Source organism: Triticum aestivum, chromosome 1D, assembly GCF_018294505.1.
Source record: "Triticum aestivum cultivar Chinese Spring chromosome 1D, IWGSC CS RefSeq v2.1, whole genome shotgun sequence".
In the NCBI taxonomy this organism is placed as follows: Eukaryota; Viridiplantae; Streptophyta; class Magnoliopsida; order Poales; family Poaceae; genus Triticum; species Triticum aestivum.
In genome coordinates, this window is record NC_057796.1 from 486,809,033 (window position 1) to 486,879,722 (window position 70,690).

Genomic DNA, 70,690 nt, shown 5'->3' on the forward strand with positions numbered 1-70,690 from the left:
TCATCAACTTTAAGCAATTTTTCTTCAAGCAAAGCATTGAAATTCTTTTGCGAATTCATAAACTCCTTAACACTAGTCTCAAATTCAGAAGGCATCTTATTAAATTTTCCATAAGAATTGTTGTAGGAATTACCATAATTATTAGAGGAATTACTAGGATACGGCCTAGGATTAAAGTTTCCACTATACGCGTTGTTACCAAAATTATTCCTACCAACAAAATTCACATCCATAGATTCATTATTATTCTCAATCAAAGTAGACAAAGGCATATCATTAGGATCAGAAGAAACACTGTTATTAGCAAATAATTTCATAAGTTCATCCATCTTTGCACTCAAAACATTAATTTCTTCTATCGCATGCACTTTTTTATTAGTAGATCTTTCAGTGTGTCATTGAGAATAATTAACCATAATATTATCTAGGAGTTTAGTACCTTCTCCTAAAGTGATTTCCATAAAAGTGCCTCCCGCGGCCGAATCTAAAAGATTTCTAGAAGCAAAATTCAATCCGGCATAAAAATTTTGTATAATCATCCACAAATTCAAACCATGAGTAGGACAATTACGTATCATTAATTTCATTCTATCCCAAGCTTGTGCAACATGTTCATGATCAAGTTGCTTAAAATTCATAATATCGTTTCTAAGAGGGATGATCTTAGCGGGAGGAAAATACTTAGAGATAAAAGCATCTTTGCACTTATTCCAAGAATCAATACTATTTTTAGGCAAAGACGAAAACCAAGCTTTAGCACGATCTCTAAGTGAAAAAAGAAATAGCTTCAATTTAACAATATCATTGTCCAGATCTTTCTTCTTTTGCATATCACACAAATCAACGAAGCTACTTAGATGGGCGGCGGCATCTTCACTAGGAAGGCCGGCGAATTGATCTTTCATGACAAGATTGAACAAAGCAGCATTAATTTCACAAGATTCAGTATCGGTAAGAGGAGCAATCGGAGTGCTAAGAAAATCATTGTTGTTGGTATTGGTAAAGTCACACAATTTAGTATTATCTTGAGCCATCGTGAAAAGCAAGTAATCAAACACACAAGCAAACAAAAAGCGAGCGAGAAAGAGGCGAACGGAAAAGAGAGGGCGAATAAAACGGCAAGGGTGAAGTGGGGGAGAGGAAAACGAGAGGCAAATGGCAAATAATGTAATGCGAGGAATAAGGGTTTGTGATGGGTAATTGGTATGTTGACTTTTGCGTAGACTCCCCCGCAACAGCGCCAGAAATCCTTCTTGCTACCTCTTGAGCACTGCGTTGGTTTTTCCTTGAAGAGGAAAGGGTGATGCAGCAAATTAGCGTAAGTATTTCCCTCAGTTTTTGAGAACCAAGGTATCAATCTAGTAGGAGGCTACGCTCGAGTCCCACACACCTACACAAACAAATAAGAACCTCGCAACCAACGCGATAAAGGGGTTGTCAATCCCTTCACGGTCACTTACGAGAGTGAGATCTGATAGATATGATAAGATAATATTTTTGGTATTTATATGATAAAGAGAGATGCAAAGTAAAATAAAAGGCAATAGAAATAGCTAAGTGTTGGAAGATTAATATGATAGAAAATAGACCCGGGGGCCATAGGTTTCACTAGTGGCTTCTCTCAAGATCATAAGTATTACGGTGGGTGAACAAATTACTGCCGAGCAATTGATAGAATTGGGCATAGTTATGAGAATATCTAGGTATGATCATGTATATAGGCATCATGTCCGTGACAAGTAGACCGAAACGATTCTGCATCTACTACTATTACTCCACACATCGACCACTATCCAGCATGCATCTAGAGTATTAAGTTCATAAGAACAGAGTAATGCTTTAAGCAAGATGACATGATGTAGAGGGATAAACTCATGCAATATGATATAAACCCCATCTTGTTATCCTCGATGGCAACAATACAATACGTGCCTTGCTGCCCCTGCTGTCACTGGGAAAGGACACCGCAAGATTGAACCCAAAGCTAAGCACTTCACCCATTGCAAGAAAGCTCAATCTAGTACGCCAAACCAAACTGATAATTCAAAGAGACTTGCAAAGATAACCAATCATACATAAAAGAATTCAGAGGAGATTCAAATATTGTTCATAGATAATCTTGATCATAAACCCACAATTCATCGGTCCCGACAAACACACCGCAAAAGAAGATTACATCGAATAGATCTCCAAGAGAATCGAGGAGAACTTTGTGTTGAGATCCAAAGAGAGAGAAGAAGCCATCTAGCTAATAACTATGGGCCCGAAGGTCTGAGGTAAACTACTCACACATCATCGGAGAGGCTATGGTGTTGATGTAGAAGCCCTCCATGATCAATGCCCCCTCCGGCAGGACGCCGGAAAAGGCCCCAAGATGGGATCTCACGGGTACAGAAGGTTGCGGCGGTGGAATTAGGTTTTCGTGGATGCCTCTGATGGTTTGGGGGTACGTAGGTATATATAGGAGGAAGAAGTAGGTCGGTGGAGCCACGAGGGGCCCACGAGGGTGGAGGGCGCGCCTGGGGGGGGTAGGCGCGCCCCCTACCTTGTGGCCTCCTCGTCTGTTACTTGACGTCCACTCCAAGTCCTCTAGATCACGTTTGTTCCAAAAATCATGTTCCCGAAGGTTTCATTCCGTTTGGACTCCGTTTGATATTCTTTTTCTGCGAAACTCTGAAATAGGCAAAAAAACAGCAATTTGGGCTGGGCCTCTCGTTAATAGGTTAGTCCAAAAAATAATATAAAAGTGTATAAATAAGCCCATTAAACATCCAAAACAGAATATATAGTAGCATGGAACAATAAAAAATTATAGATACGTTGGAGACGTATCAGCCAGCGGGGCACGCTTAATTGGACTCTAAAAGGGGACTCTCCCACGGCTTATTTCTTTGCCATCGCTAATGGTAGGAGGAGACGGTGTGGTATTAACAGCCTGATCATTAATGGAGTGCGGTCTTCGGACCAATCTGTGATCCTCTCTCACGTGGTGGAGTTCTTCTCATCGTTATTAGGGGCCAAACCTCCCTCGGGGTTTTCCGTTTCTCCTGCCTTGTGGGACCATAGTATGAAAATCTCAGCCGAAGAAAATGCTGCGTTGATGGTGCCCCTCTTCGATAAGGAGATCTCGGATGCAGTTAACTCTGCTAACCCGAATGCTGCTTCCGGGCCGGATGGCTTTTCGATTCCCTTCTTTCGGAAGTTTTGGCCTCAGTTGAGGCAGTTGGTTTGTAATGTTATTCAGGGATTCTGTCTAGGAACTATTGATATATCTCGCCTCAACTACGCGGTGATCTCCTTGATTCCTAAAGTTAAAGGTGCTGAACTGATTTCCCAGTTCAGGCCTATTGCGCTGATTAATAACTTTGCTAAGTTTCCTGCTAAGGGCTTTGCTACCCGCCTGTCCCCCGTTGTTCATAGAGTTATCAGCCCTTACCAGTCAGCTTTCATCAAAGGGCGCTTCATTTTAGATGGCATACTCTGTCTTCATGAAATAATTCATGATTTGAGAGCTCGTAATTCTAAGGCTGTCATTTTAAAACTAGACTTTGAGAAAGTCTATGACTCGGTCAGTTGGCCTTTTCTCAGTAAGGTTCTTCTAGCGAAAGGCTTTGACGGGGCGTATGTTCATCGTATTATGCAGTTGGTCTCGGGTGGCCACACTGCGGTTTCTGTGAATGGCCACATTAGTAAATTTTTTGCTAATGGCAGGGGCCTGCGACAAGGGGATCCTGCGTCTCCTGTCCTGTTTAATTTTGTTGCCGATGCCTTCTCTTGCATTCTATCTAGGGCGGCTCAGCATGGCCATATCCTGCCTGTGGTCTCTCATTTAATTCCTGATGGTGTCACTCACTTGCAATATGCTGATGACACCATTATTATGGTTGAATTGAACGATGCCTGCATTGCCCATCTCAAGTTCATCCTTTTTTGAGGCCGTCTCTGGCCTGAAAATTAACTTCTCCAAGAGTGAGGTCCTGGTCACTGGTGTTGATGATGCGGAGGCCTTGAGAGTGGCTATGCTGCTTAACTGTTCTCTGGGCTCCTTCCCTTTCAAATATCTGGGACTCCCCATCTCTCCTATTTTGTTACATTCTAAGGATTTTGCTCCGGCTGTTTCTAAGGTGGGAAACAGGGTTCTTCCCTGGAGAGGCAGATATAATACTAATGCTGGCAAAGTTGCTCTGATTAACGCCTGCCTCTCCTCCCTTCCTATGTTTCTAATGGGCTTTTATCTCTTATCGGCTCGCATTCATGCCGGTTTTGACAAGCACAGGGGTGCTTTCTATTGGGATGCTGCTGACAACAAACGGAAATTTAGGCTGGTTAAATGGAAGCTCATGTGCAGGCCTAAAAACCTTGGGGGTTAGGCATTATTAACACGTTGGTTATGAACAAATGTCTTTTAATCAAATGGTGGTGGAAAATCATGACTAGTGGGGCCGGCTCTTTATGGTATTCAATCCTTAAAGCTAAATATTTTCCACACTCTAGCCCGATGTTTGCTGGGCCCTGGCATGGATCCCAATTCTGGAAGGACCTTATTAAAGTCAGACCTTTGTTCCTGGAACATGTTAAGTTTAATGTTGGTAACGGCACCTCGGTTCGTTTTTGGCGTGACTGGTGGTGTGGTGACACTCCTCTGGCTGTTAGCTTTCCGGTTCTTTTTTCGTATTGCCCTAACCCGAATATCTCCATCGCGGAGGTGGCGGCTAATAATTGGGACCTGGCTTTCGTCGTTCCCTGTCTCCTAAAGAGTTGGAAGACTGGCAAGACTCTCTGCCTTATTCCCCTTGCTCTCGGAGACGCCGGATACGGTGGTCTGGCCTCATTCTCCCTCTGGCCAGTTTTCAGTTAAATCTCTGTACTCTAGGATCATCGGAGGTGCCCCTTCGAATAGGTTCTCTTGCATTTGGCGGTCCAGAGTTCCTCCTAAGATTAAAATCTTCCTCTGGCAGGCCTTCAAAGGCCGTCTCCCCGCGGCTGACCAAATTCGTAAGCGTAACGGGCCGGGCTCGGAGTTTTGTGCTCTATGTGGTGCCTTGGAAGACACGAATCATATCTTTTTTCATTGCGTGCTGGCTAAGCTGGTCTGGAGCTATGTCCGATCCTGGCTCCAGGTTACTTGGAATCCCTCCTCCTTTCCTGAGCTGAGAAACCTTGCCAAGTCGTTGGTTGGGGTGACTAGGAGGGTTTTCTGGCTTGGCCTGGGTGCGATTTGTTGGTCGTTGTGGACGATTAGGAATAAATTTACGATCGAACACGTTTTCCCTACTAAGGCTGCTGACTCTCTTTTCAAATCTTGTATCTTCTTGCAGCAGTGGAGATCATTGACTAAGGAGGACGACTGGGGAGTGCTGGACCTGCTCATCTCTAAAATTCGGGCCTCGACGTCTTCTCTATCTGGGCAGGGTTCTGCAGTCTGATCTAGCCTGTCGATGGTTCTTCGTCTCTGATGGTGGCTCTATCTTTTCTTTTATCCGGCCTGCGTGCCATGTCTGGCAGGTTGCCATGTACCCCTCATACTTTCGTGCTCCTGATCCCTAGTTCTGTTAGCGTGAATTATTGATGGCTTCGCCCCATGTTGGTGTTTGGGCTTGTGACTCTGCCTTGTGGCTTTATTTATAAAGTCGGGCTATTGCCTTTTCTTAAAAAAAAATCTATTTTGGAACGGAGGGAGTAGTAGGCACGAAGGATGACCCTCTGGAGCAGTGTGCCCCTGAAACAAATGCAGAGCAGAAGGCTCCTGAAGAGAAGTTGGTCAACCGGAGCAGTGTGCTCCAAATGAGGAAACTGTCGCTAGTGATTCCCCAGAAGAAAAAGCCCTCGTTCTCCAGAAGAAATCCCTCTGGATGAAGTACTACTTGAGAATGCAGGAGGACTTGATTCTCCCTCTATACGTGCTTTCATTCCGTCTCTCAGTTCCTTTGTGGATGTCGAAAGAGAAACAAGATGATGTTGTTCCATCTCAGCCAAGTGCGCAGCCCAAGATAGTTGCATAAAAGGCCCCTAGTGCTTTCCCCCGAAGATCATGCTCAAACGAGTGCTTCCACAAAATCCTCTAAGTCCGTTGTGGCTGCCTCGTTTGTAGTCAATTCACGAGGAGGAAGAAGCAGAAATTGCTGCTAGCACTGAAGCCTTGCTTTCCCAAGCAGAAACTGCCGAAGTTTGATTCTGGGAGATCTCCTTGTACTTTAATTCAACATGCTGCAACACAATGCGAAACTTACTTGCTTCAGAGAATGTCCATATGATGGTTATCGCACATCTCAATCTGCTTGGTTCTGGACGATGAGCAGATGGTTTATTACGCAAAGCTTTTGTGCAACAAAGGCAGAGTTTTCCAACTTGAATGCTTGAATGTGCCCACAATGCAGACGGTCAGTTGTTTATCTCCTATCTTGATTACTCTCGATGCTCTACAGTTGACTAGTGTACTCAATTTTCACCATGACTGGAATACCGAACTTAACAATTAGTTATATGCCACACTCTTATGTCACTGTAGATCCCAAGTTCCCAACGATTCTTCCACATGGGTGCTAGAATGGATGAAAAAAAATTGGAAGGATAAAAACCTCAGCATCTCAGTTCATGTACAACTCGGATTTCCTATCTATGAAGAATCTGGTACTGCTGTGAAGCTCTGTGAAGCTGCATGCATGACCCCCCCCCCCCCCCCCCCCCCCCCCTCTGCAACTCCAGAACAATGACATCTCTTGATGGATCCTGCTATTGCTGGAGATATTGCCAAGCCGATGCGAAACTGAATGACTTGGTGTATATCAACAAAACTTTCGATCCGATAATGAGCAAAACTCTCTGTCCCAAGACGGGAATTCACTCTCAGGACTTAATCGAAGGGATAGTTGAAGCTCTCTTTTCTGGTCCTTTATTGAGTTTGACAACATATGTGCGTCTCTCCACTGCTTGAAAGCACATAGTGTTGGCGGCGCGGTGTTCAGAAAATCCCTCTCATAACATGGGATGATCTGGCGGCAAAAAAAAAATATAAAAAGGGATGAAAGAAAACATGGATGAGGACTAAAAAAACATGGAACTAAATGGGAAAAATGAGGATTCCCATAGATTGTCACTGATGATGTTTTGAATCCCTATACTAGAAAAACACCAAATGATGCGCTGGTTGCATCCTTGTTTGCGCATGAGATTTTGCACACTGCGCATGCCATCTATGCACATTTTTTTTGAAGTTATATAGTTCTTAAATGAATAATAATAACAGTTAAAAAATACACACACACGCACACACAAAATTGAGAATGTTTATGAAAATAAAGGAGTGAAGTTAAAGTCAAGAGGTAAACGACAGAAATATCGCAAAAATATCCAAAGCCAAAAATGACCATTTGTTGTAATATCAGGTCTAATACAATAGTTCAATTCATATTTAATCGGAAAATGTATGTATGATAAAAAATGCAAAGAGAAGGGCAGCACCGGAGGGTTTGAAGAAATCGAATGAAGATAACCTGATATTGTTTCGTCTAGAATGAAAAATGCTGCAATATTAAGAAAACCTAAGGAAAAGAAGATAGTTTAGCTATCTAGCAGTCACCAGACCTACATTTACATTTTTTACATGCATGAACAGTAAATGCATAGTAATAATTACTGAAAAAAGGTGATTGTCAAACAGAGAAACAAAGAACTGAACATTAAACTAACAAACATAGAAAATTGATCTTGTCTCGATGGTCAATGAATAATGAAGAAGAACGACTGAAAAACTGAGGATGATAAAAAAAATGGCTTAAAGGGGAGATTGAAGAATACGGATAAATAACCATGAACGATACCTGAGAAATGAACTGAGGAAGAAGGATTGATGAATGACATTAACTGACAAATGATAAATAAGAAGACTGAGAATTTCAAGACAGATAATTGAAGAATTATAAGAATATTGAGGAAATAAGCTGAGGAGTCAATATTGACTGAAAATAAATGACTGGTGAAAACAACTGACACTAACTACAAAATAAGAAACTATGAATGCAACTGACAATGAATATAACTGGAAAAATCTGAAATCGACAGCTCCCCCAAAACACTGAACCAACAACGTTGTCAGAAGGCCTAGATCCCTCAGGAACATAGTTTCTCCCGCGCAACTTTGGTGATGAGCAGGCGAACTAAAATTGACACTCTGAACCATAGTGAACTGAACCCAAATAATCGCACAGCGAGCAGGACGTTTGGGAATCAATTTTTGTAGACTTAAACCGATCACTTGTAGCAGCTCCGACACGACTGAGCTTAGAGGGGGGACACAGAGAGAAGTGGCTTGCTGTACCTATCTCGCGATCGGTGGTTCCGCTCCGCCAGAGCACTAATTGCTCGTGGCGGGCGCCATGCAAGATCCCCACTGGCCACCTCTCAATCTCCTCCATATGTCATTCCTCTCGCCATTCGCCGGCAGCTAGCTGACAACTTGCCTCCCTTCTTCTATCCTCTTGCTGCTGCCAGCCACTCTCCTTCCCCTGCCTCCCCCTCTCAAGCTGCGCTGGCACAATGACGAACAAGCACGCCGCCTGGAAACCGGTTCGGGTTCAAAAACGTGGTAAAAGAAAACCTCAACCCGAAAACCCACCTAATTGTCAAAGACCCGACTGAGATTCAAACAAAATCGGACAGCCATAAAATCTGACCTAAGCCAAATCAAAAACAGGTGACTGATTTTTAGTGGAACTGTATTATTTTTAGTTCCTTTATTATCAAGTCTTCAGCTGTTAATACGTTTGCCAAACTTGCAGCTTCCAGACTAGATTTTTTTTTAAACTTCGAGAAGCCCAAAAACATAGCAAAAGGGGAAGACCTTTACAAATCAGCATTTTTTTAAAAAGAGTTATCTTTCCTCATTTGTTTTTATCGCATCTGGCAGGACCATAGATAAAGAGCTAGCTAGTTCTAAACAACAATACAATGAAGTTCATACGTAAAAAAAAAATACAATGAAGTTCACTCCACATAAACAACACCTGGATAACACCATATAAGGAGAACAGATTCGGATTACAACATCCAGTTAACATGTCACTTCTTTATGGCAACGAGAACGACGAATCACTTGGCTCATAAGGCGAGCAGCAGTCCTCACTTCTACTAGTAGTTTTATACTCTACATTGGAGTGAATTTCTTTAAAGTGAACACTTTTAATTGGCCGGCTTCAAACACTGTGCTAGATAAGGTTAGCTACTAACTCCAAGGATATCAGCAAACATCTCTTTCCATCCATCCGAATCCAGATACATCCAAGTGGCAAGCATTGTAGGCAGTCCATATACCAGCCATTTATTCAATCTTTCTCTTGCACGACAGAAGCGCCTACAGAGGAGATTACCAAACAAGATACGCATCAGTATAATCAAATTAGGGAGATCGGATCAATCTGTATATGTAATTTTGTGGATCATACCATAGGGTGTCACTGGGATTGGGCTCAATGTGTCCGAAGAGATGGTGGATAAGCTCCCTGTTCTCTCGGAAGTACTTGTTACGCGAGGGGAATCTGCTATCAAGCTCAGCGAGCTGGTAGAAGAGATCGTGTTTCTTGGTCTCGATTTCTGCTATCTGACGACCGCCCCATGCTCTCTTGGCGTCGAGGTCTAGCGCGGGTTTTGCACAGGGTTGCTGGCACACAGATCGAAGATCAGTTTAGCAGGGATTACCAAGTAGCAGCAGTACTTAATCGCTGACATATACTGTATTTCGTTTCGTAACTAGTGGAAAAAGAAGTTGTAGATCTCGGAAAAAAAACGATTTATAGTACTAGAACCGAATATATGATATATTCTACAACCTCCATCCCGAATTACAGAATCTACATACATCTAATCCGAGTCAACTAATTCAGGACGGAGGGATGTGCAGCGGTGATGATGAACATATACATATACAGAAGTTGTGGATCTTGGGTGGTATACCTTCAAAGCGGTGTTGCAGCCGTCGCCGCCCGAGGACATAGATCTTTGAGGAAAATACGCAGGTCGGCCGCCGTTGATAAGCCTTGGCATCAGCCGGCGACGCTCACCCTCAACCAGCGGCGAGACGACGGCTTTGTAAACGGACTGGGCTCGCTGGACTCCGGCCGCAAATCGCATCGCCGCCGCCATAGCCTGAATCTGCGATTTGCCTTTTGTTTTTTATAGGGCGAGAAATCGAGCGATGTTTGCTGCTTCGATTTTCTTTGCCGGTCTAGGGTCGGGTCCCTCTTATATCACGTTTGGGCCCAGCCTTTCCGTCTCCAACTCCTCCAGCGCCAGATTTTTCTTTTGCTTTCTTTGTGTTTTTCTTTTTTTTTCGCACACAGTAGACGTAAGCGTGTATACCCTATCTCTATGAGCACATTCGAGAGATTGAGAACCATCCAACCACAGAAATAATGTAAGCATCGGGATTTAAACCCTGGTGGGCCGAGGATACCACTGTTCCTCTAACCATTCAACTACATGTTGGTTCACGCTTTTTTTTGTGTGTTTTGAGATGAGATTAACCTCCAACGTCAGTTACGTCAATCCGGAGCGCACATAGCACGTTCTTATTTTTAATTTTTTGTGAGAAATAGCACGTTCTTATTAACCGGGAAAGGTTTCCACCGCCCGACGCGCTTCATGGATCAGCCATCGCACATAGTTCATTTTCTTGGAACCATGCTATACGTACGACAATTCACGTACGAATTATATCTGATGGAGCAGATCAACCCGTATATCAGTTGGACTCTAAGTCCAGCAACGGCTGGATGTTGCATCGTACCAAATCGGACAAGTCATGTTCGTACGTGTAGTAGTTTCGATTTTCTTGAAGACGAATTTTTATCATACCGTTTGTTATTCATGCATCGCACACAGTTCGATCGAATGGTGTATGGAAAAAGTTTCTGAGATTGGTGATCAGGTGTTCCTCAAACTTCACCCATATGCTCAGTCCAGTGTGCCCCGTCGTGCAAATCAGAAGCTTTCTCTCAAATATTATGGACCCTATCAGATTCTTTCCAAAATTGGTTGTGTCATTTATCGTCTGGCTCTTCCCAGTGACAGCCGCGTACACCCGGTTTTCTACGTTTCTCAACTCAAGTAGGCCAGAACTCCTAATTTCCAGGTGCATTCTTCATTGCGAGATGCTGATGCTTATTCACAGTGTCCTCTGCGTGTGTTGTACCGTTGGGTTCGCCAGCTTGGCAATCGTGCAAATACCGCACGTGTTGATTGAATGGAACAAAAGAGGACCTATGCAGCTAACTGGGAATATTTTGACCCCCTAATGAATCAATGTTTCCCTTGAGCTCTGGCTTGGGGGCAAGTCGTTTCTGAAGATCACGCAAGAGATGGGCCAGAATCCTACAAGCCCGGGCCGGGCCAGACGCCTACCAGCCTGGCTCACTGATCCGAATTGGGTCCATTAAGACTTCCGATATATATATTCACACCTTATCTGGTACTCCTTCCGTCTGAAAAATCTTGTCCCAAGCTTATCCCTCAAATGGTTGTATCAAGCATCAAGTTAGTGCTAGATACATCCATTTGAGGAACAAACTTTTTGGGATGGAGGGAGTAGCTGGTAGGAATGAACGGATAGCTGAAGGGCTAGCGCCTATAATCGTTGTAAGCTACAAGCTGTAAGGGTGGCACTAGTAGAAAAAGGGTCTTTAGTCCCGGTTCTGGAACCGGGACTAAAGGGTCGTTATTAAAGCCTCCCCCTTTAGTCCCGGTTCTTACACGAACCGGGACTAAAGGCCCTCCACGTGGCCGCTGCCTGGAGGTTCACCTTTAGTCCCAGTTGATAACACCAACCGGTACTAAAGAAAATTTTATGATTTTTTTAAATTTTTTTTATTTTCCAATTTTTGAATTTTTTTAACCTCTAATCTCTAATCACCCCTCATCACTGCTCAATTTAACCTCTAATCTCTAATCACCCCTCATCATTCCAAATCATCTAACTTCCCAGACGGTCACCCATCCTCTCACTACTACAGCCTGAGCACGCTTAACTTCCGGGTTCTATTCTCCCTCGTTTCCAAGTGTGCACTAGTTGTTTTCCTGACAATAGTAAGATGTCAATCCTATTAACCCTCAGGAATTTAGCTTGAGCATGAAGTCACACATTTCACTGTTTGAGTTTGAAACTATTGTTCTAAAAAACAATAATTATTTAGTAACACTAATATTTCTTGAATAATTAGTTTGACCAGATTTGACCAAAATTCAAAAAAACTGAAATAATTATTTAGTAACACTAATATTCTTGAATAATTATTTTGTAACAATAATACTTCTTGAATAAGTAGTTTGACCAGATTTAACAAAAATTCAAAAAAAAACAGAAATTTGAGCATAACTTTTTTTCTTTTAGAATTTGAGGATTCTAAAAATTTGCAAACAGGCCGTAGGCGATCAAAATCGGTTGCGGATTTTCGTGCTGAACATTTTGATATATTATACGTTCTTTTCTGACATCGTATGTAAAAGTTATAGCTGTTTTACATTTTCCCTATACTTTTTGCAAAACATGACCAAACTTAAGTTTTTAAATTTTCCTAACTAGTACATGTAGTAACATAACTACATCTGATTTTAATTTTTGAAGTTTTTATCATTTTCTTTTACTTTTTACAAAACTGAAAAGGCGATCCACCGGGGGGGGGGGGGTAGAGTTTGGAAATGGGACCTTTAGTACCGGTTCGTGCCATGAACCGGTACTAACACTGGTAGGAAAAGGGGCTTTTACCCCGGTTTATAAGGGCCTTTTGTCCCGGTTTTCGAACCGAGATTAAAGGGTCGTTACTAAAGCCCTAACCCTTTAGTCCCGGTTCTTACACGAACCAGGACAGAAGGTCCTCCACGTGGCCGCTGCTGCCAGCCCAGGCAGGGGGGCCTTTGGTCCCGGTTGGTGTCACCAACCGGGACCAATAGGCATCCACGCGTCAGCAGCTGGCAGGAGCTGAGGTTTTTGTTTTTTTTAAGGGGTGGTTTAGGGGTTTTGGGGGGTTAATTTAGGTGTTTCATATATTGTGTTAGCTAGCTAATTAATAGAGAGAAGTGTCCTCTCTTATCTCCGTGCTTGGTCGACGCTACGTACTATATACGTATGGAGAGGACTAGACACGCTAGCTAGTAATCAAATGAAGGAAACAGAAGATCGTCATGAACATATGCATACAGAGAGAAGTGATATCGACCACCTCTCCTTCTCCGAGAGATTGGTCGAACAACAAGTTCTCGTATATCTATCCGACACTACCGGCTACATATATACAATAAATATCTCTTACAATACAATCTCCTAATTAAATTGTAGGAACACAGGGTCCACATAGTATTCTCTGTTTTCAGCGATCACGTGGTCAAGGAAGAATGCCGCCAATTCCTCTTGAATTCCTCGCATACGATCTGGTGCTAGGAGTTCATCCCGCTTCCGAAACATCTAATTTGAAGAAGGGGGTCAATACATATATATATGAATAAATGAAACTCAACACAAATGATGGTAATAAAATAAAATTGTGAATATTATTGCTTACGCACTTCATATTGTTCTTCAGTGTAGCCCCGCTCACAGGTCGTGTAGCGGATGGACTCGCAAACGTAGTATCCACAGTAATTATTCCCGGGTTCCTGCCACAACCACTTTACAAGAAATAGAGGTCAATCAAACTGATAAGCAAGCATGCTAAATGGTATTGATGAAACTAGCGCTTGAATCACTAGGAGATGCGCGGAACATGCTACTATAGTACTTACTTTCGGGTGTTTAAATTGCAGCTTCTTCGGCAGTCCCGGAGCTTTTGTGGTGAATTTTCTCCAAACCCTGCCAGACAAAGAAAACAATTACTTGATATCAGGAAATGAACAAAGTTGCTGATATGGTGGATAATGATCGATTTAACTTACTTCTCGAGCATTTGAGTCATGTTCGCATAGTCCTGGGGATCTTTTCGTCTCGAGTCTAAGACGGTTACTACTCCCTGCTCAAGCTTAATCTCTAGAAGAATATAGTGGAAGTTGCGCATGCATGCATAAGTCATCAATTACATTACCATAACCTGGACTAATAAGGGAAACCGAATATGCACAAGACAGTAACACTCACTTGAAGTTGTAAGGAAAGAGTATTATATCTTTGTTTTGATTTAATACCAACGATTGTAGCAAGTTGGCCTCGGCTTCTTGGGATGTTTTTCAACCGTATATGCATCTATGAGATTTGTGTTAATGAACCCAATATCACCGATTTGTCTTTTCTTCAATTCGGCGATCTTCAATCTGCATAATATAGTGAGGATAATTATAAATACATGCAATGAAAGAGCTGACCTATATAGAGAGACTTAATGACAGAAGTAGTAGTACTTACAGACAGTAGCAAGTGATCGTTGTTTTATCGAGGGCCTTTTGATTGTAAAACTGGAAGAAATCCTCAAATGGAACATTCAGCAGTTCAATTCCAACGAGGTCATGCTCCGGTTTAACTCTCAGCGTCAAAGTACTCGTACCATCAGACTCTCTGCAGGTTTTCATGTACCAATCATGTAATCTTCGCATCATCGTTGTTAGAGATCTTTCATCTTTGACGAGAGGCTTCCCGTAATGGTATTTGTGTTCGTCCACCTCCATGATTTCATAATGTACATCGTCGGGCAGGTAATCTCCAAGATTGCTATAACCGGGCACCATCCTCGGATCATTAGCGACGATGTCTTTTGACACCTTGAGCGGGGGGCACGATTGGTTCGCTTGTTCGCCGAGCTGGGCAATTTTTTTCCCAGCTCGTCGTTCTTTTAACCTCTTATCACTGACAGTACTTCCCGACCGCTCCGCTTTGGCATATGTCTTTGCAAGAATGCGCTCATAGTTGCCTTTCGGCGGAGACTTTGGTGGTTTTGTCAGGGCAGCCAGAGTGCGCTTTGCTTTCACCGGATCTACCTTCTCCTCCGGAGGTGATGTTTCTTTGCTTTCACCCCTTCAAAGAAGTTTGTCACTTCGGCTCGCACGATCTCCCTGGTTTCCTCCTCGGTCCTCTCGTATGGTAACTTCTCTGGAGTCTTCAGAGAAGGACCGAATCTGTATTGCCTCCCGCCTCTGGCAGCTGTACTGCTAGACGCCGGCAGAGTAGACGGAGCGGCTGCGGCTGTCTTCTTTCCTTGCTTACGAGGTGGAGGAGAAGGACTACGACGCGCCGGAGCAGCCGCAGCGGTGGCGGGTCTCTTCCGCCCTTGCTGACGAGGCGGAGAAGGAGAAGGCTGGCTGCTCTGGCGCGCCGGCGCAGGCGGAGAAGGAGGCGGAGTGCCTCCACGCGCCGGAGAAGGAGGCGGAGTGCCTCCACGCGCCGGAGAAGGAGGCTGGGTGCCCTGATCACTCGCCGGAGGAGGAGGCGGAGGAGGAGGCGGAGTGCCCTTACTCGCCGGAGCCGTCCAGTTCGGAAGCTTGATGAGCTCCTTCCGCCATAGGCATGGAGTCTTCATAGCAGAACCCAGCCGAGTCTCCCCTTCACCGGTAGGGTGGTCAAGCTGGAGCTCCTCAAATCCCTCCATTATTTCATCCACCATCACCCTAGCATATCCTTCTGGAATCGGCCGGCAGTGGTAGGTTGCGCCGGGTTCAGGAGGTAAAACAGAGCCAACAGCCGCCTTGACTTTGAAGTTCTGCCATTCCGCTATAAGGTGGCAATGTTGAGACTCCGTGATAGCATCCACGGGGTAGCTAGCAGGAGCCGCATGCTCCAGCTGAAGCAGCTCGGTGGAAGCCACGCTGCTTCTCCGCTGAGATGGCGGTGTAGCTTCGGGGGCAGTTTCGGCATGTCGATTGCCGTCTCGTTCCTCTAGCGCTTGAACCCTTTCGTGCAGCTTCAGAATTTGGATCTGCTCCACTTTTTTCCTCCTTTCTTGGCTTTTGTAACCGCCCGCGTCCGGAAAACCAGCCTTCCACGGAACGGAGCCTGGCGTGCCTTGTGTCCGTCCAGGGTGCTCAGGATTCCCGAGGGCCATTGTGAGCTCGTCGTTCTCTCTGTCTGGAACGAACGTCCCTTCCTGCGCTGCATCGATATAGTACTTAAGCTTCTTGACGGGTATTTCAAGTTGCTCGTCCGTCCAACGGCACTTCCCTGATACAGGGTCCAAGGTTCCGCCAGCCCCGAAGAACCAAGTCCGGCAACGGTCTGGCCAGTTCATTGTCTCTGGTTCGATCCCTTTATCAAGCAGATCCCTCTCAGCCTTGGCCCACTTAGGTCGGGCTTTGAGGTAGCCACCTGACCCCGTGCGATGGTGAAGCTTCTTCTTCGCAGCATTCTTCTTGTTTCTCGCTGACATCTTCTTACTCTTTTCCGTTGTCTTGTGGGCCACAAATGCGGGCCAGTGGTCTCTGATCTTCTCATACCGGCCGATGAATTCTGGTGTCTCTTCTTTGTCGACAAACGTTTTCAGCTCATTCTTCCACCTCCTGAATAGGTCTACCATCTTCTTAAGAGCATGAGACTTGATTAATTGCTCTTTAACTGGCTTCTCCGGATCCTCCTCTGGTGGTAGGGTGAAATTTGCCTTCAGCTCAGTCCAAAGATCATCTTTCTGCATATCATTGACATAAGACACCTCAGGGTCTTCCTTCTTAGGCTTATACCATTGATGGATGCTGATCGGGATCTTGTCCCTAACTAGAACCCCGCACTGAGCAGCAAATGCATCCTTTGTCCGGAGGGGTTCAATCGGTTGGCCGTCGCGCGCGATTGCTGTGATCTCAAACCTTTCATCCGAGCGCAACTTTCTCTTCGGGCCTCGTCTCTTTACCGAAGTTGTGCTCGATCCGGAGGGCTAGAAAAAAGAAGAAAGACGAGTGTTAATTAATATGTGTACATACCAAAACAATGAATGCATCAATTAGCTAGTCAGCACAGGCTTAACTAATATATTTACCTGGCCGGACTCTGTTCAGTCACCGGAGCCGTCACCACGGGCTCCTTCTTGCACCAGCATTGGGTCACCGGAGCCATCATAATCATGTCTTTCCTCCTCCACTCTTCGATCACCGTAGCCTGCTTCTTCACCCTGTTCTTCCAGACCATCATTGTCGTTAAGATACGACAAGATATCACCTCCGGCTAAGATTATGTCCCCCAACACCTCTTCTGCTTGCTCGTCTCGTCCGTGCTCCATTGTTTCTGCAAATATTACAACATGATAATTATTACACAAACATGACAGCAGGTGGATATATTAGTGCAAACGTAGACCAAGCTTATTCCGGGTTTGGGGTGGCCTCGGCAACGCTTCAAGGGTAGGGGCGCGGCGGGAGGGGGTAGGAGACCGACATCGTTTTTTCTAGGGTTTGGGTGTCCTCGAGAGTTTTGGTCGAGCGAGAGGGCCGGGGGGTGCTCCCGTGCTATAAGTTATCACGGTCGAGAGGGGGTATAAATATTGACCGTCCATCATGTCGAAGTTATCTGGGAGGGAGTTATATACATCGACAACGACGACATACATACATGGGAAAATAATGTTATCGGGGAGGGGGTATATCGACTCCCCCCCACGTGTTGAAGTTATCGGGAGGGGGTTATATCGACAACGACGACATACGTACATGGGAAAATAATATTATCGGGGAGGGGGTATATCGACCCCCCCTCATGTTGAAGTTATCGGGAGAGGGGTAGTATATCGACGACGACAGACCCGATAAAACATAAGAAAACGAAGAAGAAATAAAAAGAGGAGAAGAAGAAAAGGAATAGAGGAGAAGATCGAAGAAAAAAAAGAAGAAAAAAAAGAGGAGAAGAAGAAAGGAATAGAGGAGAGAAGAAGAAAAAATAGAATTTCTATTTTTTCTTCTTCTCTTCTATTCCTTTCTTCTTCTCCTCTTATTTTTCTTCTTTTTTCCTCTTCTTATTTATTTCTCCTCTTCTTCCTCTCCTCTTCTTCTCCTTTCTTCCTCTTCTTATTTTCCTTTTTCCTCTCCTTCTTTTTCTTCTTCTTCCTTTCCTAGCTAGATATATAAAACTTTTCTAAAAATGTAACTTTTGCATATATAAAACTCTTCCATGGATCATCATTTCTCATATATATCCATCTATAGCCACATACATATATAAATGGAAAAAAATGCTATGAACAAAAATACATATATACTTGGTAAATATTCTATGAACATCGTTTCTCATATATATCAATGCATACATCCATGGATCATCATTGCTCATATATCCATAGTCATATATAAAAACTTTCTGTATATGAACAAAAAAACATTTTTTGACATATTTAGCACATTCTAAATTTTCCTAACTCTTTTACAAGCACAAAAATTACTCCAACTTCATGACAGTACCCACACTCCATTTCACCAAAAACCTTCTGATCCATAGTTCAAAATTTTCAAATTCCATTCAAATGAAATTTGAACCAGATTCAAATTCCTTGCTGAAAACCTATTCTAAACCAATCCAAAAATTCTGAAATTTTGCCATCACCTTTGTCTTGCATCAGTACCTCACCACAAAAAATATCATAGATTCTAAAAATGCCCAAAGCCATCTAGCATTTGATCAAACACCCTCTATATGCACTATTCATATCTGTAAAAAAATTCAGAAATTTCAGAAAATTGGACGGCGTCTTGCTGCTGCTCCACTCCTTCTCCTCTCCTCTCCTTCTCCTCTCCTTCTCCTCTCCTTCTGCTCTTCAATGCGTCGGGGCCGGCGGCGACCATGGAGCAGGGGCGGCAGAGAGCAAGGGGCACTCGGGCGCAAGAGCGGCGCTCGATCGGGACCATGGGAAAGGGGGGCTCACTTCGAGGGGGGCGGCGATGGCAGGAGTCCGGCGACGAGGACGGCGGGCTCGGGGCGGCACGCGGTGACGGGGACGGCGGTCTCGGGACGGCAGGCGGCGACAGGGACGTGGAGGGGTGGGCTCGAGGAGGCACGCGGCGACGGGGACGACGAGGACGGCGGGCTGAGGGATGCCGGCGACGAGGACGGCGCGGGCTCGGGGAGGCGACGGCGTTGGCGGCGGCGTAGACGGCAACGAGGAGCGCGCGAGCGATTTGGGCAGCCTGGCGGCGGGGGCAACTGGCGAGGGAGGCGACGGAGATGTGAAATTTTCACAAGTCCTGGTTATATAGCAAGGGCATTGGTCCCGGTTCGTGGCACCAACCGGGACCAATGCCACCCTTTAGTCCCGGTTGGTGCCACCAACCGGGACCAAAGGTCCCTTTTCAGCAGCGCAAAGGGCGGGAAGCGGCGGCCTTTGGTCCCGGTTGGTGGCACCAACCGGGACTAAAGGCGGGGCATTGGTCCCGGTTGGTGCCACGAACCGGTACCAATGCCCCCTTTAGTCCCGGTTGGTGCCACCAACCGGGACCAAAGGCCTTGCGCTGCCCGCGGCCAAAAGTTTAGTCCTACCTCGCTAGTTGAGAGGGGCTCGGAGTGGTTTATAAGCCCCACTGCGGCTGCCCTCTCGAGCTCCTCTCAAATACAGGCTTACGGGCCTAATGTCACACTGTGCTGTCTGTGGGCCTATTGGGCCTTCTGCGGGCCTGAATCCTGGCCCAGGTTGGGTTTCTAGTCGTATTCAGGCCGTGGTGGCCCAATAGGTGGCAGTTTTTTTAATTTTTTTTCCAGTTTTTTGGTTCTGTTTTTTGCATTATTTATTTTCTTTTGTTTTTTGCTTTATTTTTTAATTCTTTGTGCTTTTAGGTCAGAAAATTTATAAACTTTCTGTTAGTGCCATTAGTTTTCAAATTTAAATAGTTAAATTTGAATTGAATCACAAGTTTGTGATTAACTTTACTATAAAAATAGTTTTTTTTAGTTTTTTTGTTTTGTTTTTTGCATTATTTATTTTCTTTTGTTTTTTGCTTTATTTTTTAATTCTTTTTGCTTTTAGGTCAGCAAAATTATAAACTTTCTGTTAGTGCCATTAGTTTTAGAAAAATATAAACTTTCTATTAGTGCCATTAGTTTTCAAATTTGAATTGTTAAATTTTGAATTCTTTGAAATTTGTGTGAATCACAAGTTTGTGATTAACTTTAGTATAAAAATAGTTTTTTTTCAGTTTTTTGTTTGTTTTTTGCATTATTTATTTTCTTTTGTTTTTTGCTTTATTTTTTAATTCTTTTTGCTTTTAGGTCAGCAAAATTATAAACTGTCTGTTAGTGCCATTAGTTTTAGAAAAAATATAAACTTTCTATTAGTGCCATCAGTTCTTTATGAAAATTCTTTTTGCTGTATTTAGTTTTTTTGTTTTATTTTTTGCTATATTTATTTTGTTTTGTTTCTACTTACAACAAAAACTTATTTATTTTATTTTATTTTGTTTCTAATTACTTATTTATTTTAATTTATGATAATTCTTTTTGCTATTAAAGTTTCTATCAAAAAAGTTCTTTATGAAAATTCTTTTTGCTTTTAATGATTTTGAACAGAAAATACTTCGATAATTTTAGTTGCATCAATTTTATATGATTTTAGTTTCAATAATAATAGAGGTTTCTTATAATGTTTTGAACAGAAAATACATTGTTAATTTTAGTTTGATAAATTTTATTAAAGTTTATTTTATTTTGTCGGAACACAAGAAGTCCAGAGTTGTAATAAGTTATTAAAAATAAAAAAGAGGCGCAATGCTCGTTGATTTGCTTCAAGCCTTTCGGAATAGTGTAGACTGCACTGCACATAGCTCGATGCAGTCTACCTTATTCCTCAAGGCTTGAAGCTAAGCAACGTGAGCATTGCGCCTCTTCTTCATCGTCTCTGCACTCAGGGCTTATAAAACCGCTCCTAGTGCCTCTCAGCTAGCGAGGTGGGACTAAAAAACTGCTTAGTAAGAAACTCTAGTACCGGTTCGTGCCACGAACAGGTACTAAAGGTGCTCGTGGGGCCACGGCCTCATTAGTACCGGTTCGTGGCACCAACAGGGACCAACGGGTGGAATTGGTCCCGGTTCGTGCCACCAACCGGGACCAATGGCCTTGCATAGCGGCGTGGTGGTGAGTTTAGTCCCACCTCGCTAGCTAAGAGAGAGCCGCACCTGTTTATAAGGTGCGGTGCGCCTGAGCTGTCGAGCTCCTCTCTAAAGCAGGCTTACGGGCCTAACCTCTCTGTACATGCCTGTGGGCCTACTGGGCCTTCTGCGGGCCTGAATCCTGGCCCATGGATGGGTTTCTAATCGTATTCAGGCCGTGGTGGCCCAGTAGGTGGCATAATTTTTAATATTTGGCCTGTTATTTTTCATGCATTTACTAATTATTTTGAGCTATAAGACCCTAAAATTAAAAAGCATTTCAAATGAACTCTGAAAAGGTTGAAAGTTGGCATGGTATCATCATTTCATCCACATAGCATGTGCAAGAAAGTTGAGAGGGTTACGGCAAAAACTAGATGCACTTCTTGTACAAAACGAACAATGGTATCATACTCGTCTATTACAAAGTTGGCATGGTATCATCATAATAGTTGCGGGAGAAAGTCTTCACTTTTTCTTCGCTTGTGTCATTTGCTTATTGCGCAGTAACAATGGATAATCTTCATCGTTTATCAGGATGCTTGGGTCAGCCTTGACTTTGAAGGGAGGAATTTCATGAAACTTTTCATAATCTTCAGACATGTCTGTCTTGCCCTCCACTCCCACAATGTCCCTTTTTCCTGAAAGAACTATGTGGCGCTTTGGCTCATCGTATGATGTATTCGCTTCCTTATCTTTTCTTTTCCTCGGTCTGGTAGACATGTCCTTCACATAGATAACCTGTGCCACATCATTGGCTAGGACGAACGGTTCGTCAGTGTACCCAAGATTGTTCAGATCCACTGTTGTCATTCCGTACTGTGGGTCTACCCGTACCCCGCCTCCTGACAGATTGACCCATTTGCACTTAAACAAAGGGACCTTAAAATCATGTCCGTAGTCAAGTTCCCAATGTCCATTATGTAACCATAATATGTGTCCTTTCCCCTCTCGGTTGCTGCATCAAAGCGGACACCGCTGTTTTGGTTGGTGCTCTTTTGATCTTGGGCAATCGTGTAAAATGTATTCCCATTTATCTCGTATCCTTTGTAAGTCAATACAGTCGAAGATGGTCCCCTGGACAACGAGTACAACTCATCACAAACAGTGGTGTCACCTCTGAGACGTGTTTCCAACCAACTGCTGAAAGTCCAGATGTGTTCACATGTAATCCAGTCGTCACACTGCTCCGGGTGTTTGGAGCGCAGACTGTTCTTGTGTTCATCGACATACGGGGTCACCAAGGTAGAGTTATGTAGAACTGTGTAGTGTGCTTGAGACCAAGAATATCCGTCCCTGCATATTATTGAGTCCCCCCCTCCAAGCGTGCCTTTTCCAGTCAGTCTCCCCTCATACCGCGATTTAGGGAGACCTATCTTCTTAAGGCCAGGAATGAAGTCAACACAAAACCCAATGACATCCTCTGTTTGATGGCCCATGGAGATGCTTCCTTCTGGCCTAGCGCGGTTACGGACATATTTCTTTAGGACTCCCATGAACCTCTCAAAGGGGAACATATTGTGTAGAAATACGGGGCCAGAATGACAATCTCGTCGACTAGATGAACTAGGACGTGCGTCATGATATTGAAGAAGGATGGTGGGAACACCAGCTCGAAACTGACAAGACATTGCGCCACATCACTCCTTAGCCTTGGTATGATTTCTGGATCGATCACCTTCTGAGAGATTGCATTGAGGAATGCACATAGCTTCACAATGGCTAATCGGACGTTTTCCGGTAGAAGCCCCCTCAATGCAACCGGAAGCAGTTGCGTCATAATCACGTGGCAGTCATGAGACTTTAGGTTCTGGAACTTTTTCTCTGGCATATTTATTATTCCCTTTATATTCGACGAGAAGCCAGTCGGGACCTTCATACTGAGCAGGCATTCAAAGAAGATTTCTTTCTCTTCTTTCGTAAGAGCGTAGCTGGCAGGACCTTCATACTGCTTCGGAGGCATGTCGTCTTTTTCATGCAAACGTTGCAGGTCCTCCCGTGCCTCAGGTGTATCTTTTGTCTTCCCATACACGCCCAAGAAGCCTAGCAGGTTCACGCAAAGGTTCTTCGTCACGTGCATCACGTCGATTGAAGAGCGGACCTCTAGCTCTTTCCAGTAGGGTAGGTCCCAAAATATAGATTTCTTCTTCCACATGGGTGCGTGTCCCTCAGCGTCATTCGGAACAGCTAGTCCGCCGGGACCCTTTCCAAAGATTACGTGTAAATCATTGACCATAGCAAGTACGTGATCACCGGTACACATGGCGGGCTTCTTCCGGTGATCTGCCTCGCCTTTGAAATGCTTGCCTTTCTTTCGACATTGATGGTTGGTCGGAAGAAATCGACGATGGCCCAGGTACACGTTCTTCCTGCTTTTGTCCAGGTATATACTTTCAGTGTCATCTAAACAGTGCGTGCATGCGTGGTATCCCTTGTTTGTCTGTCCTGAAAGGTTACTGAGAGCGGGCCAATCGTTGATGGTTACAAACAGCAACGCGTGCAGGTTAAATTCCTCCTGTTTGTGCTCATCCCACGTACGTACACCGTTTCCATTCCACAGTTGTAAAAGTTCTTCAACTAATGGCCTTAGGTACACATCAATGTCGTTGTCGGGTTGCTTAGGGCCTTGGATGAGAACTGGCATCATAATGAACTTCCGCTTCATGCACATCCAAGGAGGAAGGTTATACATACATAGAGTCACGGGCCAGGTGTTGTGATTGCTGCTCTGCTCCCCGAAAGGATTAATGCCATCCGCGCTTAAACCAAACCATATGTTCCTTGGGTCAGCTGCAAACTCAGCCCAGTACTTTCTCTCGATTTTTCTCCACTGCGACCCGTCAGCGGGTGCTCTCAACTTCCCGTCTTTCTTACGGTCCTCACTGTGCCATCGCATCAACTTGGCATGCTCTTCGTTTCTGAACAGACGTTTCAACCGTGGTATTATAGGAGCATACCACATCACCTTCGCAGGAACCCTCTTCCTGGGGGGCTCGCCGTCAACATCACCAGGGTCGTCTCGTCTGATCTTATACCGTAATACACCGCATACCGGGCATGCGTTCAGATCCTTGTACGCACCGCGGTAGAGGATGCAGTCATTAGGGCATGCATGTATCTTCTGCACCTCCAATCCTAGAGGGCATACGACCTTCTTTGCTGCGTATGTACTGTCGGGCAATTCGTTATCCTTTGGAAGCTTCTTCTTCAATATTTTCAATAGCTTCTCAAATCCTTTGTCAGGCACAGCATTCTCTGCCTTCCACTGCAGCAATTCCAGTACGGTACCGAGCTTTGTGTTGCCATCTTCGCGATTGGGGTACAACCCTTTTTTGTGATCCTCTAACATGCGATCGAACTTCAGCTTCTCCTTTTGACTTTCGCATTGCGTCCTTGCATCGACTATGACCCGGCGGAGATCATCATCATCGGGCACTGGTTCCTCTTGATCTTCAGCAGCTTCCCCCCTTGCAGCATCATTGGGCACATCGTCTGGTTCCTCTTGATCTTCAGAAGCTTCCCCCGTTGCAGCATCACCGTATTCAGGGGGCACATAGTTGTCATCGTCCTCTTCTTCTTCGCCGTCTTCCATCATAACCCCTATTTCTCCATGCCTCGTCCAAACATTATAGTGTGGCATGAAACCCTTGTAAAGCAGGTGGGTGTGAAGGATTTTCCGATCAGAGTAAGACTTCGTATTCCCACATATATGGCATGGACAACACATAAAACCATTCTGCTTGTTTGCCTCAGCCACTTCGAGAAAATCATGCACGCCCTTAATGTACTCGGAGATGTGTCTGTCACCGTACATCCATTGCCGGTTCATCTGCGTGCATTATATATAATTAAGTGTGTCAAAAACCATTACAGAACATCATGAATAGATAATTAAGTGACCAAATTAATAGAAGTTCATCATCACATTAGAACCAAAGTACATACATAGTTCTCATCTAACAACATATATATAGCTCTCCAGAGCATCTAATTAATTAAACCATACATTGAAACTATGTAAAACATTTCAATGTGAAAACAAATGCGATCATAATCGCGACCAAGGTAACAATTGATCCAACGGCATAATGATACCAAGCCTCGGTATGAATGGCATATTTTCTAATCTTTCTAATCTTCAAGCGCATTGCATCCATCTTGATCTTGTGATCATCGACGACATCCGCAACATGCAACTCCAATATCATCTTCTCCTCCTCAATTTTTTTTATTTTTTCCCTCAAGTAATTGTTTTCTTCTTCAACTAAATTTAACCTCTCGACAATAGGGTCGGTTAGAATTTCCGGTTCAACCACCTCCTAGATAAATAAAATCTATGTCACGTTGGTCGGTATATTTGTCATAAACAATAAATGAACCAAATAGTTATAAAAAGATAATATATACCACATCCGAATCATAGACAGGACGAGGGCCGACGGGGGCGGATACCAAAACCATCGCACTATGTAATAAGAAGGAATAATAAAAGTAACAAAATTAGACAAGTAACTATCTAAAGTAAGAATTTTTTCCTTTCAGAAAGAAGATAAGAACAAGAGGCTCACCACGGTGGTGCTGATGACGAGATCGGCGCGGGCGATCGACGGCGGTGAAGACGGGGACGGGACGTGACGGACCGCTAAACCTAGACAAATCTCGGGGAAAATGGAGCTCGGAGGTCGAGTTTCGAGAGGAGAAAGATTAACTAGTGTGGCTCAGACATTTCATCGAACACCTCATGTGCATAGGAGGTGAGCTAGAGCACCCAAATGCCCTCCCCTCGCCGGCCAGAAAAAACAGAGCACTGTGGAGTGCTCTGCTGTGGCGATGGGGTATATATAGGGAACTCATTGGTCCCGGTTCGTGGCACCAACCGGGTCTAAAGGCCTTTGGTCCCGGTTGGTGCCACGAACCGGGACCAATGCCCCCTTTAGTCCCGGTTGGTGGCACCAACCGGGACCAAAGGCCTTGTGGCCCAATAGGTGGCATAATTTTTTTCCTCTGTTTTTTTTTCTCTTTTGCTTTATTTGTTTTGTTTTGTTTCTACTTACCACAAAAAACTTATTTATTTTATTTCTAATTACTTATGTATTTTACTTTAATTATTTTATTTTTATTTATTTTACTGCTGCTATTTTTACTTAATTTATTAAGGTTTATTAATTGTAGTTACTATAGTTTATTTTATTTTATTTTATTAAGGTTTATTTAGTTTTATTTATTTTATTAAGGTTTATTTATTTTATAAATATAAAAAAATGAACATAGATGCGCTTATAGAGAAAATTAAACCTAAATTCATAGTAAATTTCAAATTTACTATGAATTTAGGTGAAATTCCCTGTATAAGGGCATCTATTTTCACTTTAAGAGAAGCTCAACAAGGCATAGAGGGACGGGCTTATAAACTGGTGTGAGCGCCCTTCGGTTGGCGAGGTGGGACTAAACACTGGCCGCAACTAGGACCAGCCCTTTAGTCCCGGTTTGTGGTATGAACCGGGACTAAAGGGTGGTGGGCCAGGAGCGTGGCCCATTGGTCCCGGTTTGTCCCACCAACCGGGACCAAAGGGTCCGGACGAACCGGGACCAATGCCCCCACGAGGCCCGGCAGGACCCTGGCCGCACGAACCGGGACCAATGCTCACATTAGTCCCGGTTCGTGACTAAACCGGGACTAATGTGAATATTGCACTGTGACCAAAGCCCTGTTTTCTACTAGTGTAATGCCTCCAACCCCATTAGTACCGGTTGGTGGCTCGAACCGGGACTAAAGGTCTAACCTTTAGTACCGGTTGGTGCCACGAACCGGTACTAATGGGCATCGCACCCTTTAGTCCCGGTTCGTGGCACCAACCGGGACTAAAGGTCCCATTTGAACCGGGACTAATGCATGTACGGTGCCCTAGCCGCTCGAACCGGGACTAATGCCACATTAGTCCCGGTTCGTAATGCAACCGGGGTTAATGCTCTTTTCTGGCCGAGCCAAAACCCTGTTTTCTACTAGTGTGGTCAAATTCGCCATGAAATCCAAATCGGTAGCTCGAGCTTCCTGAGACGAGAGAGTACCTCACAGTAGCATAACGCAGAGCGTAACTATATAGAGCCTTTGATCTCTACAGGTGCCTATACAAAGCTGTCTGCCATTGTTTGCTCTAATCAAACAACCAGAAGTAACGACAACATATCAGAAGTAATCAAACCCATTAACAGTCGCGCAAGAGGCGGTCGATGGGCTGTCTTAATCATTTTTCGTGTACAATGCAATTCATGTATAGGTTTGGTGCTTTGTGCTGACAACAATTCTCTGATTGGCATCATTTGCAGTAACTGTGGTGATCCAGGACGCTTTCAAGATTACAAGTTCAGTAGTGGCAACTTGAACTTATGTAAGAATAAACAGAATTTTTTTTCATTCTGAAGAGTTTCCTAACTGTTGACTTAAGCCTTCATAGTTACATCGTTGGATTATGAATAAGAAGGTGCTAATTATATTTTGAGTGAATTTCTGGTGTGTATTATTCAGACTGGCCCTTGAACTAAATAAAGAGAAGTCAAAGATAGCGTGCAGTTGCAGGAGTTGGAATTTTGTTTCTTTGCTACTCCTGTCTGTCTCTGAAAAGCACTGATGCACCATCAATATAATAAGTTGTTGAACGATTCAAGAGGACTAACCTTGCTGTTGCATTTATCCATGGTTTATAGTATGCACAGGCATGCAGAGGAGGGGCACCCTGGGCGCGCCCCTGCCCCTAGTGTAAGGTAACCGGTGCTTGTTTTGTCTCTGTCACACAAAAATAACCCTCTATATTATTCATACTACCAGTGCTCTCGTCGCTGCAGAATATAAGAGAAAAACTGTTTAACCTGAGGGAAGAAAAATAACCCAATCTTGACATGCATCGTGGAGCCGTTCATAGGAGAAGCCAAAGTCTAGTCTACTGCAGAGAAGAAGCATGAAAACTTGTCCGACAGCACACATACATACATACATACATATAGCTTACGATCCCTTACCTAGAGATCTGCCAAATTTATCTCTGACACTATAGAAAATATTAAATCTCTTGATAGTTTACATGTACTCTGTATAAACTCCAACGCCGTAAAGCACAAGCAGGATGTAGGGTTTTATTTCTTCGGAAAGCCTGAACCTAGGTAAATCATGTATCCCCGTTACCATCTTTCAACACATCTAGCTTACGATCCCTTACCTAGAGATCTGCGGAATTTATGTCTGACACAATGTCGTCCATGTTTACTAGTGAAAGAGTTGGTTATTAGAACCGATCAGAATAGCTTAATACATCTTAACGATTAGTGTTTGCATACAGCCTGCCAATAGAAAGCTCTTACCACACTCATGGGTTTAACATACAAAATTAATTACAAGAAAAGGTGTGGAATATTAAGCAGCGGATGCCTTATCTCATAGGCTTGCCTCTGATTCTAGTTTGTTATCTATTTCTGGTGCTCAACCTGTTTGTTTAGAGCAAATTCTTATGGGCTATCAACATGATGCAGAATCACTAGAGTTGTTATAGTAACTGACTGCCAGTCCAGATTTTAAACTACTCTATAAACTGCAAAATGGTGTGATCCAGTTCAAAAACTGCTTATGGATTGGTCATAATCCAGAATTACAAGAGTTTTTTTTTCTGCATTTCATTCTAGCACATTGGGTGGATATTCTGGATTTCCGGTCACTTATAAGTGAATTCATGGCTTATTTCATTGGCCTGGTATGAAAAAAATGATTAGGAATAGAGTAGCTTACTGTGTAGTTTTCTAACATGATAAGCTGAAAGAGTTCTTTACCATGGATTATTATCTCCTCTTCCTATACCAAAACTCCAAAAGGGGTCTGGGAGACTCTAACTATGGATTTCATCTCCGATTACCCAATTCTACTCAGTATGACTATATACTAGTAGTTATTAATAAGTTTACAAAGTATGAACACTTTATTCTACTGAAGCATCAATTCATAGGTCACAAAACAGTCGATGTGTTCATTGATAATCTACAAGTTAGATAGCATGCCTAAGTATGTTTTTTTTCCACCGAGACCCTATATTTACTAGTTCCTGTTGGAAAACTTTCATTGAAAGGACTAGATGTGAACTTCTCACGAGCTCTGATTGTCATCCAGCCACTGGTAATTATACTGACCAGCACTAGTAGAAAACAGGGCTTTGGTCACAGGGCAGTATTCACATTAGTCCCGGTTCAGTCACGAACCGGGACTAATGTGAGCATTCGTCCCGGTTCGTGCGGCTAAGGCATTAGTCCCGGTTCACCTGGGCCCTGCCACGAACCGGGACTAAAGGGTGCGATGCCCATTAGTCCCGGTTGGTGGCACCAACCGGGACTAAAGGTTCTTTAGTCCCGGTTGGTGCCACCAACCGGTACTAATGGGATTTGAGGCATTAGTACCGGTTCATGGCATGAACCGGTACTAAAGGTCCCATTTTCAAACTCTACCCCCCCCCCCCCGACCGCCTTTTCAGTTTTAGAAAAAACAAAAGAAAATGATGGAAATGTCAAAAAAATAAAATAAAATAAGTTTTCCATGTGATATGTGGTCTAGTTGTTGGGAAAATTAATAAATATGAATTTCGACTTTATTTGCAAAATCTTTCTGGAATTTCTTAAAATGGGCATAACTTTTGCATACGAACTCGGATGAAAAAGTTTTTTATATGAAAAATCATCTACTCGAAAAGTTACATCCGAATTTAACTGGGGAAACCCCGTTAAACATTTTTAAAATCCTCAAAAACCTAACAGAAAAAAGTTACGGGGCTTTTAAGATCTGGAGAGGCAAAAAATGCAAAAAATTCAAACTGTGGTCAAACAATGGTCAAACTAATTATTCTAGAATATTAGTGTTACTAAATAATTATTTTAGTTTTTTTGAATTTTGGTCAAATCTGGTCAAACTGTGGTCAAACAGTGGTCAAACAATGGTCAAACTAATTATTCCAGAAATATTAGTGTTACTAAATAATTATTGTTTTTTAAAACAATAGTTTCAAACTCAAACAGTGAAATGTGTCACTTCATGCTCAAGCTAAATTCCTGAGGGTTAATAGGATTGACATCTTACTATTGTCAGGAAAACAACATGTGCAGACTTGGAAACGAGGGAGAATAGAACCCGGAAGTTAAGCGTGCTCAGGCTGGAGTAGTGAGAGGATGGGTGACCGTCCGGAAAGTTAGATGATTTGGAATGATGAGGGGTGATTAGAGATTAGAGGATAAATTGAGCAGTGATGAGGGGTGGTGATTAGAGATTAGAGGTTAAAATAATTCAGAAAATTGAAAATCAAAAAAAAATTCAAAAAAAAATTCGCAAAAAAACTTTTCAAAAGAAAATCATAAAATTTCCTTTAGTCCCGGTTAGTGTTACCAACCGGGACTAAAGGTGGAGCTCCACGTGGCCGCGGCCTTTAGTCCCGGTTCGTGTAAGAACCGGGACTAAAGGGGGGAGGCATTAGTAACGACCCTTTAGTCCCGGTTCAAAAACCGGGACTAAAGGCCCTTACCAACCGGGACAAAAGCCCCCTTTTCTACTAGTCCAGGTAAATCAACAGGTTAAATGCTATTTAAGATGCTTCATCAGTGGTCATCCTAAAAGTGGTCTAGATGGCTTTCAATATGTGAGCTCTGGTACAACACAAACTAGAAGGGTTGAGTGCGCTTTGTTGCGTCGTTGGGTTTCTTCAAAAAAATCATCACTCTGTTTCAAAATATATTGTGTATTACTTTTTTCAAAAGTCAAACCTTTTATGTTCAATAAAATTTATAGAGATAAATAGAAATACATAATATCAAATCGATATTTTTAAATTCCTCATGAAATGAATTTCCACACTTTTTTGCTTAATATTGTGGATGTTCATATTTTTGCTCTAAACTTGGTCGAAGTTGAAGAAATTGGAATTTCTACAAAACTAATACCCCTTATATTTTGGAACGGATGGAATATTTAGTTTGGCGGGTGCTGGAGATTACTTTTTAAAAAGTCAAACCTTTTAAGTTCAATAAAATTTGAAGAGAAATATATAAAAATCCATAATATCAAGTCAGTATTTTTAAATTCATCATGAAATGAATTTCCATATTTTTGTGTAATATTGTGGATGTTGATATTTTTTTCTCTGGACTTGGTCAAAGTTGAAGAATTGGACAAAACTAACACCCTTATATTTTGGAAAGGATGGAATATTTAGTTTGGCGGGTGGTGGAGATTACCTTTTTTAAGTCAAACCTTTTAAGTTCAATAAAATTTGAAGAGAAATATATAAAAAATCCATAATATCAAGTCAGTATTTTAAAATTCATCATGAAATGAATTTCCATAATTTTTTGTTTAATATTGTGGATGTTGATATTTTTGCTCTGGACTTGGTCAAAGTTGAAGAAATTGGCTCTGTCATTTATCATCTAGCTCTTCCCAGTGACAGCCGCATACACCCGGTCTTCCACATTTCTCAGCTCAAGTAGGCCATAACTCCTAATTTCCAGGTGCACTCTTCATTGCGAGATGCTGATGCTTATTCACAGTGTCCTCTGCCGCTCTGCGTGTGTTGTAGCGTCAGGTTCGCCAGCTTGGCAATCATGCAAATACCGCACGTGTTGATTGAATGGAACAAACGAGAACCTAATGCAGCTACCTGGGAAGATTTTGACCACCTGTATCAATGTTTCCCTCAAGCTCTGTGGCTTGGGGGCAACAATCCTACAAGGCCGGGCCGGGCCAGAGGCCTACCGGCCTGGCTCACTAATCCGAATTGGGCCCATTAAGACTTTTGATATATATACCTGCACCTTATCCTGTAACTGGTAGGAATGGATGGATGGCTGAAGGCCTAGCGCCTATAATCGTTGTAAGCTACTCCCTCTGTTCTGTAAGTCTTTATTTAGAGATTCCAACAAGGGACTACATACGAAGCAAAATGAGTAAATCTACACTCTAAAATATGTATATATACATCCGTATGTTGTAGTTCATTTCAAATCTCTAAAAAGACTAACATTTAGGAACGGAGGCAGTACAAGCTGTGAGGGTGGTTCGGAGGAACAACTTAATTTGAATTCGCCACGAAATCCATATTTGTAGCTCTGAGCTTCATGAGAGGAGAGAGTACCTCACAATAGCATATAGCAGAGCGTAACTACATAGAGAAACATACAGAAAACTTCACAGTGCTCTCATCACTGCAGAATATACGAGGAAAACTGGTCGTCTGAGTTAACCTGAGGGAAGAAAAACAACAGCGTCGAAAACTTGACTGCCATCGTGAAAGTTAAGATAGCATGAAAAACTTGTCCAACAGCATACATAGATACATATAGCAGCGCACAATATAAGTTAAGATAGAAAGGAATGCTTCAGCTTGTTGCTCCAAACCAAACAAGCATTTGTAATGCAAAGCAATACAAGAAGAATAACCATGCCAAGAAAACAAACATCAAATCAATGGAGGAAAAGACCCCCGCAATTGTATTACGGAGCCAAAATCATCACCCCCATAATCCTGGTGTAGTGTTCAAACACACACCACCAATTCATCATTCATGCAAGTGGTAAAAGGACAGAACGCACCTCCCCGCGATTCAAACTATCCTGATTTGTACATCTTCAGGCAAATAAAAGAACCCCGAACCCACATCCTATATGTTCCGCACGGTGAAAAAAGAGTCTCCTGTTACTTCACCCACCTACTTGGCCGCAGCGCCACGGTAAAAAGACAGAACCCACTCAGGTTCAACCTACACTACAGGTATTCGTTTGCACACTCTCACCTAAGCTCTTCGCTTGCTCTGCCAAAAACAAGTCACTCATGTTTTCTACATCGACTATTACCTTGTCAACCGCTCCTACTTCTTCGGCGCCGCTTCAGGGCCCTGCCCAGCAGCACTGCCCTTGCTCTGACTCTTCTCCTTGTCCTTGTCCTTGTCACCTTTCCTCTTGGAATGTTCGAGACGGTCCAACTTCTGCCTCTGGAACTCAGAGAACCTCTTGGCCTTTGCTGCTGCTGCCGTCTCCTCTATATCCCTGGTGCTCTTCCCCTCCACAGGCTTCTTGGTCGGGCTCTTGGTGGGTTCCTCATTGGCGGGCTTCTTGTAGCTGTAGAATGGGTTGCAGAGGTCCTTGATGCTCTGGATAAACGTGGCGCTGGGGTCTTGGCACGGCTGCCCCTGGATGTAGGAAAGGACACTTGCCCTTGCATGTTCATACCCATCCCTGACAGGTTCAGAGCCATCCTGCTCCCTGAGCCACTTGAACTCAAAGTAGCCGATGCGGCAGACACCAACTGCTGTCACCCCAGTGCCCACAATCTTACCGCCCTTGATAAGCACCTTGCGGGCCAGGTCTGGTAGCTCAAGCCATTGGTCAATAGCCTGTTGAACCAAGAAAACAATCGACATTGTCAAACATAACATCTTATATTATGGGACGGAGGGAGTATCATTTTCATACAACAATATGAAACATCTAGCAACGATGTGGAACAATAGCAACACGACGCAACTTGTGGACATGATAACCTGTCAGAGTATAAATAGCAACAAGGGCGAGTAACATCCAAGAGCTCCGCCTATAAATACACCTCTGGTGATGATTCTAAAATGGCATGCAACATCCAAGAGCTCCGCCTATAGCAACAAGGGCGAGTAGGAACCAACATAGGCGTCATGCACGAAACACCACATCAAGCTTATACAATTCATCGCGGTATTAACATGTCGTAGAACATCCCTTGTTTAGACTAGTTCCCAAACAAGGAACACCTTGACAAAATTAAAGAGCAACAGGTGTAACGACGAGCCGAGAAGTATCCAGGAACTTAGCACTCGGCATGGTAACTAGAGTAGAAGATCTCTCTGTGTCCCCCTGGTAATGATGAACTAAGAATAAAAGTAAAGCCAGCCAGGTAAAGAAGTTGCCAAGATATCCCTCAATTACACGGCAGAATGCACATCCTAATTGCACTCGAGGTCTGACCAGAGAGAACATACGTCAAGACACTGCTTGATGCACCATTTCACTCCATTTTGGTATTAACATGTTGTCACAGCATCCCCTGTCAGTTATATACTTGTACCTCCGTCTGAAAATGTAAGGCATTTTTGCAGGCTAGTTTAGCCAGCAAAAACGTCTTACATTTTGAGTTGGAGGTACTAGTTCCCAAACAAGTAACACCTTGACAGAATTAAAGAGGTACAGGTGTAACGATGGGTCGACAAGTGACCGGGAATTTAGCACTCAGCATGGTAACCAGACCAGAGTAGAGGACCTATCTGTGACCCCCTGGTAATGATGAACTAACAGTAAAAGTAAAGCCAGCCAGGTAAAAAAAAAAGTTGCCAAGACATATCGCTGAATTACACACAGAAGAATGCACGTCCTAATTGCATTAGAGGTCTGAACAGAGGTTTAAGAGAGAACATACCTGGAGTCCCCGCCTCACGCGCGTTGACATTGGTGGCTTGTCCCTGTGCCGGTTGCCTTCGTTGGGGTCTCGGCTGGCCGGATAGGGATCTGTTACGGTGATGCACTGAGACAGTAAAATTGAAAGATGGTTCAAGATCTGTTTGGGATGCATATATATAATAAATTTACTTGAAGCATAGCACCAATACCAGTAGCATGCAGATAGACAAAAAAGGAAGCCCTTGGATAGGCCTTGAGAGAGAAGCAAGCAAGTAACTATATATGGGACTCCCTGCCATGAATCATGGCTGAGTACCTAGATATATATATATAGACAAGCTATGGCATGAAAAATCATGGCTGGGTGCCTAGCTATAGATATACAAAGACAAGCTCTTCCCCCAAACAGAATGATGGCAACTTATCATAAGAGATTCTGCTTTGCCGGTTGTATCTAATCTACTCGCTCCGTACGGAAATACTTGTCATCAAGATGAATAAAAGGGGATGTATCTAGATGTATTTTAGTTCTAGATACACCCCTTTTTATCCATTTTCATGACGAGTATTTCCAGACGGAGGGAGTAAGAAATAAGAGGAACAAAATCCAATTGCTTGGGACATAATAATAATAACAATCCAGCCAAGAAACGACAACCTGGAACAGTGCCTGCACGAAATGAAAGACCCCCATTACAGAAATTAAGGAGCATCTGTGATATAGAGGCTTTCACAAAGAAGCAAGCATAGAACACCTGCTTGGTGAAATGCAGGTAGAAGAAGAATGCCTGAACCCGATCAAGCTACCCTGCCCACACGAGGTACCCTGCTCTGCTTGGTGACTCCACTCCTTGGGCAGTTCAAAAGTTTTATTCAATATAATGGGGGCGAAATGTATTACATTACATTTCGCAGCAGAAAGAAGCACCCCCAAATAAATCCCGTTCGTCGTCTAAGGGACCCAATTCGGTACGGCGTTCCTGAGGGAGGCAGCAGGGAAGCCCACGAAGTTACGATTCCAGCCTAATAATTATCGGGGGATTTCGTGGTACGAACATCGCACCTAGTACTAGTAGTAGGAAACGAAACGAATCGAATCGTCGTCGTCAACGATGAACCAACCAATTTCGTCGCATCAAGAAAGAAAGAAGAAATTCCCCCACGGGGTGGTCTCAGAGAAGTTCCTCGCGGGATTCAACTAGTAGACAAATAATAGGTGTTGATTCCACCAAACAAATAAATCCCGTTCCGTTGCTCGTCTACAAGTAAAAGACCCAATTCCGTACGTACGTTCCTCACGGAGGAAGCGGCCAAGCCCAGAAAGTTGCGATCCAGCCCCTAACTATCGCGGATTTCGTCATCCAACATCACAGATTGATTCAGATGGAGCTACGGAAAGAAGATGTACCCCTTTACTTGGCGAGTAGAACACCCGGTACGGCATCGGCTTCTCCCAGTCCCAGGGGAGCCGAAGCCTGCCGTCGGCCCGCGCGGCCCGGAACCTGTGAGTGAGCTCACGAAGCTTGTCCGCCATCGGGCCTCTCCTCGCCGCTCGCCGCTCGACGCTCGCGCCTCCGCTCCGCTAGCTAGGGTTTGGTTTGGTAGGGTGGAGAAGGCGGAGGGAGGGGAAGGGAGCGGGTGGGGTTTGGGTGAGTGTGGCGGGGTGGCCGTTCTCTCTCTCTCTCTCTCTCTCTCTTCCTTTCCTTCCTTCCTTCCGCCGCGAGGCCACACCACACACACACACAGAAGGCAGAGGCTTTTTTTTACTTGGGCCGGGCCGGGCCGGGCTGGGCTGGGCTGGGCTGCACGGGCCACGTTGGATGGGCCTGGCAACTTTCGTGCTTCAGCTTATTTTTTGCCGTGTGTCGGTGCAATTTGCCATCCTCGCATCACTAGACTCGCCGACCGTGTGGCACTTAACATTTGTCTGGGCAAATTTTTCAACCGATGAAGCCATGGACGGATTTTGAAAAATTCATACTCCCTCCGCTCCCAATGCATAGAGACTGCCTCAACTAATCTGGATCCGATCGATCTGGATACTTTACGGATCTGAAAGAAAATGACCAAGAATTGTTTTTATATGACCATGGATTTTTCAAAATTGTTCGCCGATTCAAAGAATTAATGTTCGTTCAATTCAAAAAAATCTTCACAAAATAAAAACAATTGTGGATTCGAGAGTATTCATAAATTGGAAAAATATTTGCAAATTCAAAAAAAACTTCATGAAATTCAAAAAGAACTCATTAATTTTTAATTGTTCGCCATGCAAAAAATGTTAGAACAGACCTAAGTCCTTTTCACAAAAAATAACAATGATAATAAACTGTTAGAAATAATGCGCATAGCCCATATAGAATTTCTGAAACCTCACAAAATCGAAAATTTACTAGATTTCAAAAAAATATTCCTGAATTCAACTTTTCTTTGAAATTCAAAAAAAACCTTCATGGATTCAATAAATGTTTGCTAAGTTCAAATAAAGTTCACACGTTCATTAAATGCATGTGAAAATAACAAAAAAACACAAATACTTGCCACAGCCTACTTGGGCGCAGCGCCACGGTAAAAAGACAGAACCCACTTAGGTTCAACCTACACTACAGGTATTTGTTTGCACACTCTCACCTAAGCTCTTCGCTTGCTCTGCCAAAAACAAGTCACTGTCTTGTTTCGTGAGGCCTTAGAGCATCTCCAGCCATTGGCCCCACCAGGACGCATAAAAATCGCTCCCTGAAGGCGAGCCGGCGATTCGTTCGGCGCTGGGGCGGTTTTGCGCCCAGTCGTCGCCCCCAGTCGCCGATTTTGGCCCACTTTTGGAGCCCCATTTCGGCGAAAAAGGCCCAAATGGGCGAGAATAGGTCCATATTCGGCGTGGTTCGCCGTGGCTCGGCGTTCAATTATCAACATAAATATTTTTTTATCACATATTTCATCACAGAAAATTCAAATACTTCAACAAAATAGTTCAACAACAAATAGTTTAATACAAATTATATAGTTCAACAAATAGTTCAATTATATAGTTCGTCGCGCCCGGTGTCGCCCTTGAGCCTCCATAGGTGCTCTATCAGATCTTGCTGCAGTTGATGATGCACCTGTGGGTCTCGGATCTCCTGACGCATACTGAGGTAGGCAGTCCTGCTCGCTCTCAATGATCATGTTGTGCAAGATGACACAGCAGGTCATGATCTCCCACATTTGATCTTTCGACCAGGTCTAAGCGGGGTACCGGACAACAGTAGCCTTCGAGACGATGCCGGTTCTTACTTTCACCCGCCCCGGCACCGAGCCACCTCGCCGCGCCTTTTCATTGCTCGCCAGCAGCTGGGCGAGGGCGGCGAGCACCATGAGATGCTCTTCTTCCTGGACGTCGGCCTCGGCTTCCTCCTCCAGCAGCGCGGCGAGCACTTCCTCGTCATCCGAGTCCATCGCCGAGGCAGGCAAATTGCCGAACACCTTGCGCGCGGTGGGAGTGCACCTGCCGCTAAACTGCCCCTCCGTGGCCGGAAACGGCGGCCGGAAACGCCCAGCTGGCCTCGGAGGGGTTGCCGCGGCGAACCTCTGCTATTTTTCCGGCGGGGAATGGCTATCTACCGGTGAAGGGCGGCGGGGCGGCGCCGGGATATACCTAGTGGCGGCCGAGAGCGCGGGGGGTGGGAGGCGAGTCGGGGAAGAAAATCTTGACTTTTCACCTGACGGCGTGGGCCAGCCGCGCTTTTCCCTTGCACCGGAACCCCCAAGCGCCCCCCAGCGCGCCGGGTTCGGCCTGCGGCCGCCGGGCGGAAAAAAGGACCGAACCGGCGCTTTCCGTCGTCCTGGGGGCGCGACTGGACCTTTTTTTGGCGCCGGTGCCGAAAAAGTCGCCTGGGGGCCTGTTGGGGGCGCGGCTGGAAATGCTCTTATACAATGCAAGGTGCTTAGGAGAGATGCTTGGAGAAACTAGTCAATGTGTGCACGTTAATTTGGAAGTATATTAAATGCATATGGATATTAAGTAGGATATTATTTGCGTGTTATTATGTGATTAGCACTATTTTTGGCATGAAATTAACTGCACGCTAAACGTGTTGACCGCTCGACATTGAAGTAGTCTAGATCGCTGGATTAACATGATTTGATGACCGAGATTAATTGAATCTGCCCCTTGGGTTCTTTTTATATGGTATAGATAGATAAACCAATATTTTCTTATGCACCGGTGCTTATTTGTACAGGGCAAGCGCTTAATTAGACGTCTCTCCTATAAAAATAGACACCAGTGCTTCAGAAACAAATCGGTTTATTTTCTAAGCACCTCTATAAGCACCTAGCATTGTACAAGGCCTGAATCAACTATACTTTATCCGGCGCTGCTCCTACTTCTTCGGCGCCGCTGCGGACCCATAGAGGACCTATAAGGGAATGGAGGGAGTACAATTCATTGCGGTATTAACATGTCGTAGAGCATCCCTTGTTTAGACTAGTTCCCAAACAAGGAACACCTTGACAAAATTAAAGAGCAACAGGTGTAACGACGAGCCGACAAGTATCCAGGAACTTAGCACTCGGCATGGTAACTAGAGTAGAAGACCTCTCTACAAACGACTGTCCATGCATGATTTTTGGACGATGGCTTTCTTGAACAGTGCAGATTTGTTGAACAATACTATCCAACGGATGCTGTTGTCCATCGTCCACAAATCATGCTGTTGTCTGTGTCGTCCACAAATCATGCTCTTTTCAAAATTCATACTCCCTCCGCTCCCAATGCATAGAGGCTGCTTCAACTAATCTGGATCTGAGGGAGTAGCTACTCTTTTTATATATAGTTTTTTGGCTGGTTTAATTATATCAATAAAAATATCTATGGATTTCAAAGAAAAATATATCATCATTTTTTTAAACGACCATGATTTTTCTTTTTAAAAAAATTGTTCACAGATTCAATGAATGTTCATTCAATTCAAAATATTATGACAGAAAATGGAAAATTCTTTCTGGGTGGGCTGGCCGCACACCTGGATGACGTTCTTTCGGCCTTCCTTTGCAAAAACAAAATTGTGGTACAAGTGAGGCTGAGAATTTTTTGGCAATTCTTCGGGTGAGTCTTCCGCCTCACTCGGTATACGATGGTTAGTCGGGCCCGAGCGAGATGTTGGGAAGTTTGAGCGACCGTGCGCAATCATTGGAGATTTTGCATGTACAGAACGATCGATCTAGATACTTTATGAATCTGAAAGAAAATGACCAAGAATTGTTTTTATATGACCATGGATTTTCAAAATTGTTCACAGATTCAAAGAATGTACGTTCAATTCAAAAAAATCTTCACAAAAAAAATTAGTGGATTCGAGAATATTCATGAATTTGAAAAATATTTGCAAATTCAAAAAAACTTCATGAAATTAAAAAAGTCATTAATTTTTAAATGTTCACGATGCAAAAAATGTTAGAACAGACCTAAGTCCTTTTCATGAATAATAATAATAAACTGTTAGAAATAATGGGCACAACCCATGTAGAATTTCTAAAATCTCAAACTAGGCTCAGGAATAAATTTTCTGAAATATCAAGCTGGGCTCACAAATAAATAGCAAGTGGTACCACCCCAGAAGTCGAGGAGGTGTGAGACCTTTTTATACAGTGGGTTCTCTGCACCACATTCAGTGAGGTGTGAAAGAGAGAAATAGAAGACCACACGCACGCGCTCGCTCGCCTCGTCTCGCTGGGCTCGGACCAGGGCGGCCCGCGGGTGCGACATGCGTGTGGATGGTCCGCTGAAATCCGGTCCTGTGCCTTGCAGCGGCGCAACTTCCCGCCGCCATTTTATTTTTTGATGTCTTGGCCAACAAGTTAAATATTTCTTGTCCGGAGAATATACGATTTACAAACTAAGTCGGTTTGAGACTGTGATCGCAACTGATTCAAGGATTCAACGGTGACGATTGCAGCTCGGGGGTTCTAGTCCTTAGTAACACATGCACGAAGACTTTTGAACTATCATCAATAAGGTCAGGTCACCTCTAGTATGGGAGCAACGACGATGACACGTCTTCCTATATACTTGTAGCTGGTCCTAGTGAGTTCTCGTCATTTTGCATGGTCTCCGTAACCTCCATGATTCAAGCAAGGCAAACCGTCGTGGAGAGCATGATCTTAGGCTTTGCTGGCATCCTCAACGAAAGGGGGAATGTTGGTGCTAGAACTGACGGATCTTGAATAGGTGGCCCCGAGCTGGTAATCTTAACACTATGGTAATAGGAAGTAAAAGGGACATAATATTTACACAGGTTCTGGCCCTCTCGAAGAGGTAAAACCCTACATCATGTTTGCATTATATTTATTATGGATAAGAGCATCTCCAACCGTGGTTGTAAAAAACGCGCGCGCGGTAAAAGTTGGTTTTGGCGCGCGCAGGGCGGTTTGGCGCGCTCCAGCTGGCGCGGGAAAGGAAAGCGCGTGCGGCGTCCAGCGCGCTTTATAAATGCAGCGTCCGCCACACGTCCTCGCACCGCTCTCCACCTCGCCACGCGCCCCTGCCGCTGCTCTCTCCCCGCTCTTTCTCGCCCCGCCGCCGCGCCGCAGGGGAGTTTCGGGCTACCGCGGCGTCCGCGCGCCCCCCTCGGCTCCTTCTCCACCGAGATCCGGTTCGGCAACATGCGCCTCAGCCTCGGCACTTTCGAGACCGCCCACGAGGCCGCCGGCGCGTACGACGCGGCGTCGTCGCGTCTTCGGCGGCCTCACAGGGACATGAACTTCCCCGAAGTGCCGACGCAGGAGATGGCGCAGGAGCTCGCGCCTCCCCCGCGGCTCGTCACCGACGAGGATCGTCGCGACAACTGGAGGCGGGAGCGCCGTCTCACCCTCGCCGAGATGGACGAGGAAGCCATGGAGCAGTGGTGCCAATGCTTCCCGCAGGACGTCATCAACGAGCGCCAGTTCTTCGCGCAAAGGAGGGCCGAGAGGGAGGAGAGGAGGGCGGAGCGAGCCGCCTATCGCGAGGACAGGCGTACGCGGAAGGAGGCCGCGCTCTTCAACATCGAGCTAGGAGAAGCGTCGTCCTGGGACTCCGAGGACGATCAGTATCTTGAAGCCTTCATTCAGACGTCGGAGGAGGACATCACCGAGGCGGAGTCGGAGTCGAAGGAGTCGGACGAGGAGTAGTCGGAAGAGGAGTAGTAGTAGAACTATCTTTTTTGTTAATCTATCTATGCTAGAACTATCTATGTATCGTTTTATCTATCTATGTATCTTTTTTTATTTAATCTATCTATGCCTATCTATGAAGTTTCAAGTCGGAGTCGAGTGCGTATCTAGTTGGAGCAGATGGAGAAGATGACTAAAAAAAATTTAGCGCGTCTGCTGGAGCGGCGCGCGCGTGCTACGTTTTGTAGCGGTCGCTGGAGCCAGCACACCGCGGCGCGCAAAAACTGGCTACTCCGAAAGGTTTTTTAGCGCGCCGCGTGTTGCACGCCTGTTTGAGATGCTCTGAGGTACAAAGTACAAAATCATCTACCTCAAAATCGTTTGAGTGTGTTCAGTCTAAAAACCTTCAGCGTGCCCCGACGCTGATGTACTTGCTGGAGCATGTCAAAAACTCGTCCAAGAGTCGAGCAACTTAACCCCATGTCGCCGCCCTCGCCAAAGAAATCTTACTCAACCGAGCTTGTAAAAACTACAAAAAGACTCGAGCAACTTAAGGCCGTGTCGCCGTCGATGCTTGTGTGGTCAGGCTAATGTGTATGGGAATATGCCGTCCGCCCGTTCGGCCGATTGTTTCACGGCAATGAGAGGAGGTGGAGCTTCACACGCACGCATGTGTCACCATTCGCAGGATCTCATCAGCGCCAGTTCCATCAGGCTGTCCTCCTGACACGAAACACCTCGGGGTGATGAGAATGAGTAGAGCATGCACATCAGACGTTGGAGAAAATCAATGACACGGTTCCTCTACTCTGCACCAATCTACTACTCTCTCCACGCCACCTTATTATTGCTCTAAAATCATGCAATCAACTTTTTTGTGACCACTAACACCTAAACCAGATTAATAAGCCATGAACTCGAATGTAGGGCTGGAACTTAGTCGTTGTTCAGTCTTCAGCTCCACCCAAAACAACTCTGCCCAGGTGCACTCCAAGAAGGCATGTGTGCCATAGTTTCCTCTACTCTGCACGGTTCGTAGAACGCAACCCTCCCCCCTGAAGCTCGAGGCCCTACCATTATCCACACTTCTTGCCACCAATGCTCTGTAGGCAGATCGTACGGTGAACTTTCCAAATTTTCTTGAGATTCCAAGCCCACGTGTCGTCACCAAAATTCTCAACTAGGAGCAACTCCAACGGGCCAACCCAAATGGACGGCGCATTTGTTCGCTTTTTATCTGTTTGGGTCGACCGTCTGTCCGGCGTCCCCCTTTTTTACATTTGGGTCGGCAGTGCGCCAACGCGCCGACCCATTTCATGTCCGCACTCAATTTTTTTAAAAGGCCAGCGGCCATAGATCATGTCGGCACAATGCCATCGCCGGCATACATTGCCGGTTTCAAAAAATATCACCACACAGTTCATGCTGGCGCACTCGCCAGCAGCCGGCACACATGCCAGCACATAAAAAAGGGTGGGACTTGAGTTCGACCACGTCATCGCGGCCCCGTGGTCATGCCAGCACACAAGCCGGCATACAAAAAAGGAAGGCGCTCGCCGCCACGAGATCACTCGTCGGTGAAGTTGAGCATATCGGCCTGCATCTTCTCGAATCATGGTCTCTTTCTTGACGACACGATGTTGAGATCCACCTTCATTATCTCCATCCTGGTCATCATGCTCGCGAGAGCCACTTCTTTCGTCTTGGTCTTGGTCCTTCATCTCAAGCATCTTGGCTTGCTTCTCCGCGTCCATCCCAAGCCTCCTCCTTTGGATCTCCATGAAGGCGTTCATTTGCTATTCTTTGAAATGCCGGCGCTCCTCCTCCCTTGAGTCATTCTTGCTCATCATGCCCTCCACGCTTGCGACCAAGGCGTTCGATGCCGCATCCCGCTTGTCCTCCTTCTTGGAGTTGGTCTTCCCCCGCGGCCGTGCCGGCTCGCCGTCCCCAACCTCCTCCACGACTTGCTTCCCCCCACGCGACTTGAGGGCGGCATATTGCGCCTTAAACTTCTCCTCGTCTTTGATGACCCTAAAGCAATGGGAGAGGTTGAAGCACTTGCCATTGTGTTGGACCTTAAATGCCTTCAAAGCTTGAAACGCCTACAAATGTATTTCACGCAAGCATATTGGCAAATGGTATGCAAATGAACACACAAGCATTTAAAACAATACAGAGGCTAGCCAACTCGTTTGGAGAAGGCTCCCCCGATTTCAGCCTTCGTTGGCCGTCGGATGCTGGTCAACAGGGTCGTCTGCGTGCTGCTTCCTGTTGGATCATCGCGTCTTGCATCACGTCTCGTTTTGACCGGCCGATGAAAACGATGAGGCGAATGACGTGTGGGCTCATGGCGAAGGGCGATAGGCTGGGTCAAACATTTCTGGGTGTTCGCGCGGCCTCTCCTCATGCGCCGCGTGCGCCTGCGCGCGTCGGGCGCTCCCTCTTTTGCCGTTCGCTCCTTTGGCTGGTTGGCAGCCGCATATGAACCCGTTTCTGCACCCGCGGTTGTGTTGTACCGATGACGGGTGGGCCTGTGCTGCCCTTGGTCCCGCTCGTCAGCTGCATTAGCTGCATGTCACACGGTGTGGTTTGGTTTCCGCGGGTCAACCATTTTTGGTGGGTCGTTCCCCACGCCCTGCGCACGTCGTGCGTTGTGGCGATAGAGCAGAGGGGTCAGCCGGTGCGTGTGCACCCGGCTTCTGCGCCTGCGGATTCTTTCCACCGTATGACTCGTGGGCCAGGTTCATCTATGGTCCTACACGTTGGTGAGTGGTGTTCGTTCGGTCCGTGTCCAGTCGCTTCGTCCGGGTTGGAAGGAGTTGTTGCGCTGCACCGTGGGCTGCTTGGTGCCTAGCTGACTCCTGCGCTAGGTCCTGTCTCATCCTGTGGTGTACCATTGGCCATTGCCATTCTCTCTGGTCTTTTATCACCATTTTTTTTGCCGCACGCCGCTGCTCAAGGGCCCGCGTAGACGGACGGTCCCATTTGTCTGTTGGATGGGTGTATGCTGCGTGCGTCTGCCCCTCCCTCGCTGCCGGCGTACTGTGGCTGATGCACGGACCACACCGACGTGCGAGCGCCGCGGCATGGTCGCGCGCGATAGGGCCCTGAGGACGAGGCGTGCGCGTCCACGATCCTGGTGACGGCTGGAGGGAAGCCCCGGGAGCTGCCGTTCGCGCTGCTGGCGGAGCGGTGGATGGTGGTGGCCTTGGTGGGGGCCACCGCGGCGCGGGATGGGTATGAACGCGGTGGCGGCGGCGAGCGAGCGGGAGAACACACTGCTCTCCTTTGGCCGCGCTGCCGACCACGCGGCCGTCGCCATGGTCGAGTTCGACGTCCAGGTATATACAGACACAAATGAAGCTAGCCTCCGCTTGAATTTCCCATCATTAGTTCGCAATTGATACGCTGTTAGCTTGTTTAAGCTTGGACTCTCGTCGGCTCGTCTCGCTTCCTTCGACTGTACTCTGCTGCGATCTATTGTGGTGACCCTTGTTTGCTCGATGGGCGACGCTGGTTCAGGTTCGTCCTGCTCGTCTTCTTGTGTTTTTCACCTCACCTCTCTCTTTGCTTCGCCTACTAATCTCGCATGCTTGGGCTCGTTTCGTCCATGCGCAGTTTGTTTCGACTTGCCGTTGTCGCCTGCGTCGACGCGTGTGTCTTTCTGTCCTTCGCGTTCAGGTTTGTGCACGCCACTTCTGCTCGCCTATAACCTGTTCGATGAAATGCGTTTGTGCTAACATTTGTTCTTCGGTTTACTCTGTTTTCTTCGTTTTCTTCCTTCCTAGCTCTGGTAAATAGGTTGTTCTTTTCCTTTTCTGAACCACGAGTGTTTCTTGCTTGCATCTGCATCTTTGCATGCCGTTGTTGTTTTCTGACCGGTTCTTTTCTATATTTCGTAGGTTGTACGATCTCGCCCGTTGCTGCGTTCACGTTCTGCTCGTTGCTTCGTCTCTGTTTTACTCATCAAGGTTTGCTGATCTCCCCTCTGTCTACCTTCCTATTCTGCTTTCTTTATGTACTATCATGTTGGCTATCCTACTGGTTGTTTCTGTATGTACTATCATGTTATCTTAGCCTACTAATCGTTTGAATATATTTAGTTGTCTTTCTAACAATAGCCCATCAAGCTAGCAATATTTCATAAGCAACACTTATTATACTAGAGATTGACGAGTATGATATAAATAGTTTAATTAAATAGCTGCCGTGATATGGAAAATTCATGTATTTTCTGTTGCTGTTCAAGAGTATGCCTGTTAAGAGATTCAGTTGCCATGGTTCCCTGGGCAAGATTCAGTTTTACATGGATTATTCTAGATAAATTCAAGTTATTTGCGTTGGGACACCTAAGCTAACCTTTATACCTTTCTATTTAGGAGATGGCAGCAGTATATACAAAATATATCACTAATTATTTGTAGAGTTCATTCTTGATAGGAAAAAAAACTGTTATAGCTGATGTCAACACGTCAAGGTGAGTTTCACCCAATCCTTCTTCACTCCTCTCTCCCTCTCTCTCTAACTCTGCAACTCTGCAAGCTTATGTAGTGTGCTCTGCTCCAATGATTTTTAATTGTTGTAAATAAATATCTCTTTTTCATTTCCTATGCTGAAAGGAATGGTAATGCTTATGTTTTACTATTTGTAAAATTAACATATGCCAGTTGGCTTCTTCAGGTGGCTTATTGTTGATTTTATTTTCTTGTCCGCCTCTATGAAATTTTTGAAGGACTTGTCAATCCAATGGATTATGATGCACGATGTTGAATTAGATATGGCTGCCAGTATGCAGGCCATCTTGAGTGTCTCATCTAGATCAATGGGAACAAGAAAGTACACATATTAGGAAACTGAAATGTGACAACACTTATTTTCGTCTAGATGACTGCCAGTATCCACGATGTTGAATTTTTGTCAGAATAGCGTACCTAAACAGTTGGTTGTTCGTCTAGATTAAAAACCCAGCTATAAGAATGGGTTGACAGCATTGGTTGACTCTATTGGCACTTCAATGTTGTCCAGATTCATCATTTTTTTGCCATTGATTTTCCAGATGGTATTTCATAGGCTTCTTATTAGTGACTTCCAACTTCCATACGAAGCATGAGTGAATTTCTTGTTTCAAATATTGATTTGTTGATTACGGACACTAATTGACACTGTGACCTTGATGCTTGATAGAATTGCATCAATGAATTTCTTCTTTTCTTGTTACTTGCTTTGCTCAATGTATATCTTGGTCTGTTATTGCGTGACTTTGCAAATGTAAAACTGAGGCTTTTCGGCCTTGGTAATTTTGATTCTTGTCATGTTCAGGATTCAGACGGTTCTGAAACCACATTCATAGTTTTTATTTAGGTTTGAGTTGCACAATAACAAAATCGATGATTGTTTACTTATGGATGGTAATATATTTACTTTCATTGGTTTTGAAGTTATAAGAAGGTCACCATGACAATTGATATTAAGGTTTAGTAGTTCTACTCATTTTTATTCTTTGAGATACTCCTCCAATGCAATTTATTTTCATCGGTTTTGAAGTTATAAGAAGGTCACCATGACAGCTGATATTAAGGTTTAGTAGTTCTACTCATTTTTATTCTTTGAGATACTCCAATGCAATTTTGATGCAACATTGGATATTTCCACAGCTTTAACCTTATGCCACAATTGCTTTTGTCTTATTTCAGTGTGTTTATTTGCCATCTTTATGTGCTCAGGACCAAAAGAATTGCTAATCTTGCAGTTTTAATAGACGTACATTCTACAACATGGTAAAAAATAAGGGGAGCTTTTAGACGGCCTGTAGGTTATCATATGAAATCCGGTTAAATTTTAGGAAGGTTTAGGAGTATCTCCCTTTTTTGTATAAATTCGGCTCCACAATTGCTTAAGCAATAGCTAGGTTCTAGAACAAACCTGCTACGAATAATTGCATTGTTACTTCAGTGAAAAGTTCCCGGGCATTCTATGTGTCCCTCTGGACTTGGTTGAAAGTATTCCTTTTGTTATCCAGTTTCTCACTAAGCATGTTACCTTTGTTGCTGAATTTTGCCTACAGTTTATGTATATTAGACTCACATGATTACTTGATGGTTGATGTGGATTGTACAACTTGGAAAACACATCTAGGATATTCAAGTTGTGTGTGGCGCCCGGGAGAAAGCTTTGCTAATCCATTCAACCACTTACATGAGAATCCAGTGCCGCAGGTGACTCATTCATGCAAGAACTGTTGTTAAGTTTTTCCTTTTCTCCTTTGATTCTACAAGCCGCAAAGGAGTGAAGGGTAGAAAATATTTCCATTCTCGTTGAATTGGTGGGATTGTCACCAAGTAAGTGCTCTAGATGTTTCTATTTTAGAGCAAGAAGCCAAATCCGCTTGTTCATTGTAAATCTTGGAAAACTTGTTGTTTATTGTCACTTCCATATCTGTTAGCCCATCCATTGCAGCAATGTGCTTGTTTCTTCACTTGATTTCTTGTTTCATGTTTGCACCTCTATTACAGTAGAAAAACTTGTCATAAACATTGTTTGACCAGTTCCCTTCAAAAAAGAAGAGATGGCTATAGAGAGTGGCTCCATCGCTGAGAGATGACAAACGCTGTGCAAGGCATTGTTTGTTCAGCTACTTTAAAAAATGAAGGAATTACAGTGCATCAGACCTATAAAGGGGATGTGTAGGATAAAATGCTATGGTTCCAGACAAGTGAGAGGGGAGAGACAAAGCGTGACTTGGATTCCTAAGTTCCAACCAATGTAGCAAAATTGTAGAGAATGCCCGCATTTTGAAAACTTTGATCACATAGTTTGAGGCTATGTTTCTTTCAAATTTTGTGGACGGGGCGTCGACCCGTTGGCTGGGCAGCTAAGGTTGCTGCCAGCCCACCACCCGAGTTCAAGTCCTGACCTGGACACGTGGTGCTCGCGGAGTTTCTCCTATAAAAAAATGCCAACGAGGGTTAGCCCTTGGGTTGGTCTCATTTTTTTCCTTTCAAAATTTTATTATTAAGAGGATCCTTATTATTGTCAAATTGTCAAGCATTTTTTTCAAATAACTCTTGGTTTGAAATGGGACCTTGCGCCATGCAACAAGTAATGTTATTTTAGCATTATTACTAAACAAAACCAACAATAGAAACATTGAATAAACAAGAATTGACCTGAGTTAATGTGTCAGCATGCTAATCATATTTTCAACTAAAAAAATGTTTTCTTAACTGGTCTATACATGTTACACAAATATGATTCTTTTTTCAACCTCATATTTCTCAGCATGATAAACATATTTTCAATATAGCATGATTTAACACATGGGCTTTCTACTACCAATATTGAATATGTCCTTGCAAAATAAAACTATTTTCATCGACAACATGTATTTAGCGGGTCTCTGCGCCATTTGGCGCAACGGGTCAACTAGTAAACTTGAAGACACAAAAGAGGGCGGCTTGCTAGCATACCATGTCTTGCATGCCGATGCCGCTCACGGGGCGGGCCTTGACGCTATCAAGAGTGGCACAAAACTTGTTGCACTCTTGGATCACCCTCCATCGCTTCGAAATGGACACCCACCCGCGCGTGCTCACTATTTGGTAAGGCGGAAACTTCTTGCGCTCATGAAACTCCTGGTGGACACGAATCCAAAAAGTTGAATGCTTTTGTTCGGTGCCCGTCTTGGGGTCTTGCCCAATGACTCGCCAACACTCGCAAAGAAGCTTGTCCTCGGCCGCCGTGTATGCCATCGTCCGCTTGCTCTTGCGCTTCGGCTTTGGCACGACAGCTTGGTTAGCGAGCTCGTCCTCGAACACGCATGAAGCCGTCCAGGTCCATGCCGACCTGATCACGCATGAAGGCCGCCTGATATTGATCGTAGCCAGCGGACGGCGTGAACGCCCCTTGGCCGTCCTGCCTTTGTGTCTCGTCGGGATCGTAGCCAGACCCTGGCGCACCACCCTCGAAGATCAGGTTCTGCATGTAGTCCTCGTCGCCGGCGGCCGGCATTCCGTCGAACAGGTTGCGTGCGCCCAGCTGCACGTCGGCCGGCATCTGCCGCGCGCGTTTCCTCGCGCCTCCAGATGACGAGCAACCGGCCACCGGTGTGGCGTTGAGGTCGATGGGCGTGGGCGTGGAAGGCGCTACCACGCTCACGTCGGGCGAGCACTCACCGGAGAGGCGGGAGGCCTGCGGGTACACATGGAAGCCATGCATTGGGGGGCAAGCCGATGCGCGGGGCGAGTGGGCAGTACCATCCGAGGGAATGCGGATGAGCCGGTGCTGGCCGCGACGGCCACGGCGGCGCTGACGAGGCCGTGCTAGCAAGGGTTTAACCCTATCATATAGAGCGACTCCCTCGTTGCCGCCGCGACGCGGGCGTTGGTGACCTCCTACTGCGCGGCGGCGGCGACGGCGGCAGCCGCGACGGCTTCATCCCTCGCGTCCGAGGCGTGCCTCCGGCCCTTCCTCTTGGCCGACTCCCTTGCCCGTTGTTCGGGCGTCAGCGCCTTCTTTGGCTTGGGCGTGGCGGCGGTCTTGTGCGGGGCGCGAGGCTTGCCTTTGCCGGAGGGGGCGGTCGTCATGCCGGACGAGGCGAGGGAGGCGAGGCCGGCGGCGGCGTCGAGGTCGAGGTCGTCGTCCATGGCGGGGGTGGGGCGGAAGCGCACGGGAGGGAGGATTTTGGGGAAAATGAAGGGAAATGGTGGAGGCTGCCACCGACCAGCGGGCCCGGTGGAAGGGGAGTAGGCGCACACGCGCGCGTCCGTCTCGTATCCGCGCCGACGCAAATCTGGCTCATAAATGGGCCGGGAATGGGTCGGCATGCGGACCCGCGTCCATTCGGGTGGGCGCGTTGGGCCGCCTTTTGTGTCCACTAGTAGAAAAAGGGCCTTTAGTCCCGGTTCTGGAATCGGGACTAAAGGGTCGTTACTAAAGCCTCCCCCTTTAGTCCCGGTTCTTACACGAACCGGGACTAAAGGCCCTCCACGTGGCCGCTGCCTGGAGGTCCACCTTTAGTCCCGGTTGGTAACACCAACCGGTACTAAAGAAAATTTTATGATTTTTTTTTTGAAATTTTTTTTGAAATTTTTTATTTTCAAATTTCTGAATTATTTTAACCTCTAATCTCTAATCACCCCTCATCACTGCTCAATTTAACCTCTAATCTCTAATCACCCCTCATCATTCCAAATCATCTAACTTCCCGGACGGTCACCCACTAAAGAAAATTTTATGCTTTTTTTTGAATTTTTTTATTTTCAAATTTCTGAATTGTTTTAACCTCTAATCTCTAATCATCCCTCATCATTGCTCAATTTAACCTCTAATCTCTAATCACCCCTCATCATTCCAAATCATCTAACTTCCCGGACGGTCACCCATCCTCTCACTACTCCAGCCTGAGCACGCTTAACTTCCGGGTTCTATTCTCTCTCGTTTCCAAGTCTGCACTTGTTGTTTTCCTGACAATAGTAAGATGTCAATCCTATTAACCCTCAGGAATTTAGCTTGAGCATGAAGTCACACATTTCATTGTTTGAGTTTAAAACTATTGTTTTAAAAACAATAATTATTTAGTAACACTAATATTTCTTGAATAAGTAGTTTGACCACAGTTTGACCAGATTTGACCAAAATTCAAAAAAACTGAAATAATTATTTAGTAACACTAATATTTCTTGAATAATTAGTTTGACCATTGTTTGATCACAGTTTGACCAGATTTGACCAAATTCAAAAAAACTGAAATAATTATTTAGTAACACTAATATTCTTGAATAATTATTTAGTAACACTAATACTTCTTGAATAAGTAGTTTGACCATAGTTTGACCAGATTTAACAAAAATTCAAAAAAAAAACAGAAATTTGAGCATAACTTTTTTTTTAGAATTTGAGGATTCTAAAAATTTGCAAACAGGCCGTAGGCGGTCAAAATCGGATGCGGATTTTCGTGTTGAACATTTTGATATATTATACGTTTTTTTTACATCGTATGCAAAAGTTATAGACGCTTTACATTTTCCTTACACTTTTTGCAAAACATGTCCAAATTTAAGTTTTTAAATTTTCCTAACTAGTACATGTAGTAACATAACTACATCTGGAAGGATTTTAATTTTTGAAGTTTTTATCATTTTCTTTTGCTTTTTACAAAACTGAAAAGGCGATCCAAAGGGGGGGAGAGTTTGAAAATGGGACCTTTAGTACCGGTTCGTGCCATGAACCGGTACTAATGCCTCAAACCCCATTAGTACCGGTTGGTGGCTCGAACCGGGACTAAAGGTCTAACCTTTAGTACCGGTTGGTGCCACGAACCGGTACTAATGGGCATCGCACCCCGGGACTAATGCCTGTACGGTGCCCTAGCCGCTCGAACCGGGACTAATGCTCACATTAGTCCCGGTTCGTAATGCAACCGTGATTAATGCTCTTTTCTGGCCGAACCAAAGCCCTGTTTTCTACTAGTGGTCCGTGCCGACCTAAACGGACGTCAACATACAAAATGGGTCGCCCCGTTGGAGTTGCTGTAGCATCTGCATATAGCCTCCACATCAGGTGCATCAAAATCTGCCTCAATCACCTCCATGTTCAAGTGCTCTGAGTCATGATCAATAAGTTCATGTATAGCTTAAAATTCTCCCAAACTCTGATTGAAGCTCCATCGCCCATGTATGCGACGAGTTCATTTCTTTGTGGTTTGTCTATCCTTATATAAGTATCTAGGGAGAACATGAGGCTTCTCAGAGCTTAGCGACTGTCGGCCGTCGGATCGGATTTTTGATGCGTTCTGAACCGTAGGATTTTGCTCGGGAGAGACCTCGGCCATTGGATCGAAAACAAACACTGCTACAATGAATAGTAACCCCTCCAGTGTGCCACCGCGCGTAATTACAGTGACCCGTCGAGGGCATTTTAGTCATTTCGCGCACCCGGGTATAAAAGGGGCCGGCTCCCGTGGAGATAACCCTAGCCGCCTCACTCCCGCACTCACGCGTCGCCGCCTAGCTGCTCCCCACTCCGCCGACGCCGCCTCCGCTTGCCCTCGCGCCGTCGCCCCCGCTTGCCCTCGCGCCGTCGCCCCCGCTTGCCCTCGCGCCGTCGCCCCCGCTTCCCCTCGCGCCGTCGCCTCGTCTCCTCCTCCCCGCCCTCTCGATGGTCCACAGCAACACCAGGTGAGCGCGAGCAGCCAGAGAGGAATGGTCACGGCCCTCTCCCTCGGCGGCGCCGGCGCCAGCGGCTCCCTCCTTTGGAGGCCCCCTGCCTTGCAGGGTTGGCGGCCATGCTCGCAGATGACTCGTCGCCGGCGCCCTTCGAGATGACGGTGGTTGCCATGTTCAAGCTGCTCGGCGTCACCGAGGGCACCTCCCTCAACTGGATCCTGCGCGCCAAGAAGGCCGTCGCCGCTTCCTGCAAGGACGACCCAGACGCCGTCGCCCAGGTCCCTCCTCCCAAACTTCTCCTCCACTCCATGTTGTACTTCAATCCCTCGACATTAGTACATTTCTGTATATTTAGTTGATTATTGTTTGGCCTCCATTTATTTTTGATAGATGAGGACATGTTAGTGATGGATGTCGGGATGGTGGTGTACCCATACTTTCATGAACTTTTGTGTGATTAGTGGTTTGGAAAAGATGAATCACTTGAATGATTGCTGGTAGTATATTGTCTGATGCTATATTGGTGATGTGGGTGAGCTGATTTGGACCTTTTCATCTTGGTCTGTGCAGAATTGGAGCCTTTGAAGGATTTGAATGGAGCATATGTATGCATGCTACGGTTCATCTTAGGTGAGTGCGAATCTTCAGCATCTGTCTCATGTCGCTTCTGGGAAGATGCTTTTAATTTTTTTATTATCGATGATATCGATTTGGTAGCAGCCTTTGAGTGGTGGCAAGATTATGTGCATAGTATACTTTCAGCACTTGCATATCCTTGGTTCCTTGCTTGGCGTGGGATATAAGAACTTCTTGTTTTATGTTCTTTGGATGCACAAGCAGCAGAAGTCAAACTTACCATTTCTTTTCATCTTGGTCTGTGCAGAATTGGAGCCTTTGAAGGATTTGAATGGAGCATATGTATGCATGCTACGGTTCATCTTAGGTGAGTGTGAATCTTCAGCATCTGTCTCCTGTCGCTTCAGGGAAGATGCTTTTAATTGTTTTATTGTCGATGATATCAATTTGGTAGCAGCCTTTGAGTGGTGGCAAGATTATGTGCATAGTATACTTTCAGCACTTGCATATCCTTGGTTCCTTGCTTGGCGTGGGATATAAGAACTTTTTATGTTCTTTGGATGCACAAGCAGCAGAAGTCAAACTATAATTATGAATGCACGTCGACTTACAGGGAGCTTGCTCGTTCTTCAGTTCTTTTAGCTGCGATCGTGGTTCGGTCTGCAGTTCCTGTTGGCTGTGCTGATGGCCCTGCCGCTGTGATTGACCCTGATGTCCTTCTGCAGCGGCAGATGTTTCACGCCAGATTGGTCTCGATAGCGTGCAATACTTAGTTTTAGCTTTACTGTGTGAGTTGTTTCTATTTTTCTGGTTTTCCATTGCTCCTAAAATGTACATTGAAATCAGTGTGGCCGTATTCAGAGATATGAGCTACTATGTAGACATTATTTCATTATTTGATTTTTCTATGTACCTGGTTACTTAATAATCATTCTTGATATTGAAAAGGGACGGAAATAAGCTGAGTATTGGACCTGACTGAGTAGTGTTTGCCAGTTAACACATCTATGTTATTGGACCTGCATTAGCCGAGTATTACATTCAATTTAGTTTTACTTATTACATATACTTCTGATTTCAGTTTAGTTTTTGTCCACTGTGTATCCTTCCGATTTATATTACATGATTGAAGTAAATTGTTTATTCAGTTTGGTTTTGTTTATTGTACATAATTCTGGGTTCTCTGAGAAGATATGTATTATGTTCCTCTTATCAACCATATCTATGATTTTATTATTACCAGACTAGGTATAATCTCAGGTAGACTACAAATTACAAAGAGATTAAAATTTCAAACCCAAAACTCAGGTTGATTGATACATAGCTATGGTTGTTTGCTGCATAATTTTTCTGATTGTTTGCTGCCTAGACTCCAGTACGTAGAGGGTGTAATGCAAAATTTCAATTCTATAGCATTCAGACCATGGTTCCCTTTTTGTTACTTTGCTACAACATTCAGAGTATGGTATCTGTTCCATAAACCATAAAAACCAAAAAAAGAGGAGAGCCTAGCTGAAACTGCTTTGTTAGTGCAGATTTTTAGAATTATCAGGGAAACTGCTTTGGAAGTGCAAGGATGTCTCAGAAGGTTGCTCTGAATCACATTCTTCGGGGATGTGGCTCTGGTTGAAGCAGAGTATAAGAATTGGGTTGTTGACTGTGACAAGTATGTCGCCATTGTTCGCCCTCAATCACATTTTCCAGGTGCTGCTATGTTCGATGTTGAGTACAACAGGTTGAAATGGTAGCTTATTTCCTAATTTTTTGACACTAAGTAGATGTGCAATCCACCTACTAGGTATACACGCTCCTTCTTTTCAATTACACTCACATTCTTATTCATTTTCCTTGCTTTGGTGGATTATTCTATGCTTTCCCTGTTAACCATCTTCTTCATTTATTTTAGAATCTTCTGTGTTTCATGATATTTCATAGGATTCTAATTTTAACAGTTTAAATGATAGTCTCTTAAACTATCTGGTTAGAAGATAGGTGGAATAAATACATGGTAGTTAAATCTGAAGCATATACGTATTATCATACATGGTCCGTATACGTGCATTGTTGCTACTTGATTTTTATTTGCATATGCTTCCTCTATCCTATGGGCACTCGTTTGACACTGCCGCTTGCCTTGCAGCGTGTCTATTCCATTATTAAAAGATGAATTCTACATCGTTAAAGTTCTAGAAATTAGTTTGGCTAATCCCCTGAAACCACGACCACGGCGGCACCAAGCAGTTCCTCCTCTTTGCCTCCCACAACAAAGATTATCTGGTCAGAACCCCTCTTCCCCCTTCTTTCTCTCTGTATGTGCTGCTCCCATCGATCGATTCAGACTGCAGAGTTTCCTCTGTACATTTCCTCCACCCGAGACATCAAAGGAGGGTTCAATTTGAGGTTTTCTTCGGGGGCTGATTATTTTTGCTTAATTTCAGCTTTGCCTCAAAATGTTACTCTGTGAATGATACATGCTAATATCTGCCTGGGAATGGAGAGAACATAACATTTTGCCTTTGGGGAAATCTGTTTCATTACATATGTATGTTATGTACCAAGAGGTGGCAAGAAGAATACTCTGCATTGTACTGTACTGTATGTGCCTATCAATTTATGTACCAATGGTTTGAGTTGTGAGTTTACAATTTCCATTTGCTTTAACCACATTCTGATAACTCTCTTAAGATGGCCCCTGCTTTCTATCTTGATTTCGTTGCAAACGAGTGGCTTCGATGCAGTAAAAAGTAGACCAAAACAATAGAACTAGGTCCTAATTCAGGGCTATGTATGCACACACCTCATTATTACTGATTTGAAACCATCGTCTTATTTTGTTGTCTACACGGTGGTGGCTTGAAGAAGGGCCTTTCCAAGACTGAATTGGCGAACGTCGGCATACGCAAGCCTCTGTTCTTAGATGATGCTTCTAAGGTACTAATTCTGTTCTTCCTAGGAATATGAGAAATATCAATGGCATGTCCGTCTAATGGGTTCTATTTGCTTTGGGACTTGGAATTTCTAGAACCCTGACTTCCCCTAGGTGCAAATGTCCAATTAGATGTTGTTAGCATTGAATTAGCTCCGTGCGCGCTCCGGATTAGCCTCTCAACTAACTTGCTGACCCTGCTCCGAGTTACAGATTGCACACTTATTTCCTTGGAGAAATAGTAGTACTATAAATATGGTTTGGGGGTTACTTTATTTTCATTTTCTTCTGGTAGGCTAGAGTTAGACTATCTAGCTTCTTGGGTTTGACCGTTTCTTCCATTTTAGTTTAGTCAAATTGAGTTTCATGTAATTAGGTCAAGTAAAGTGGATCTATGATAGTTCCATGGTTCTGCCAGTGAATTATTTCTACCACTAGCTACATTCTGTTCATATCGGTTGATGCTGGATTACTCAGGGAGGTCCTTTGATTAAGTGATGGTTTCACCTGTTAGCTGCTCGATGGAGCAGATCACTGGATGGCCTCCATTCCGTGACTAGATTTATTCTACTAATATTTTTATGGGATTTGTGGTCGTTTCAATCGATTAGGACAAAGCTAATCTGACTATGATGAGATTAAGTTTCATGTTTTGACTGGATATTTGTGAGAAGACATGAGACTGTAGTCCTCGTGTCGTTGGTGGCTAGCTCGAGCTTGTGTGTTAATCAGAAAATTAATAAATCCGCTGCCGATGAGAAATTTCTCTGGTGTGGTGCAAGTTAATATATTCTGTACACATAAATGGTTAACATAGTCTGTACCCGCCTCTTGGGTTATTTTGTGAGTAGTGATAGATTGCTCCTGATGATGCCTCCTCTGCAGATTTCTAGGATTCAAGGTCCCCTGACCCTGGCCAAGGACTATGACATGGAGTGACCTGTTAGTGTTGTTGACACATCTTCTCTACTTTATCTTGTATGCTCTTGTGTCTACGAAGGGAGCTCTTCTCCACGATGCCGGTGACTAGCGCACGCGGTCTCCGTTTGATCGTATCCCCGGCAAGTAAGGTAGATCATGTACATCTTGCTGCTCTGAATTTGTCTTCATGCTGAACAGAAATAGGATTTTTATTTTGTTCATGCTGAACAGAAAGTGTCAGCACTGTGATTTCTAGCTAGAGCTAGGGAATCTAGACACTTTACTTCTGGCTAGAGCACTCTTTTGTACAGAACTAGGGAAATTAGGTTTCTGTTTTTTTAAAATACATTCATCTTATTAATTGTTAAAGGGAAAACATAGCTACAAATACCATATAACTTACCAAGTTCTGGTTTCAGGTCTTGGCAGATTGTTTCCAACTCTTTTTTCTTATGTTCTGCAAATAATTTAGGAGCAACCAACATTGTTTGTTTTGCTCACGAGTATGTGTATATATGTAAAGAAAGTCTATGATAGTTTCTCTTATGATATACACAACAGTAAGATGTGTTGTTTGTTTTTAGTCTCAATTGTGTGTTTCCTATGCCTCTCTTATGCTCACCGAGCCACAGTTACTACATGCTTGGTTCTGACAAGGCTTTATTTCTGGTCTACAACCCTTTGTCTAGAATGGTGTTTGTTTGTTTACCGTCGATTGGTTCTATATATAGATTTATATTTGTGTAGTCTATTTATGTTGCTGATTAACTTATGCAGACCTCGGCTTGATCGCATTGTCTTGCCTATCATCTTGCTATTCCCTGTAGAATATGATGTCCTTCGTTCTTTGTTTTTTGTTAGAATTTCTGTGCCATGTGTTTGTTGGCCTTTTCATGGTTACTCAAATTATCACGATTGCTATGTGTTTTTTGGCCTTTTCATGGTTATTCCTTAAATTATCACATGCTTTTGTACGCACTGGACCATTCCTTATTCATTGTTTATGGAGTCCATCTGCATTGTTTCGATATAGTGAGTGCTTCTTTTTAGTTCAGTGCTAATTGAAATTGTGCATATAAATAAGCTTTGAATTAGTCGATGTTCTTTGGCACTTGAAGCTGCGGTAGTGCTATTCCTCCTGTCCTACGACCTGCTGATAGGTTATTTGTTAGCAGACCATCCTCAAATAATATGATCTCAAACTGGGTAAATCCTTCAGCAAGTAGATAGTTCTGGAGAGTAAGATGATAGATAACACCTGGGCTCCATGTTTGCTCAACACAAAGAAATCGCTTATGTGTCTTCGGCTTCGACACTACGCATAGGAAGCCGCTGCTGATAATCCAAACTTTGAAAAGGTTAGTTCAAGGTTCATAAGTCCGTTGTCAATGGAGAAAATGTTATCTGTTTCAAGTGACTGAACAAACTATAGATAGCAGGTTCATGTGTTGCGGCATATGAAAGGTTGAATGTCAAGACGATCAGGTTATTTCCAAAAAATATGCTTCTATGGAACTACATAGGTTCTTTGTCTCGCATTGCCGCTGTGGTGATTTTGCTGTATAAAAAGTACATTGTCTGTATCAAACTTGATGTGAATTGATCGTCCGGTCTTGCTTTTGGAAAAGTATATATTTATATTCCTCATGAACTTCCAGACGAATGGTTCTACTGAGAATATACCTCATGGTTGCTTTGCATTTGGTACATGTGACTGCATTGCCTTCGGCCAGACTTTGAAAAACGATCCTACACCAAGTAGCAACAATATTGCAGTTTGTTTAAAAGTTGGGACAAAAAGTTCAGCCAGGCACCACGCGCCAAGGCGCGTTTCCGATCTAGTAGTATGTGGAGGTGGCAATCCATGTCCTGGAGACCGTAGACCACATCCCGACGAAGATGTCTCGATCGACTTGTTGCGACCGAGACCCTGTGCTAGTCTGGTCGCGACCAAATCGTGGACACCGAGGCCTGTGGCGATCCTCGTAAGTCGTAACACGGAGACCCACACAGGCGGCAGCAGCAACCACATTCTCTGAATCGGCCTTGTCGATTGCAGTTCTTCTTTGGTGTGCATTTGCCCAGGGGTGTAACTTCTCAATGTGAATCTAATGGCATTGATGAATAAACACTGTAAGCTTGTCGTGAGTAAAATTTTCAGAAGGACAGGAGTTTAGTTTTTTCCTTGTTGTCTACAGTAATATAGTTGGTCAGACTGTTTCTAATTTGAGGGTGCATGTCACTTGGTTGATACTTGCTGTAGTTTTGTTCTAAAAGCATGTGGCCCGGCGTTTTAAACGTGCCATGGGCCGGCCTGTTTATTAACTAGGTTGTGTCTGGGCCGAGGAGCAAGGCACGTGGGCCGGCACGGCACAGCCCGGCTATTAAACATGCCACAACGGGTCGTGTCGTGCCAGGCATGATTAGCATGGATTGGGTTGTGTCGTGCCGGGCCGGGCCGGACCGTTTGGCCAGCTTTGGGTGAGTGCATGAGCTCTATGCCGCACTCTCGCTGTAGTGGAGATAGATGGGACGGGCTGGACTACGCAGCCCACCGCGTTGAGATGAGGGCCGAGAGGGTATAACCTACTAGCTAGCTACTAGTAATTGTAAAAAAAAAAGCTAGCTACTAGTGTCTCAAAAAAAAACTATTAGCTACTAACTGCCACTCCCTCCATTCCAAAATAGATGACCCAACTTACTAAAGTTAGTACAAAGTTGAGTTATCTATTTTGAAACGGAGGGAGTACAACGGAACGTACCCTCACGTTTAGGGTTTAGCAACGCTGCCTCTGGTGACAACCAGGGAGGATCGCTGGTATCTTTCACTGCTGAACCGTTGTTCCCCAGGGGGCGTCGAAGGAAGACCGAGATTGATCTGGAAAAGATGCTCAAGAACATGGATTTGCTTGATGAGGAATACTCCTTGACGAGGAATTAGGCGACTTTGTCATCAGGAAGGTTGATGCACAGAAGTTCGTAGAGGAGCTGGTGAGCTACATAGACATACATGGGCGCATGAGCCGGCGATCGAATGGGTAGAATCGAGGGGCACACCTAGTTGCAGGTCACTGGGGGAGTGCCTGGCCCATGAAAAGCAAAAGTGTCAGGAAAAAAGGGGGGGCTATCTCCCCGCCGCCAAGGGGTGTCACTCTCAAGGGTGGGAGTGGCGCCCCTCCGTTCCATCTCTTCTGGGTTGGGGACGGGGATGGAGAAATACTCCATTCTAATTTTCTACCATTCTAATTTTCTCTAATATTTCAATCTTCATCATAACATACTCTGGAGACAGGACCATGCATTAAAAGCTCAATTCCAAACAATAACATGATCACTCCATTTCATCATGATATAATGGAGAGCTAGGCTGACAATATCCACTCACATATTTAGATGAATGATGGTGAACCATTCACTTTACAAACTTACAAAGGATCCAGACCGAGCAGTACTATAGTGCTAGAGTAAATTTGTTAAAAGTCACTTTTTGTTGGCCAAATGTCGGGAAATTGCATTTTTTTTAAAACAGCACTGAGCTAAATTAAATTTTTCCAATCAGTGCTAGAAAGCTGCACCTCTGAAATCTACGGAGGGATCCGCATCTAGGCTCCATGCAAGTAGTCTGGGGCCAGGTCAACAAAAATTCTACTGGGGTTAGTTTCGCTATGGATTTAGGCCCAATTTTTTTTATGGCGTGAAAAATAAGCAACCCCCTTGCTCAGCTTCTCCCATAAGCTGAGCTTATGTACTAATTATCGCATAACTAGCATATAAGCCCCCAACGAATAGGGGACAGCTTATAGGAGAAGCTGTAAAGGGGGCGGTTTATTTTTTTAAGCTGCTAAAAGAAGTGCGGTTTAGAAAGTGCAGCCTCTTGAAACAAGAGACCACAAAAAAGAAGAAGCGCAATTCCTTGACATTTAGCCAACAAAAAAGTGTACTTTAATGAAATTTACTCGAGTTTCAATATCTGGACTCATGACATAGTGAAATCTAGTCTAGTGACCAATTCCAAGTGCAAAGGCAAACATATTTCTCCAACTCTCCCAATCCATGTACATCCAAGTGGCCATCGCGGTAGGCATTCCATATAGCAGACAATTGTTGAGTCTTTCTCTTGCATGAGCTCGGCACCTACAAGGACAATTGTTGAGATTATAGAAAATTAGATATCAGTGTAGATACCAACTAAGAAGAGCAAATTACTTATTAATCTGTGTGGATAAAAAAATTGGGTTATGATCATACCAGAGGGGATCGCTGGGATTAGGATCAACGTGTCCGAAAAGTTGGAAGAGGAGCTCCATGTTTTTTCCCGTGTACCTACGATATGGGTGCCTCTTCTCCAACTCAGCGATCAGGTAGAAGAGCTCGTGCTTCTTGGTCTCAATCTCGCAGTACTGCCGATAGGCCCATGCTCTCTCTGGGTCGAGCTTTGGTACAGGTTCTCCAAAGGGTTGCTGGCGGACAGATCGGAGATAGTTTTAATTAACCGGTGGAAAAAGATCCATGCAGTACAGCGATATTGAATTGCAGAACAAATATATGAGATATCCTATCTGAGAAGTGCAGCAGGGGATATCGATGGACATACATACATATTAAAAAATGTTTATTTATTCTAAAAACCATATAAAAGAAGTTGTGGATCTTGGATGGTATACCTTCAGGGCGCGGTTGCCGTTGGGTGGGTGGGCAGCGGCGGCGGCGCCGGAAAAAAACTCTTTGCAACCTGCGCCGCCGGAGGACATAGATCTGAGAGAAAAAGAGGCAGGTCGGCCGCCGTTGATGAGACTTGGAATCAGCCGGCGACGCCCCACCTCGACCAGCGGCAAGACGACGGACTTGAAAACCGCCTGGGGTCGCTGGCCGCCGATGAGCCGACTGGCCGCAAGTCGGATCGCCGCCGCCATCGCCTTGAATCTGCGATTTGCCTTTCTTTTCTCTTTTAGGTGAAATCGATCGAGCGATGTTTGCTACTTGGATTTTGTTTGGCGGTCTGGATCTCGGGTCCCCCTATATCAGGGTTGGGCCGAGCCTTTCCGTCTCCGGCTCCTTATCCAACGCCCGTTCTTCGTATTAATTGGGGGCTACTCGCCTTTCCGTCTCCGGCTCCTCCCCCAGCGCCACACCGCGAACGGGTCGCACACGGACGGGGCTTGCCCGTTACCGTTCCGTGTTCCCAGCGCGCTTATTTTTCATCCGACGGCCAGACCAACTTCTCTCGTCATGTCCCTTTTTTTCATCATCAGCCAAACAAAAGACACAAAAACCTCTTAATAAAAAATGTTATGAGGTTTCCTCACATAAGAGAGGTTGAACGTGCTTTGTTTGTGGAACACATAAACCTCAAAAAGCACCAAACTGTGGTCAGAATCACACCATGGTCTGATGACATGGACTGTGAGGGCCTACTTGAGATTGCCTGGGTGAAAATTAGTAAGATACTCTCTCCGTAAACTAATATAAGAGTGTTTAGATTACTATTTTAGTTATTTAAACACTTTTATATTAGTTTACAGAGGGAGTACCTCTTAATAAAAGATGTGACAAGAATGTGGCTTATGCTGGTGGGCTTGTTGGGGTGACGTTAGAGATCGATATGTCTACTATTAAGCGCCCCTCGTCTGTTCGGGTCAAGATTGGATGTCGCAGTATTGATAATCTTCCTGTTTCTGCTGAGGGTTGCATGGGGAGCCGTTTTTACAAATTCCTATATGAAGTAGAGGAAGTTCTGGTGAGAAACCCGGTGAAGGAAGACGATTCTGTGCCTGTTAGAAATGATCAGAAAGAATCCCTGCTGTCCACTCCGAAGAGGAAGAGGCAGGACGGGGGAACTGAGCCATCTAAGAGTGTTCATGCTCCTGCTGAGCATGGTACATCTTCCTTTAGGGGAGGGAAGGCCTGTCGCCTGCTCCCTCTTGAAAAAGAGAATGAAAATGAGGAGGATAACCTGTCAGACTCTTATGAAAGTGATGATGATAAAACTTTATTTATTGAGAAGCTGGCCAATGAGAATTCTGCTCAAGAGGGCTATGAAGAGAAATCAGATGGAGGAAAAATCGCTGATCATGAGGAAAAAGCACCTGACAAGAGCACTGATGTGCAAACACTGCAGGTGAATGTACTTCCTTTGTTTGAGAAGAAATGCTCATATGTGGAGGTAGTAACTGGTGTTTCGCAGGTCTTAGAAGTGACAGGAGAGGTGGATCCTAAGCTGAAGGTATCAGATGATTATCTGGTACACCTGCCATCGCCTGATTGTGACAATGAGATAATTCCCACACCTCCATTGATCCCTGAGACTAACCTGAGGTTTAGTCTTCGATGTGGTCAGGAGAGGCAGGGAGACATGATGCAAAAAGCTATGGAAGTGGCCAAGAAAAAAAATCTGGAAGGTAAATATCAAAACCCTAGAAAAAATTCTTTTGCTGCTTTGGGGAATGCGGAGCTAATAAGTAGAGCTAATAAAATGGGGGTTCTAATTCCAGATGATCACTTTACCTGTATTGATATTCTTCATGAGTTAAAGGATGTTAGAGGAAATCTGTTGAGTAAACAGAATGACATTAATAAAAAAATGAGAAAGAGGATGACCTGGTGGTCACAAATGGACTGGGAAAACAATCCCCTCTCAGCTTATCTTGGTTAGAACAAGATGAGTATTGTAGTGAAGATTTCTGTTCTTATAAAAATGGGAGTAGAAAGAAAAAAAAAATGCTGTCAAGCTATCTAGGCCTGTGACTAGAAGCCAAAAGAAAATGACAGTAGAAAGCATTGATAGTGGTAATCGTGCCCTGGCCCCTGGCAGGGTTACTAGGTCCAAAAACAAGAAAAACGTTCCAAATGAGAGGTCTCATTTGGAACTGCAGAGGGGTGGGCAAGAAAGGAATGGCCACCTGCCTCTCTGATTTAATAAGTGACCATTCCCTTGATTTCCTGGGTCTACAGGAAACCATGAAGAAAAACTTCTCCCCTATATGCTTGAGAAAAATTGACCCTTCTAGTATCTTTGAGTGGGTCTGGATCCCCTCATGTGGCAAGTCAGGTGGTATCATTGCAGGGGCTAGAAAAGACATTTTGGACTTGAGTTATAACAAGAAAGGAAAGTTCATGATCCAGCTTGATCTAATAGATAGGAGGAATAAATCTGAATGGAGTATTCTAGTGGTGTATGGCCCAGCTCATGAGGAAATGAGGGAGGAGTTCCTGCTGGAACTTGCTCAATTCTGTTCTAAAATGAACAAACCCTACATAGTTAGGGGAGACTTTAACATCTTGAGGCATGGTGGTGAGAAGAATAAAAAAGTACATGGACATAAATCTATGGACATGTTCAATTCTGTCATTAATGCATATGGCGTGAGGGAGATTTATTGTAGTGGAGGGAAATATACTTGGACAAATAACCAGACCCACCCCACTTTGGAAAAGCTAGACAGGATTTTGATGTCTAGCGACTGGGAAGACTTATACCCATTGGTAACTGTTAGAAAGCTGGTTAGAGAGTTATCTGATCATAACCCCCTACTCCTTTCCTCAGGAGACATGGGCAGGGAGGCACATAACCCTAGGGAATTCAGGTTTGATCTGGCCTGGTTAAAAAATGAGGACTTTCTACCCTTAGTGGAGAAAATCTGGAATAAAGCGGTTAAAGCTGAAGATCCTATTGATATTCTTAATATCAAATTAAAAAGGTTTAAAACCTTCTTTAAAGGGTGGGGGTCCAATAAGTACGGCCATACCAAGAAAAGAAAAGAAGAATTAAGAGTAGAATTGTCCACTCTTGAGGAGCTTGAAGAGGAGGGACCTCTGACCCCTGAGATGTATAGTAGAAAGGTGGATATTAATTTTGAGCTTCATGAGATTCTGGTAAATGAGGAGATTTTCTGGCTACAATAATCCCATGAGCGTTGGCTCCTCAAAGGGGATTTAAACACAGATTACTTTCATAAAATTGCAAATGGGCGAAAAAGGAAGAATACCATTCATGCCCTCAAGTATGGTGATGTTGAGATAGAAGGTACTGATAACCTTATCTCACATGCCACAGAGTTCTATAAAACCCTATTCGGCCCAGCCCCGGGTAACTTGTTTCACATGGACCCTGGCTCGTGGGATGAATCAGAAAAACTCACTCAAGAGGATAATATTGATCTGACTAGAACTTTCTCAGAAGAGGAGGTGAAAGAGGCCTTGTTTGCAATGGATGTTAATAGAGCACCTGGCCCCGATAATATTCCTGCGGAGTTTTATCAACATTGCTGGAACATTGTTAAAAGTGACATTATGCGGCTGTTCAGCCACTTCCATGCTGGAACGCTTGACGTGCAGCGCCTTAATTATGGGGTGATTACTCTTCTCCCTAAAGTGTCAGGTGCGGATCGCATTCAGCAATTTCGACCTATTTGTCTCCTTAGGTGCCCATATAAACTGATTACTAAGACTATGGATCGAAGAGTAGAAAAATATGCTGACAAACTGATAAGCTTGTCACAAAATGCTTTTGTTAAAGGGAGGAATATTATGGATGGGATCATGACTTTACATGAGCTCCTCAATTACACCCATGTCAAGAAAAAAAGTAGGGGTGGTGCTTAAGCTCGACTTCGAGAAAGCATACGACAAGGTTAACTGGGATTTTCTGTTGGATTGCCACAGAATGAGGGGCTTCAACGAAACCTGGTGTGGGTGGGTAAATCAAATCCTATACAATGGTACTGTTAGTATCAAGCTTAACAACTCAGTGGGCCCATATTTTCAAAGTGCCAAAGGGGTGCGCCAAGGAGACCCCCACTCCCCCTTTTTGTTCAACCTAGCTGTAGAATGTCTCAACAAGATGATTTGTAAAGCGCAGCAGAATGGCCTCCTAACTGGACTAGCATCTGATCTTGTCCCGAATGGGGTGGCAGTTCTACAATACGCAGATGACACGATCATTTGCCTCGAGCATGATGTGGAAAAAGCTTTAAATCTGAAGCTCCTCTTATACATGTTCGAGCTCATGTCTGGACTGAAAGTAAACTTTCAGAAGAGCGAGATCATGACTGTCGGAGGGGACACTGACATTGATAGCAAGTATGCCAAGATCTTTAACTGCGAGATCGGGCACTTTCCAATTAAATATCTTGGTATGCCTGTGAGTTTCACAACTCTTAAAGATTCTGTGTGGGAATTTATTGTAGATAAATACCTTAAGTGTTTCGGGTCTTGGATTGGTAATGCTGCATCCAGCGGGGGCAGACTTACCTTGCTTACCTCGGTATTGTCGCAGCTATCTTTATATCATATGTCCATGTGGCTTATGAGTAAAACTTTCATAGAAAGGCTGGACAAGCACCGTCGTAATTTTTTTGGCACGGGTGCAATAAGAAGAATAGATATTACCTGGTCAAATGGAAGAGGGTGTGTAGATCGAAGGGCAAAGGGGGTCTGGGTGTCAAAGACCTCAGGAAACAAAACATCAGCCTGATGGTGAAATGGTGGTGGAAGTTAGAACCCCAAACTAGGGTTTGGCAAAACTTGGTGAGAGCCAGATATTTACAAAACAAGTCGGTGGCAACTGTGCAACCAAGACAATCTGACTCGCCATGCTGGAAATCTCTTCTGAAAGTCAGGGAGTTGTACATGATGGGGAGAAAGATTAAACTAGGATGCGGAAACCTGAGCAGGGTGTGGAAAGACTCAATTGAGGGGCTACCCACACTCAATTTGAGGTTCCCTCGGTTGTTTGAAATATGTACAGATCAGGATTGTACGGTCCAAAACTTTAACAGGGTAGAGACTTTGACCTTTTTTAGAAGGCGTTTATGCCCTGATCTTAGAGAACAGTGGGATAGGGTTCGACAATACATCTGGGGGCTTAACACTACAGCTGAGGAAGATGTAGTGTTTTGGGGTTTGAGTAAGAATGCTAAGTACTCCACTAAATCTATGTATAATTGGCTGGAAAAACCTCTTCATGGAAACAACTATAGATGGATCTAGGAGGCAAAACTACCTCTTAAGATACAGATCTTCTTGTGGCAGATGGCCCAAGACGCGGTGCTCACTAGAGCGGTGATGAGGAGGAAAAAATGGCCGGGGAACCCTGTGTGTTCCTTCTGTAACAATATTGAAACTGCGTCCCACCTGTTTTTTACGTGTCCTGTGGCGCGTGTTGCCTGGAGAACAGTTGGAGTTGTGTTGGGGACTGACTTATGCCCAAATAACACCTGGCAATTCTATGTGTGGTGTAATATGTTCCTACCCAATGAAACTAGATTTTATACTGTTGGTTTGGCGGCAGTAACTTGGGCTATTTGGCTTGCGCGTAATAAGGCTACTTTTGAAAAACAATTGATCAAATCTCGTTTTGAGATTGTGTATTCGGCTTGTTCGTTTCTCTTGTATTGGGCAGGTCTTCAGCCAGTGGAAGAAGTGGCAAGATTGCGACTCGGAGCTGAGATGATTAGAGCGAGCACAACCAAGTTGATGGCAATGTGTGAAGGGGCCAAGCGCGCAACGGGAGACGAGGGTGAGGTGTTCTCTGGATGATGCTGCTGATGTGCTCTACATTCTGCCCTGGTTGATAGGGGGCGATGTGCTAGGGCCTAAGACTCAGGCTCCACTGTTGGGTAACTTTTGAAATCAATATGCTTTTTGTTCTTCTGGCACCTCGTGTTTGTGCCTTTTCCCCTGGTTTGTAATAGCCAGGCTCAAACTAAGTAGGTGCTGTCAGGTTTTCGCCCCATGGTGCTCGTTTCGATGGCGGGAGAGCACAGTGGGTTTCCTGGCAGTGCGTTGAACTCGCTGCTCCTCTTTCCTTGCTTCCTGACGGAGACGGTTGTATTTCCGTTTATTTTAAATGGAAAGGGGCACGCCCGGTTCAAAAAAAAAAGACACAAAAACCTCGTATTCTGTTCTCACTTCAAAAAACCTCGTATTCAAGCTAAAAAAACTCGTATTCTCTCCGTAACGCGCTGCAGTAAAGCTAGAGGGGGAAATGACGTCAATATCACTATTTTGGCTCCAACACACACACACACACAAAAGTATAGGTTAGGCTAGTCATAGTGGGAGTAACTTAGCTAGTAACATAGCCCATTCCAAGAAAATTTTGCTTATGTGGCACGTAGTTAATGAGAAGTGGTAACTGAAGGAAATATGCCCTAGAGGCAATAATAAAGTTATTATTTATTTCCTTATATCATGATAAATGTTTATTATTCATGCTAGAATTGTATTAACCGGAAACATAATACATGTGTGAATACATAGACAAACAGAGCGTCACTAGTATGCCTCTACTTGACTAGCTCGTTGATCAAAGATGGTTATGTTTCCTAGCCATAGACATGAGTTGTCATTTGATTAACGGGATCACATCATTAGGAGAATGATGTGATTGACTTGACCCATTCCGTTAGCTTAGCACTCGATCGTTTAGTATGTTGCTATTGCTTTCTTAATGACTTATACATGTTCCTATGACTATGAGAACACTTTGTGTGCTACCAAACGTCACAACGTAACTGGGTGATTATAAAGGTGCTCTACAGGTGTCTCCAAAGGTACTTGTTGGGTTGGCGTATTTCGAGATTAGGATTTGTCACTCCGATTGTCGGAGAGGTATCTCTGGGCCCACTCAGTAATATGAAGGAAATATGCCCTAGAGGCAATAATAAAGTTATTATTTATTTCCTTATATCATGATAAATGTTTATTATTCATGCTAGAATTATATCAACCGGAAATTTGATACATGTGTGAATACATAGACAAACAGAGTGTCACTAGTATGCCTCTACTTGACTAGCTCGTTGATCAAAGATGGTTATGTTTCCTAGCCATAGACATGAGTTGTCATTTGATTAACGAGATCACATCATTAGGAGAATGATGTGATTGACTTGACCCATTCTGTTAGCTTAGCACTCGATCGTTTAGTATGTTGCTATTGCTTTCTTCATGACTTATACATGTTCCTATTCCTATGAGATTATGCAACTCCCGTTTACCGGAGGAACACTTTCTGTGCTACCAAACATCACAACATAACTGGGTGATTATAAAGGTGCTCTACAGGTGCTTCCAAAGGTACTTGTTGGGTTGGCGTATTTCGAGATTAGGATTTGTCACTCCGATCGTCGGAGAGGTATCTCTGGGCCCACTCAGTAATACACATCACTATAAGCCTTGCAAGCATTGTAACTAATGAGTTAGTTGCGGGATGATGTATTACGGAACGAGTAAAGAGACTTGCCGGTAACTAGATTGAACTAGGTATCGAGATACCGACGATCGAATCTCGGGCAAGTAACATACCGATGACAAAGGGAACAACGTATGTTGTTATGCGGTCTGACCGATAAAGATCTTCGTAGAATATGTGGGAGTCAATATGAGCATCCAGGTTCCGCTATTGGTTATTGACCGGAGAGGTGTCTCGGTCATGTCTACATAGTTCTCGAACCCGTAGGGTCCGCACGCTTAACGTTACGATGACGGTTATATTATGAGTTTACGTGTTTTGATGTACCGAAGGAGTTCAGAGTCCCGGATGAGATCGGGGACATGACGAGGAGTCTCGAAATGGCCGAGACGTAAAGATTGATATATTGGACGACTATATTCGGACTTCGGAAAGGTTCCGAGTGATTCGGGTATTTTTCGGAGTACCGGAGAGTTACGAGAATTCGTATTGGGCCTTAATGGGCCATACGGGAAAGGAGAGAAAGGCCCCAAAGGGTGGCCGAACCCCTCCCCATGGACTAGTTCGAATTGGACTAGGGAGGGGGGCGCCCCCTTCCTTCTTTCTCCTTCTCCCTTCCCTTCTCCTATTCCAACAAGGAAAGGAGGAGTCCTACTCCCGGTGGGAGTAGGACTCCCCCCTTGGCGCGCCCTCCTCCTTGGCCGGCGGCCTCCCCCTTGCTCCTTTATATACGGGGGCAGGGGGGCACCTCTAGACACACAATTGATCAACGATCTTTTAGCCGTGTGCGGTGCCCCCTCCACCATATTACACCTCGATAATATCGTAGCGGTGCTTAGGCGAAGCCCTGCGTCGGTAGAACATCATCATCGTCACCACGCCGTCGTGCTGACGAAACTCTCCCTCAACACTCGGCTGGATCGGAGTTCGAGGGACGTCATCGAGCTGAACGTGTGCTGAACTCGGAGGTGCCGTGCGTTCGGTACTTGATCGGTCGGATCGTGAAGACGTACGACTACATCAACCGCGTTGTGTTAACGCTTCCGCTTTCGGTCTACGAGGGTACGTGGACAACACTCTCCGCTCTCGTTGCTATGCATCACCATGATCTTGCGTGTGCGTAGGAATTTTTTTGAAATTACTACGTTCCCCAACAGTGGCATCCGAGCCTGGTTTTATGCGTTGATGTCATATGCACGAGTAGAACACAAGTGAGTTGTGGGCGATATAAGTCATACTGCTTACCAGCATGTCATACTTTGGTTCGGCGGTATTGTGAGATGAAGCGGCCCGGACCGACATTACGCGTACGCTTACGCGAG

The 70,690-nt window shown here is 44.6% G+C and overlaps 4 protein-coding genes across 5 annotated transcripts; 1 reads left to right on the forward strand and 3 right to left on the reverse strand.

Moving 5' to 3' along the window:
* Positions 1–8,992: 8,992 nt before the first annotated feature.
* Positions 8,993–10,193, reverse strand: LOC123178285 (uncharacterized). Its single transcript, XM_044591434.1, has 3 exons — positions 9,949–10,193; positions 9,441–9,655; positions 8,993–9,349 (listed from the first exon to the last, which is right to left on the reverse strand). Exons 1-3 carry the CDS (start codon positions 10,135–10,137, stop codon positions 9,214–9,216), a joined length of 540 nt encoding a protein of 179 aa, XP_044447369.1. The 5' UTR covers positions 10,138–10,193; the 3' UTR covers positions 8,993–9,213.
* A 22,299-nt stretch (positions 10,194–32,492) lies between these two features.
* On the reverse strand, positions 32,493–36,152 carry LOC123183310 (uncharacterized). The gene is made up of 3 exons (XM_044596092.1): positions 35,868–36,152; positions 34,479–34,583; positions 32,493–33,426 (listed from the first exon to the last, which is right to left on the reverse strand). The coding sequence occupies exons 1-3, from the start codon at positions 35,991–35,993 to the stop codon at positions 32,902–32,904; spliced, it is 756 nt and encodes a 251-aa protein (XP_044452027.1). The 5' UTR covers positions 35,994–36,152; the 3' UTR covers positions 32,493–32,901.
* An 8,261-nt stretch (positions 36,153–44,413) lies between these two features.
* On the forward strand, positions 44,414–46,038 carry LOC123183311 (uncharacterized). 2 transcript variants are annotated; one of them, XM_044596093.1, is made up of 5 exons: positions 44,414–44,931; positions 45,016–45,112; positions 45,209–45,271; positions 45,493–45,561; positions 45,970–46,038. In XM_044596093.1, the coding sequence occupies exons 1-5, from the start codon at positions 44,824–44,826 to the stop codon at positions 46,002–46,004; spliced, it is 372 nt and encodes a 123-aa protein (XP_044452028.1). In that variant the 5' UTR covers positions 44,414–44,823; the 3' UTR covers positions 46,005–46,038. The 2 variants fall into 2 exon arrangements, 1 of the variants encoding a protein (XP_044452028.1); XR_006492493.1 differs by having other exon boundaries at positions 44,415–44,931; positions 45,006–45,112.
* A 15,056-nt stretch (positions 46,039–61,094) lies between these two features.
* Positions 61,095–62,253, reverse strand: LOC123183312 (uncharacterized). Its single transcript, XM_044596094.1, has 3 exons — positions 61,840–62,253; positions 61,424–61,635; positions 61,095–61,309 (listed from the first exon to the last, which is right to left on the reverse strand). Exons 1-3 carry the CDS (start codon positions 62,086–62,088, stop codon positions 61,174–61,176), a joined length of 597 nt encoding a protein of 198 aa, XP_044452029.1. The 5' UTR covers positions 62,089–62,253; the 3' UTR covers positions 61,095–61,173.
* Between the last annotated feature and the right edge of the window lie 8,437 nt (positions 62,254–70,690).

What these genes read in the sequence shown, in the direction of transcription:
- LOC123183310 (XM_044596092.1), bottom strand. Translation starts at nt 35,993, where the DNA reads ATGGCGGACAAGCTTCGTGAGCTCACTCACAGGTTCCGGGCCGCGCGG. An exon ending in TCTACTCGCCAAGTAAAGGG is followed by an intron (nt 34,584 to 35,867) that starts GTACATCTTCTT and finishes TTACTGTCTCAG; the next exon opens with TGCATCACCGTAACAGATCC. An exon ending in GCGTGAGGCGGGGACTCCAG is followed by an intron (nt 33,427 to 34,478) that starts GTATGTTCTCTC and finishes TTGGTTCAACAG; the next exon opens with GCTATTGACCAATGGCTTGA.
- LOC123183312 (XM_044596094.1), bottom strand. Translation starts at nt 62,088, where the DNA reads ATGGCGGCGGCGATCCGACTTGCGGCCAGTCGGCTCATCGGCGGCCAG. An exon ending in ACGGCAACCGCGCCCTGAAG is followed by an intron (nt 61,636 to 61,839) that starts GTATACCATCCA and finishes TCTGTCCGCCAG; the next exon opens with CAACCCTTTGGAGAACCTGT. An exon ending in AATCCCAGCGATCCCCTCTG is followed by an intron (nt 61,310 to 61,423) that starts GTATGATCATAA and finishes TTGTCCTTGTAG; the next exon opens with GTGCCGAGCTCATGCAAGAG.
- LOC123183311 (XM_044596093.1), top strand. Translation starts at nt 44,824, where the DNA reads ATGGGTATGAACGCGGTGGCGGCGGCGAGCGAGCGGGAGAACACACTG. An exon ending in TGGTCGAGTTCGACGTCCAG is followed by an intron (nt 44,932 to 45,015) that starts GTATATACAGAC and finishes AGCTTGTTTAAG; the next exon opens with CTTGGACTCTCGTCGGCTCG. An exon ending in TCTCTGTTTTACTCATCAAG is followed by an intron (nt 45,562 to 45,969) that starts GTTTGCTGATCT and finishes CTTTCTATTTAG; the next exon opens with GAGATGGCAGCAGTATATAC.
- LOC123178285 (XM_044591434.1), bottom strand. Translation starts at nt 10,137, where the DNA reads ATGGCGGCGGCGATGCGATTTGCGGCCGGAGTCCAGCGAGCCCAGTCC. An exon ending in GCTGCAACACCGCTTTGAAG is followed by an intron (nt 9,656 to 9,948) that starts GTATACCACCCA and finishes TCTGTGTGCCAG; the next exon opens with CAACCCTGTGCAAAACCCGC. An exon ending in AATCCCAGTGACACCCTATG is followed by an intron (nt 9,350 to 9,440) that starts GTATGATCCACA and finishes TCTCCTCTGTAG; the next exon opens with GCGCTTCTGTCGTGCAAGAG.